At 23.4% G+C, this 66,490-nt stretch overlaps 5 protein-coding genes across 5 annotated transcripts; 3 read left to right on the plus strand and 2 right to left on the minus strand.

The window, feature by feature from the left end:
- Window positions 1-4,204: 4,204 nt before the first annotated feature.
- On the plus strand, window positions 4,205-5,179 carry LOC145844236 (heat shock protein Hsp-16.48/Hsp-16.49-like). Its single transcript, XM_082951610.1, has one exon. It carries the CDS (start codon window positions 4,263-4,265, stop codon window positions 4,785-4,787), a length of 525 nt encoding a protein of 174 aa, XP_082807736.1. The 5' UTR covers window positions 4,205-4,262; the 3' UTR covers window positions 4,788-5,179.
- Window positions 5,180-19,896: 14,717 nt separating this feature from the next.
- LOC145844395 (heat shock protein Hsp-16.48/Hsp-16.49-like) lies at window positions 19,897-20,756 on the minus strand. The gene has a single exon (XM_082951792.1). It carries the CDS (start codon window positions 20,701-20,703, stop codon window positions 20,182-20,184), a length of 522 nt encoding a protein of 173 aa, XP_082807918.1. The 5' UTR covers window positions 20,704-20,756; the 3' UTR covers window positions 19,897-20,181.
- A 9,896-nt stretch (window positions 20,757-30,652) lies between these two features.
- Window positions 30,653-31,356, minus strand: LOC145844463 (uncharacterized). The gene has a single exon (XM_082951868.1). The coding sequence runs from the start codon at window positions 31,320-31,322 to the stop codon at window positions 30,780-30,782; it is 543 nt and encodes a 180-aa protein (XP_082807994.1). The 5' UTR covers window positions 31,323-31,356; the 3' UTR covers window positions 30,653-30,779.
- Window positions 31,357-35,323: 3,967 nt separating this feature from the next.
- On the plus strand, window positions 35,324-42,632 carry LOC145845245 (protein FAM200A-like). The gene is made up of 2 exons (XM_082952669.1): window positions 35,324-35,757; window positions 42,593-42,632. Exons 1-2 carry the CDS (start codon window positions 35,324-35,326, stop codon window positions 42,630-42,632), a joined length of 474 nt encoding a protein of 157 aa, XP_082808795.1.
- Window positions 42,633-55,380: 12,748 nt separating this feature from the next.
- On the plus strand, window positions 55,381-56,185 carry LOC145844234 (heat shock protein Hsp-16.48/Hsp-16.49-like). The gene has a single exon (XM_082951607.1). The coding sequence runs from the start codon at window positions 55,438-55,440 to the stop codon at window positions 55,972-55,974; it is 537 nt and encodes a 178-aa protein (XP_082807733.1). The 5' UTR covers window positions 55,381-55,437; the 3' UTR covers window positions 55,975-56,185.
- The last annotated feature ends 10,305 nt before the right edge of the window (window positions 56,186-66,490 follow it).

Consider the following 66,490-nt stretch of genomic DNA (forward strand, 5'->3'; position numbering starts at 1 on the left):
ATGTAGTAGCAAACTATTTCAAATACACAGAAAACAATAAATTACTTAATGTTTTTAGTTTTGTCAACTTTCAATTAGTATTTAGTATATTATTTTTACTTTCGTAAATGTTTAAAGACTAAGTAAATTAATCTTATCTTAAGTTAGTTTTAGAAGTCAAAAGCTGCTACGATAAGCTAAAGTTCATTGAAAGATGTAGTACGACTTTTAAAATGTTATTTGAACAGTACAGACTGTTTAAAAACATAATAAAACATAATTGTTAACAGTAGTCCAATCAAAACAGTAAAATAATTTATTTGATTTTAGTTGATGTTATGTTTCATAAAAACATAACTTTTAAATATCAAATTTTACTACAGTACTTACTAAAATATGTTTACGTAATAAACTTAAATGTTTTAAATAAAATAGTTTTAACTACGGTTTAACTTGGGTTTTCTTCGATATAAAATGTAACTAGTTAACAAATTTTAATTATTCTTTTTTTAGATATAATTGTTTTAAACTTCCATTAAAAACTCTACAAATATTTCAGAAAAAGAACTGTAAATAAAATATTTCAATTGTTAACGTGATTATGAATACAAACATTTAATTCAGGTTAAATAATATTCGGATAGTTTAAAAAATATAAACTTTTTATTCTAAAACCACAACAATTAGAACAATTTTGATAAAAAAAGTAACATAATTAATGGTTAAAAAGACAACTTGTTGAATATTTGTTAACAATTTTATAAGATTTTGATTAAAAACTTTCAAGTGTGGAAACTTTATCACTTTTTTAAAAACTCTGGTGACGTAGTATGAACTTTATTGTTATTTTTAAAGTTTGTGTTTACTTGATATAACAGAAAGTTTACAAGATGGATATCACTACAGATACTGTTTTCCAATAAGTTATATGAACCATTGGAACATCGTTTTTATTTGATACCAACTGATCATAGACTCGTAAGATTTTAAAACTTGTCATTCAACGAAAGTTTTGTTTACCACAAAATATAAATTTTGTTCAAGACGAAATTCTGATATTCATAATACTTATTCATTTTTTTATTATATAGTTGAGCCGAAAAAAACTTAAATAATCAGATAGCTTGTTTTAGTTTTAGTAGTAATTCGGTACTACAATCTATAAAGGATAAAAACAGAAAGTATTTGTTTTTTAAATAGTATTAACTACAGTTCCTAAAACAATAATTAAACTTTTTGCTTAGGTATTAAATTTGTTATACTTTTTCAAGTTAAAACTACTTGTATAATAATTTAAAGTATAAGTCTTAAAGCTACATATACTTGATATGAATATAAAAACAAAATATTTGAATATAACGTCTTATCTAGATTGAACCGAAATGTTCAAAAGCTGCATGTATGATAATTTAATAATAAAAAAGTTACCTAACTGCTTGAAAACGCTGTTTTTAAAAATTGGAAAAAATATTTTATCACGTAATTAATGTTTATTCAATTAATTATGAATAGAACTATGTGACAGTAGAAAATAGTTTTAAAGTTATTTTAATTTTACTAAAATGAAACACTTTGTTAGGCACAAAGAGCTATATCTAGTTTTTTACATATGACTGCCTATATTTTGTATTTTTTTGTACAACCTTTTAAAATTATATGAAAATTGCTGTAAGAAGTAACCAGTAGTTATTACGGCCATCATCAACAGAGTTGAGATGATTCGCGCGATCAACAATAAATAAAGAACTTTACCGCAAGATCAACAACAACAGCGCCTGAGACAACCTACGACTGGTTTCGTCCTAATTAGTACTCATCAGGCAGGCATATTTCTAATTAGGAGGAAACTGGTCGTAGGTTGTAGCTTAACTTCTACACTTACTCAAGTTTTGCACCTTTACTTATTTAAAAACCTTTAATTGTTAATTTGTTTTAATAAAGCTGTAAACGCTTTTCATATACTTATTCTGATTTTGAATGTGAAGCAACGTCGTTCAAGACGTCGTTAAAAATTTTAAAATGAAAACCAATTGTTACTTTAACAAGAAGTAATAATTTGAACAACTTATATTTTATAGTTTCTAAGAATTTTTTTGCTTATAAATCACATAAACCTCAATTTTTTTAAATCATATCAAATATAGCTAATTGGAAATTCACAGTATATTGAACTGATTTTATTTTATTGTACATCAGCGTCATTCCAAATCTTGAATATCTTAATTTATGTTTCCAAGTATTTATTTAATTATTTTCAAACAACTTTGGAATACATTTCAAATATTTTTAGATTACAAGGTCATTCCAGACCTTATTAAAATGATACAAACAAGTTTGTTATGATGGAGTTAATAAAATGTACATCTAAGTTGTAGTGAACTTGTTTAAACAGGTATTTGTCATCTTGAGTTTATTGTTACGTCACTATAGTGACTACATGTCACGGTAATAGTGCTTTATAGTAGTTTATAGTCAAAGAAGCTTCGAAACAAAAAACGAATAGTTTTTATACTTTGTTAGTTTACAAAATTTTATACTAAAAATTTTAACTAGCCCCACTGTTACGTATTAAAATTATTTATGGTTTAGTTATTAGGGCAATTTGTAAACTAAGAAATATTATTCTAATTTCATTCTTATACTTAATATTAACAAGTACACAAAATAAATTGCTGTTGGGTATTTTCGAGTAAAATAAATTTTCTGAAATATTTTTATAAAAACTACTCTTTGGTCGAATAAATTTAAACTTTTTACGTATTTCCATTCTTTTTCTAAAATTTTAAAGTTTTTAAGCCTTATACATTAATTATATAACTATTAAGTTTCCCTGTTATTGTACTAAAAAAATAAATACTTTATTTAACAGTTTGTTTTCAGACAAGTTAAGTTATATCAATCGTAAACGATAAATCAAATTTAATTAAAACTTATGTAATTAAATTAATAAATTTTTTTTGTGAACTTTTTAAAATATTAAAAATTTCAATTTATTTTTTTTATTTTTGTAGTTACTTTATATTCACAAAAAATAAAACTTAAGGTAATAGTGACACAAAACAATGTAATTTTTTAGTTTTATTGCTACTAAAAAATTGTAGTAATTAAGAAAATTATACTATACATAATATAAAAAAATCGAGTTTTTAACAATAAAAATAGTTTAATAAAAGTTCTAAACTTGTACTAATACAAACAGAAATAAAAGTATTAAAAGCTAGAATAAAATCTTATTATAGTTAACACATTGATAGAATACTAGCCAATAACAAAATATTTAGCAGAGTTTTATTTTTAAGTTTAGTTGTTTTGCTTGTCATTCTTATTTATGCTTTCTAAGTTTTAATTTTTTTCGTATCTTGGTGGTTCCATTTGAATTTCTATTTAACTTTCGTATTCTTTTCTTTTAATTGTAAAAGTTTTGGAGCACTTATGACTAACTTATTACTTTCATTTAAAACTGATTTTAATTTATCAACATCAATATTTTCGGGTAAACTTATTTCTTTTGAAAATTCCTTTAACGTATAAGAACGAAGTCCGTCTTTTTCTATTTTGTTTTCATTTTTTGCAGTATTTTTAATTTTTCTTTTGTTTGAAGATAATTCCAAATTAATATCTGTTGGTTCAAAACCTTCAAGTTTCATTTTTGTAACGAAATTCTTTTCATAATCTTCATTTTGATTTTTGTTCTGTAACTTTAAATTCAAATCATCTAAACAAGAACTGAAGAAAAATTGAAAAATAAAAAATTTGTCAAAGTCCATTTTCATTGGTTTTCTTCTCAAATAGCGAGGTTTCATTGAATATGGATGGAAAAATGTCAAACTCATTTTGAATTTATATAGCTTTATTCGTAATACTTCGATAAACGATACTTCTTAGTTGTAGCAAACTAAATTTTTTGTGATAGCTTTACACTAAACTACTTGCTAATATATAAAAGTAAGTATTAGCCTAGAATTTACTGGAAATATCTACAAATATCGCAAGTGTAGTGGAAATTTACGCTTTAAACGAGAGAAATAAAAGAGAATAAAATCGTGTTTATTTATTTGTTTACCACATCACGATTAGAAAGACGTGAAAATATTTTCTCCTAATTACAATGCAGAAGTTTATACATTAGTCGCGACAAATGTAGATTGTTCCAGTAATTTCTCGATTATTTTTACAATTTGTATATAAACTGAATGTTTTATTTGAAGCTATCACAACAAATTTTGCTCATTACAGCTAAGAAGCATCGTTGATCAAATACATATTATATTCAAATATTAAACATGAGTTTGACATTTTTCCACCCTTATTCAATGAAACCTCGGTATTTGAGAAGAAAACCAATGAAAATAAATTATGAGGAATCTTCTATTATTCCATATTTCTTTAACTCTGGTTTAGACGATTTGAATCTGAAGTTACAAAGCAACAGTCAACTTGAAGATAACTTTGTTACAAAAATAAAGCTTAAGAGTTTTGAACCAGAAGATATTAGCTTGGAATTGTCTTCAGACAAAAGAAAAATTAAGATTACTGCAAAAAACGAAAACAAAATAGAAAAAGACGGGCTTCGTTCTTATACGCTGAAAGAATTTTCAAAAGAAATAAGTTTACCTGAAAATATTGATGTCGATAAATTGAAATCAATTCTAAATGAAAATAATGAGTTAGTTATAAGTGCTCCAAAAATTTTGCAATTGAAAGAAAAACAACAAGAAAAAGAAATAAGTATTCAAATGGAAGCACCAAAATATGAAGGAAGTGAAAGCAACGAGAACTTAGAAAACGAAAAAGCCAAAGATGTTTAAGGAAATTAAAAAAAAGTGCTTTAATCAAAAAAAAATATTTTGTTTAGTTTTTGATGTGAACTTTAGTTTCTTTTATTCACTATAACTTTTTAAATTGCTTACAAAATTTTTGATGTTTAAGGTTTTTTAAAAATGAAAGTAAATTAAAAAAAAAACGAAACAAAATATAATTAACAAGAAAAAAAGTTAAATAGTGTATTAGATAAAGCTTTTTTTGATGAGTCTTGTTTTTATTTATACTTCTTTTAAATGTTTTTAGAGAAATCAAAAAGTTGATTTTTAGCTTAGTTAATTACTTTTTTTTTAATTTTGTTGTTTTGCAGTAGTTTATAAAACGCTTGCTTTCTCTCGTTATGCTTGTTTTATTTAGCGATATAAAATTGTACAACTAATTTATTGTGTTTTTCTTAATACAAGCCTTAAAGTTTTAAACGTCTATTAGTAATTAATATGTTACGGCAACCATGAAAATAAATCTTGCAAAGAAAATTTTAATCAGATTTTTAAATTTCGATATTCAAAGTTGTTGATAACTTTTTAACAGTAATAGTACTAGAACTAGATAAAAATAAGAATATAAGGGAAAAATGGGATAAAAAGTTGTACATTTAGCCTATAAGTTTAACCAAAAAACTAAAACAAAAAACACAAATTAGAGATTGAAAAGTTCTAGGAGCTGTTTATAAGCTTAAATTTCTCAAGTATTAAAAGACTACTTTAACAAGAATTTTGGCTTTTATCAGTCTATATTTAACCTTATAAGTCAGCTTAAACTAGATATTTAAGGGTATGAGTCATACATAAGTCGGTATAAGAATCTTAAACTTAATCACTTAAGCTAAAAATAAGCGTAATTTAAAACTGATTGTTAAAATAAGTACAAGTGTTTCATATATGATATTAGCGAACATTAAAACATTTAATATATCATAAGAATTTCGAAGGCTGTAAAAAAAGCAAACTTTCAAGTATAACACAGTCTAGAAGCACTAATTTAGACGGATCTGTAAATATTTGTTATCAATAAACAAGCTACTTATGACAATCACAAATCATCAAACTTAATATTAAAGGGATTTGAGCAAACAAAACTATTGTTTCATATGCACCTTAATATTTTGTGAAATTGGTTTTTTAAACAAAAGTGTTACGTTGTTTCCATAATAATCTACAAATAATAAAAGCCTACTTAAGACATAATAATTAAACTTAATAAAATATTTTTATAGATAACAAAAAAGTAATAAACTATGGTAGTTATGTATATTGAATTTTATAAGTGCAATATTAAATTAATTACTTAAAAACTTTTCCTTTTTAAATTAACTTACTAATAATTTATATGTATTAAAATTATTTAATTTAGATTTAGTCTAAAGGGACATTTTTATATATATAGATATAATGTCAACTTAAACTAGTGACAACAACATTGTAGATACTCACTCATGCATAAAATCCCCAGAATAAAAACTTTTATTTGTAATTTTATTTGAGGGTAATTTAATCTACACAAGTACTATTAAAAGCACAAGTATTTTCGACTTTTCTAAAAAAATGTTTTTTTAAAAGCTGTTGTCTAAAAATATAGTTGTTTGTTGCTATAAAAAAGTTAGTGAGCTTATTATAAAAATTTATAATACTTTCAAATACATAGAAACAAAATTAGTTTAAAGTAATTAAACAATTTTTTTTGTTTGTTTAAATCACGTTCTTTGTCAAAAATATATTTTAAATTTCTTAAACTTTTGTACATTAATAATTAACACTATCATTACTAAAACATTACTAAGTAATCATGAGCTTGGTTATTTGAACTAGACTTAAAAAATAAGACCTTTAGGTTTACTTAAAAATATTTAATAGCAAATATATGCTTCCCGCAACGATCTTAGACAACACTTTTTAAAGTTACATTATTTGACTTATGGCAAGTATTGATGAACCTCTTAGAGTAATAACAAAGTATTTGTTATGAATTTAGTCTGGTCACAAAATAATTTAGTCTGAAATACTATCGTGCTTAAATCTATAATGAATTTAGTAAAAGCATCAAGTAGCAAATAGTCTATTTATTATTACAAAAGTTTTGTCATTAATCTAACGCATGAAAAACTTGTTTTTGCTTATGAATAAAAAACATTAGTTTAAATACATTTGTAACAATTTGTTTTAAATTCTTAGCGTTGATAGTATTTTTATAAATTTTAGTAAAAATTTTTTTTTTTTTAAACCTTGGTTAGGTTTTTACGATGCAAATTATTTCTAAGAATTAACACTTGCAAAGATCAAAACAGAAATTTTATAGCTAAACAGAATTTTTAAAACTTTATTTTGCTTGGATTGTTTAAATAACAAATATAATTGGCATTAAAACATGTTTACATTTTCAATTTAGATGTCTGGAAATTATATAATTTTATAACAGAGAAAAAGTAACAGTTTTACTTTACATACATAAAGTAAATACCATATTTTAATGAACTTAAATAAGCTTACATAATCCTTTTTAAACATCAACTACAAAGCAACTTAATCTGTTATATTGAGTTTATAATCTAAGCTCTGCACAGTTGGTCTTAATGTTTAAATAAATAAAATGATTCTTTTAGCACTATAAGAAAAACTCAATCAGTTTTTTGAGTTTCAATTGTTCATTACAAAAATTATACTTGAAAAATAAATTATAATAAGTAGTTGTATTAAATATTGCTTTAAACTTGTTAAGTTTTTAGTTGATAATCATGTCACACACTTTAATGAGTTTGTAAATAAATTAAAACGTATTTGAGTTACCTAAAACTATAAAAAATTATAAATTGTAAAAAATGCTACTCTGACAATCGTAATGACGTGACATGGTTTTTATCGTAAGTTTTAAATTCAATATTTTTTAAAAAGTATGCAAAAATCACCCAAACAAGATCAATTACTATATTTATTTAAGAATAGTTTTTAAAAGCCATGAAAATATGGTAAACTAGTTTATCTTTGTTTTAAGTATTGTGTGCTTACGTTTATAAATAACTTTTAACTTTTGGAATAAACTTATAAAATTCAAGTTGTTTTTTGGACTTATAAGTAACTATTTCGTTACACTATTTTATAAACTAAACTAAATATAAATAAAATAATTAATTAAGTTTAAGTTTATGATAACATTAAAATACATCCAAGCAATTTTAATTTTCCTTCCTGTGTTTGTTTAGCTTATAAAAATGTGATTTAATTATTTAATCGATTTCACCTAATTAAAAAATTTCAACACAGAACAATTTTGTAAAAGGACATTACTTTTAAATCAGGAAAACAAAAACTGTAAAATACAAGTAATCAAAATAAAAGTCATTTAAAGTTTTATAAAACTACCTTAAATTATATAATTATAACAGTTAATGGTTTCGATAATTTGTTTTGATACTGATTTTTGTGAAAACATATCATCTTATAATAAGTCTATTACTGATACTTTAAGTTGTAACAGTTTAGTAGAAATTAGGTACGAAAAATACTTATAGGCTTATTTTAAAACTTTTAAATCCTTTACTAGTTAATATTGTAGCAAACTATTTCAAATATACAGAAAAAACTAAATTAGTTACACGTTTTTATTTTTTGTCAACTTTCAATTAGTAGTTAGTATATTATTTTTCTTTCGTAAGTGTTTAAAGGCTAAGTACATTAATCTTATTTCAAGTTAATTTTTGAAGTTATAAGCTGCTAAGATAATCTCAATTTCATTAAAGTATGTAGTACGACTGTCAAAATGTTATTTGAACAGTACAGACTGTTTGAAAACATAAAAAAATATAATTGTTAACAGCAGTCTAATCAAAACGGTGAAAATATTTTTTCTGACTTCAGTTGCTGTTATGTTTCATAAGAACATAAATTTTAAATACAAAATAATTCTACAGTACTTACTAAATATACGTTTACATAATAAATTTAAAAGTTAAAAATAAAATAGTTTTAACTACAGTTTAACTTGGGTTTTCTTCGATTTGAAATGTAACTAGTTAATGAATTTTAATTATTATTTTGTTAAATATTATGGTTTTAAACTTCAACTAAAAACTGTACAAAAGTTTTATAAAAAAAAATGTAAATAATATATAATTATATATATTAAGATTTAATTCAGGTTACAGAATACTTGGATAGTTTGACAAAGTTTAAAACTTTTTATCCTAACTTCTAAAACAATTAGAATATGGTTGATGAACAAAATATAAACTAAGGTAACTAAAAATCAAAAAAGCGCATCAATACTTTGTAAATATTTGATAAGGATTAATAAGATATTGATAAAAAACTTTCTAATGTACAAAATATATTACCTTTTTACAATTCTAGTGACGTATTAATGTTTTATCGTGATTTTAAAACTTTTGTTAGTTAAGATAAAATCAAGTTATTATGAAAGATGTCGATAAAGATGCTATTTTCCAATAAGCTATTTGAACCATTGAAATTTGGTTTATAATTATTTAAAACTGATCATAGACTCGTAGCATTTTAAAACTTGTTATTCAACAAAAGTTTTATTTACCACAAAATACAAATTTTATTCAAGACAACCTTCTAGTTTCCAAATACTTATTTATGTTTTTTATATAGTTTAAGCTAAAAAAATGCTCACATAATCAGATAGCTTATTCAAGTTTAGGTAGTAACACGATGCTATAAACTATAAAGTAGCAAAGCAATAAGTATTTGTTTTAAAAAAAGTGTCAACTACGGTTACAGAGACATGATTAAATTTTTTTTAGATACTAAATTTACTAAATATTTTCCATTTCTAACTACTTGTACTTAAATTAAAAATGTAAGTGTTAAATCAACAAAAATTTTATACTAAATAATACATAATAAATTTGAATATAAAACTTTTAATTTTATTATAAAGCCTGAACCGAAATGTTCAAAAGTTGCATGTATAATAAATTAATGCTAAAAAAGTTATCTAACTCCTTGAAAAAGCTGATTTTAAAAATTGGAAAAAAATATTCCGTCACGTAATTAATGTTTAAACAGTTAATTATGAATAGAACTCGAGTTCAAAATAGTTCTAGAGTGATTAAAATTTTACTGAAAGCAAAAAATTTTTTAGCGCCAACTAGTTATACTTAGTTTTTTCATATGAATGCCTATATGTTGTACTTTTTGGACTATCTTTGAAAAAAGTATGAGCTTTGCTGTAAGAAGAAAAATATAAAAAAATTATTGAACACAACTTTTGAAAAATATAACTTTTTGATATAAAATCCGAACATTTTTTGTATAAAATATAAATTAAATACGCAGTAAGTTATTTTTTATCACTTTAATGTTTTTTTTAAACTATTTATAAATAGCTTAACCAAAATGTTTTTTAAACTTTATTAGATTTTTTAAGTTAATTAACAGACCATCAGAAAAAATCTTGATAAAATTAGATTTATTTTAGTTATTGAATAAAGTGTAGGTATATTTAAAAAATAAATGATGTTGTTACTTATGTTTCTAATTAACAAAGATTTCACTAAAAGAAAACTCTTTAAAACTTAGTTTGTATGCATAAAGTTTGGACATCTCTTATTCTAATGTGAGAGTTAAATAAATAACTAATTAACATTTAAAAAAGTGTTAAACAAATTTTTATACAAAGCATGTTTGTAGGTTTATCACAAGTATAAGTTAAATTAAGAAAATATTAACTTCTACTACAATTACTTAAGTTTTATATTAAATATTTTGTACCCTTACTTATTTTTAAGATTATTAAACGTTAATTTTTTTTAAAGAGCTGTAAAAGCTTTTTATATTTTCATTCTGATTTTGAATGCAAATAAAATGTGGTTCTAGATCGTTAAAATAAGATGAAAAAAATTGTTACTCTACTAAAAAGTAATAATCTAACACCTTTTTTTATTTAGTTTCCGAAAAATTATTTTAAGATAAATCACAAAGCTTCAGTGTTCACTATAAATTATTACAAATATAACTCATTGGAAATTAATAATTTTTTTTAGTGATTTAATTTTACACCTAGGTCATTCCAGATGTAACTAAAATAAGTTTAAAACTAGTCTTAAATATGATCTTTTGTACTTATTTAAACCTTATATTAAAAGTCATCATTTTGTATGTTTTTAATCTCTAATAACTCTTTTTTAAACTCAATAGAAAATCTTATGTTAATAATTTTATTATACATTAAGGTCATACCAGACCTTATTAAAACGACACAAACATTTGGAATGATGGAATTAATTTAAAATTTTCATGACTTGTAAATAGTTTTATATGAACAAATAATCGTCAACTTATTTCTTGAATGTATTGTTACGTCACTGTGGTGGCCACGTGCGAGTAGGTCACGTGTTAAATTTGTTTGTTACGTATATGAGTTCGCACCTGTATTGTTTGCAAATTTAAAAAGTTGAATTGTATAATATTTAAATGGTAATAGTGGCTAAATTATTTAATGTAAGTTTAATTTAAATTAACACAGCAATTGATTTTAATGATTCATGCATGTATACTTTTCTAATTATAACAATAAGTTAAGTAAGAACAAGCGTATACATGTAGATAAACTTATTTTAAGTTTTTTATATACTTTAGTAAAATCAGTTTGTTAGACGTTTTAATCTATTTTATAACATCAATTTTTGTTTATAAGTTAGTATATTCTTTACATACAGACAATAAATAAATTAAAAGTATAAAGAAACACAACCAGTTATTTTCATACTTTTATTACTGCAAAAAATTGAATATAGCAATTTACAAAAAGGTTTTTATTTTTATTAAAATAAAACTCAAATTTTGAACAACTATACTTAAGACAAAAAGATTAAAACCTAATTCTATTGATACAAAAAAAATACAAATCTTTATCAGTTTTAACCAGTAAAAAAGCTAATTGAATAAGATAGTTTTATTATAGTTGTTTAATGTTTAATTTTTATTTTTGTTTTCAAAGTTTTCAACATTTTGGCTTTTTTGATATTTTGGTGGTTCCATTTGAATTCTTATTTCATTTTCTTGTTCCTTTTCTTTTAGTTGCAAAATTATTGGAGCACATATGACTAACTCATTATTTTCATTTAAAACTGATTTTAATTTGTCAACATTAATATTTTCAGGTAAACTTATTTCTTTTGAAAATTCTTTCAACGTGTAAGAACGAAGTCCATCTTTTTCTATTTTGTTTTCGCTTTTTGCAGTAATTTTAATTTTTCTTTTGTCTGAAGACAACTCCAAATTAATATCTTTCGGCTCAAAACCTTTAAGTATCATTTTAGTAACAAAATTATTTTCATCATCTTCAAGTTGATTGTTGTTTTGTAACTTTAGATTCAAATCATCTAAACAAGAATTAAAGAAATATGGAATAATATAAAATTCGTCAAAGTCCATTCCAATTGGTTTTCTTCTGAAATAGCGAGGTTTCATTGAATATGGATGGAAAAATGTCAAACTCATTTTGAATTTATATAGCTGTATTCGTATTACTTCAATAAACAATACTTCTTAGTTGTAGCAAACTAAATTAGTTGTGATAGCTTTACATTAAACTACTTGCTTATATATAAAAGTGAGTATTAGTCGCGAAATTTCTGGAAATACCTACAAATATCGCAAGTGTAGTGGAAATTTACGCTTAAAACGAGAGAAATAAAAGAGAACAAAATTGAGTGTATTTGTTTGCATATCTCATCACAAGTAGAAAAACGTGAAAATAATTTCTCCTAAACACAATGCAGAAGTTTATACATTAGCCGCGACAATTGTAGATTGTTCTAGTTATTTCTCGATTATTTAAACAATTTGTATATAAACTAAACGTTTTATTTGAAGCTATCACAACAAATTTTGCTCATTACAGCTAAGAAGTATTGTTTATCGAAGTTATACTAAAAATAAATAATTCAAGATGAGTTTAAGATTTTTCCATCCTTATTCAATGAAGCCTCGTTATTTCAGAAGAAAACCAATGAAAATGGATTTTGATGAATTTTCTATTTTTCCATATTTCTTCAATTCTTGTTTAGATGACTTAAATATAAAGTTACAAAACAACAATAAACTTGAAGATCTTGAAGATAACGAAAATAACTTTGTTACAAAAATAAAGCTTGAAGATTTTGAGCCAAAAGATATTAATTTGGAATTGTCATCAGACAAAAGAAAAATAAAAATTACTGCAAAAAACGAAAATAAAATAGAAAAAGATGGATTTCGTTCTTATATGTTGAAAAAATTCGCAAAAGAAAATAATTTGCCTCAAAATATTGATGTCTATAAAATTAAATCAGTTTTAAATGAAAACAATGAGTTAGTTATTAGTGCTCCAAAAATTGTGCATTTAAATGAAAACCAACAAGAAAATCAAATAAGAATTCAAATGGAACCTCTAAAATATGAAAAAAATGAAGAAAATGAAAACAATGGAAACTTAGAATACGAAATTACCAAAGATGCTTAAAATAAAATAGTCATAAACAAAAAATGTGAATATTTAAATTTAATTCGTTTTTTTAAAACGTTTTTGTTTTGTTGTAATAATATTTTAACATGGTTGCAAACTTTTTGCTTTGAAACGTTTTTTAAGAGTAAAAGTTTAGAAAAAAACACGAAACACAAAATAATTCTAAACAAAATTATCGAAAAAGCATATTATTTAAAACTTTTTTGATGAGTTTTGTTATTCAAAAACTTCTTATCAATGTTCTTAAGGAAATAAAAAAGAAATACGAATTCAGTTAACTATCTTGTTTATAATTTTGTTTTTTTTGTAGTAGTTTAAAAAATACTTTTTTTGAAATTTCGTTATACCTGTTTTATTTAGCGACATTAAATTGTACAACTAATTTTTTTTATTATTTTTAATAAAACACTTAAAATTTTAATCTTCTAATAGTAATTAATACGTTACGGCAAGCATAAACTTGCAAAGATTTTTTTTAATTAGATTTTTAAGGTTTGATATTCCAAGTTGTTGGTAATTTTGGGGTAGTAATATAATACTACACAAAAATTAGGAAATATGAAAAAATATAATGTATGGTTGTAGACTTAGCATATAAATATATTCAAAGATCTGTAATAAAATAGAATAAACTATTTAAAAACTCTAACAACTGTACATAAAATTTAATCTCATAAGTTCTTAAAAACTGCTTTATAAAAAGATAGTGGGCTTTTATCAAATCAGTTAGTTTTGTATACCAGCTTAGAAAATGATATTTAATATTATGAGTTATGCATAAGTTGGTTTAAAAATCTTAAATTGTTGGAAATAACTGTTGGAAACAAGTGTAATTAAAAACTGATTTTTATAATAAAAGCAAATATTTTCGATTTTAGAAGTGCAAAGTTTAAGCTATTTAATTTATCTAAGGAATCCTGAAGATTGTAATCAAAATGCAATGTTTTAAGCACTATACAGCTATTATAATTAGTTTGGACGGATTTGTAATGAATTTTATACTAATAAAATGACTCATGAAAATTTTACAATACATCATATTAAATGGTAAAGGTATTTAAGCAAAAAAAAGAAAGTAATGTTCCAAATGCACCTTTACAAGTATTGTGTTGTATTAAAATAATATACTAAAATAAATACATACATAAGGTAATATTGTTTAACTTAAAAATATCTATAACTTTATAATCTTTTAAACTTAGATGCAAAGAAAGTTTAATAATATACTTAAAAAAGTGTCTATATTAGTTCAAAAAAAAGTAATAAAAAAAGATATTTATGTATACTCGAATTCCTAAGTACTATTACACATTACTAAAACATGTTTTTAAAATCTGCTTTAAGTTCACTTACTAATTATTTTTCATTTATTAAAAATACTATTTCTTAGATGCAATATAAGTAGACTCAGTCTAAAAGCACATCTTTATATTTGTATGCAATGTCAACACAATTTAGAAACAAAAGCGTATTATAGACGTTCACTCGTGCATAAAATCCCCAGAATAAAAACTTGTATTTCGGACTTCAATTGAGGGTAATTTGACACAAGTATTATTGAAAGTTTTTTTCAGTTTTTCTGTATTTGGCGGTCTGTATAAATATTCTTGTTTGTTGTTATAAAATAGTCAGTGAATTAATATAATAATTATAATATTTTCAAATGTCCTCTATTAGTCCTGTAATGGACGAAACTGTATTCGTTATGTATGACTCGATAACCGAAAAGTTTTTATACACCAGGTTCTTGAACCAAACTTTTTGAGCGCTTTTTTCCGTTTAATAAACAATAATAAAATGTGTAAAATCAATATAGGTTTTAATTTTTGAAGAAAACATTTCGGTAGTTTGCAAAATGTTCTCTGTCTAAATTTTGTTTTTAATTTTTCAAACTTTTGTGCATTACATATTTAACATCACCATTATAAAAACATTACTAAATAATCAAAAGCTTCTTGTTTATGTAAATAAAAAAAAAAATTTTCAGGTTTACTTGGAAAATTTAAATGCAAACATATTTTCCCGCACCTTACTTAGAAAACGCTTTTTAAATTGCATTTTAGTGCATTATTTGCTATTCAACTAAAATAAGGTTAAAACTATTTGTAAACATTTTCTTTAAACGTTGTAAAACAAAGTTTTTTATGAACTGTTTTTACAAAATATTACATTATATTAGACATTTTTAATCATAATAATAAAACTTTTAGAAATTAAAAACAAAAAAAACTTTATCGTAAGTGATACAAAAAACTCCTTATCGTTAATGATATTTGTATAGATTCCAGTATTTATTTTCTGTTTCATTTAAAGTTTATTTTGTTAATTTTTTGATTATAATAGAAAAGTGTTTTAGAATATTAAGACAGACTCAATCGATTTTAAAAAGTTTTAAATTGTTTATTACATAAATTTAATTCAAAAATATGATTAAATTAAGCAGTTATTTTTAAATATCACGTTAAATTTTATTAAGTTTTTATTTGATAATCATACTACATATTTTTAAAATGAGTTATTAGATAACTTAAAACGTACTTGAGTTACCTGAAATTAGGAAACGTTGTTAGTTTACAAAGTTTTTCTTTCACTTTCGTACTGACGTAGAATAGCTTTTACCGTGATTTTTAAAAGCAATTTTTCTTTACATTAGCAGTAAATATCACTAAATGTAGGGACCAAGTTTGTATTAAGAAAGCCTTTTTAATAACCATTAGAATATGGTTGCTCAGTTATTCAATTATGATTTAGATGTTGTGTACTTACTCATAAAAATGAATTTTAATTTTTAGAATATGCATGCTAAGAAAACTAAATTTTTGTATGGTCTTCTAAACAACTATTTCGTTACACGACCCTATAAACTACACTAATTATAAACAGAACAATTTAATGAGTCACATCTTTTGACTGTATTAGGAATACATCGAAGATGTTGAAAACTTCCTTCCTTGTTTATTTTTAAATTGTTAAAATAAGATTTAGAAATTTAATACTTTTCATATTAATACATCTTTTTAAATAATTTTTAAGCTATAAAAAATATTTAAAATAGATGTATTTAGTGTATAAGTCAGTTAAATAATCTTTAATTTTATCAATACAACAAGTTACGATTTCGGTAAAACATTTAATTGATGACTTTTATAAAAGCATATCGTCTTACTTACAGTTGATTACCAAAACTTTGTTACATTTTGTGGTTGTCATAAAACAAATAAACTTAAAGGTTTATAGTAAGAAAATTGTGTAATTTAGTCTTAAAAGTTATTCTAACTAATATGTTAATAATTTTGTTTTAATAATAATTAAGAACTGTATGTGGTGTTTTTTTAGTTGTGTTAAAAATCTCATAAATTTTTAGCATTTAAAGCTAAATACTTCTACTTAATTGAATTACATACTTATAAATTATTTTTAAGAATAAAATTTATTTTAGATGTTGTTTAATATAAAAATGCAAGACTAATAATGAACTTACATTTCTTATAAATATCGAATTAATAAATTTCAACTGAAAAAACACTTTATCGAAAATTAAAGCGTTTTTATAATTCTATTGACGTAGTATAACTTTTATTGTGGATTATAAAGTCGATGTTTAGGTTACATAAATTTTAAGGTTTATTAGGAACTATACTTGGTAGAGTAATGTTTATAACATATTTGTTAGCCATTGGGTACAGTTGTTATATATTATAAGATTTAACTTAGTAACAATATGAAATATTCTTAAAATACTAACATATCGAAAATTTACAAATCAATTTATAAGTAATTTAGTTAGTATCAAAACTTATAAGTAAGAAGAAAAAATATTAAATGGGTCAAAGTAAAACTACAAAGTGTGAAGATAATAACTCTCACAAACAAACAACATTTATAAAACTAATATAAGAGTAATAAGCTTAAATAAATACGTTCTTTTAAAACTACAGCTATCTTAAAATTTGCGAAAAATATTGTTTTATTTGTTTGTAATTTAAGTAACATAAATTTCTATATATAATTTCATATAAGTAACATAAAATAAAAAAATTCTAAAGTAACATAAATTTGTAAACGTTGTAAACTTTTAGTAACGATTTTACAAAATAATTCAAATCTGCAAAATTTATCATCTTCTTACAATTCTAGTGACGTAAAATAAATTTTATCGTCATTTATTAAGTTTGTTTTTATTAGGATTATGGCATATCATTAAAAAAGATAACGCTTTATTTCAAGATTTCACAATTTTTTTCAAAAGGCCTTTTAAAAATTTTTTTGCCACCACAAAAAAGATTACTCAAAAAACTATAATTAAAAACATTCAAGACCTTTTTTTGCTCTTTAAAAGCAACTCCAGAATTACTATAGTAAGTTTCAAATTATGACCTCATGGCCTATATGTGGCTTTTTTTACTGCTCATGATATAATTTTCCCACATTAGGAAACCCTGCTATAGATACGACTATTCCAATAAATTATTTGAAATGTTGAAATATTCTTTTTATTTATTAGACCCTTAAAATTAAAAATAACTTCATTGAAGAAAAGTTTTATTTACCACTAATAAAAGTTTATTCAAAAAAACCTTCTAGTTTTCTTTTTATATAGTATAAATCTAACAAAACGTTTAAATAATTAGATAGCTGATTTTTATTAAAGTAGCAATACGGTGCTATAGGTTATAAAGTATAAACGACACAACTTTTTTGGTTTTTAAAAGTATTAACTACAGTTACAACAACATTTGTTTTATGTTTTGTTTAGGTATTAATTTTATTATGTCTTATTTTAAGTTTAAACTACTTGTTCTTATACTAAAACTATAAATGTATTTAGTTATAACATTTATAGTTTATCCTGAACTGAAGTGTTCAAAAACTTGTATGAAGTAATAGTTTGATGCTGAAAAATTATTGAACTTCTTAAAAAACCTGACTTTGAAAAATCGTAAAAGAATATTACTACAAGTAATAATGTTTATTCAATTAATCATGATTAAAATTCTGTGAGAGTAAAAATAATTTGCGAGTGATTTGAGTTTACTACAATGAAAAACTTTTATAGCCACAACAAGCTATGTTTAGTTTATTTTCGTATGACTACCTATTTCTTTAGTAACTTTTTTGTACTATCTTTGAAAAAAGTTTGGGCTTTGCTGTAAAAAGAAAAAAAAAGTGTTTTATTGAACACAACTTTTGAAAAAAACATTTTTTTGATTCATAATGTGTCCGCGCAAAAACAATCTGAAAATATTTTTGTATAATATATAAATTAAATATGCATTAAGTAATTTTTTATTACTCTTATATTGTGTAAACTATATATAACTAGCTTAACCAAAGTATTTTTTTAACTTTATTAGATCGTTTTTTAAGTTAGTTTTCAGACCTACAAAAAAAACCTAGAAAAATTACATTCATTTTAGTTATTAAATAAAGTATATATACATTTAAAAAACAATTAAATTTATTACTTTTGTTTTGAATTACCAAATATTTCACTAAAACATAACTCTTTGAAACTCAGTTTAAACGCCTCTTATACTAATGTAAGAAATAAATAAAAAAATTTTAAAAAAGTGTTAAACCATTTTTTATACAAAACATATTTGTAAGTTTATCACAAGTATAAGTAAATTTAAGAGCATATGAACTTCTACAATTACTTAAGTTTTATATTAAATATTTTGTACCCTTACTTATTTTAAGATTAATAATCATTAATCTTTTTTAACAGAGCTGTAAAAGCTTTTCAGATTTTGATTTTGAATGCAAAAAAAAGTGGTTCTAGATCGCTTAAAAGAGATGAAAAAAATTGTTACTTAACTAAAAAGTAATAATCTAACACCTTATTATATTTAGTTTCTGAAAAAGTATTTTAAGACAAATCACAAAGCTTCAATGTTCACTTTAATTTATTAGAAATATAACTCATTGAAAACTAATAAACTTTTGAAGTCATTTTATTTTACACCTAAGTCATTCCAGATGTAATTAAAATATGTTTAAAACTAGTCTGAATTATGATCTTTTGTACTTTAATAAACCTTATTTTTAAAGTTTTCATCATATTTTATGTTTTTTTATCTCTAATATTTTTTTTTTTGATTTTACTCTATGAATATTTCTTATGTTAATAATTTTGTTACAAATTAAGGTCATACCAGACCTTATTAAAACGACACAAACATTTGGAATGATGGAGTTAGATTAAAATACACATAAACTGTAAACAAAATTATATCAACAAATAATCGTCAACTTAGTCCTTAAAGTATTGTTACGTCACTGTGGTTGCCACGTGCAATTAAGTCACGTGTTAAATTTATTTGTTACGTATATAAGTTCGCATCTGTATTGTATGTAAATTCAAAAAGTTTAGTTTTATAATATTTAAATGGTAAAAGAACTTTAACTATTTAATCTAAGTTTAATTTGACAGGAACAGAAAAACTTAAACGTAACGATTTAATACATATATATGTATATATAATTTTCTAAATATAACGAAAAGTAAAGTTAGAATAAGCGTATACAATTAAGCAAAATTATTTGAAGTTTTTTCTACTAACTTTATGAAAAACAGTTTAAAGTTAAAAAAAGTTTTGAATTTTTTCATCACATGAGTTGTCGTTTATTAGTTATGCAGTTATTTTATATTTACGAACATTAAATAAATACATTGTGTAAAGAAACAGAACAAATTATTTTTATGTTTTTATTATTGCTAAAAACTGAGTACAGAAGTTTACTAAATATTTTTGTTTTTATTTAAAAAAAATTCTTCAAAAGGCTTACCCATACAAAAGATAATTAGATTAAAACTAAGTTCTATTAAAAAAAAGATACATAATTTTTTATTTTAATATTAACTAGTCAAAAAGTTAACTGAATTAAAAAAATTTATTCATAACTGTTTAATGTTTAGTTTTCGTTTCCTAATTTTCTATTATTTTCACTTTCATCATATTTTCGTGGTTCTATATGAATTCTTATTTCATTTTCTTGTTCTTTTTCATTCAATGGTAAAAGTTTTGGAGCTTTTATTACTAATTCATTATTTTCATTTAAAATTGATTTAATTTTATCAACATCAATATTTTTAGGTAAACTTATTTCTTTTGAAAACTCATTCAAAGTATAGGAACGAAGTCCATCTTTTTCTATTTTATTTTCGTTTTTTGCAGTAATTTTTATTTTTCTTTTGTCTGAAGACAACTCCAAATTAATATCGTTTGGTTCGAAAGCTTCAAGTTTCATTTTTGTAACAAAATTCTTATCATGCTCTTCATTTTGATTTTTGTTTTGTAACTTTAGATTCAAGTCATCTAAACAAGAGTTGAAGAAATATGGAAAAATAGACAGCTCGTCAAAACCCATATTTATTGGTTTTCTTCTGAAATAACGAGGCTTAATTGAATATGGATGGAAAAATGTCAAACTCATTTTGAATATATATAGCTTTATACGTAATACTTCGATAAACGATACTTCTTAGTTCTAGCAAACTAAATTAGTTGTGATAGCTTTACATTAAACTACTTGCTTATATATAAAAGTAAGCATTAGTCGCGAAATTTCTGAAAATACCTACAAATATCGCGAGTGTTGGGGAAATTTACGCTTCAAACGAGAGAAATATAAGAGAATAAAATCGAGTATATTTATTTGCATATCACATCACGAGTAGAAAAACGTGAATATACTTTCTCCTTAACACAATGCAGAAGTTTATACAATAGTCGCGACAATTGTAGATTGTCTTAGTAATTTCTTGATTATTTAAACAATTTTTATATAAACTAAACGTTTTAGTTGAAGCTATCACAACAAATTTAGCTTATTACATCTAAGAAGTATCGTTTATCGAAGATATATAATATTCAAATATTCATAATGAGTTTGACATTTTTCCATTGTTATTCAATGAAACCTCACTATTTCAGAAGAAAACCAATAAATATGGACTTTGACGAATTTTCTGTTTTTCCATTTTGTTTTAATTCTTGTTTAGATGACTTGAATCTGAAGTTACAAACCAACATTCAACTTTAAAAAATTGAAATTAATTTTGTTACAAAAATAAAGCTTGAGGGTTTTGATCCAAAAGATATCAATTTGGAATTGTCTTCAGACAAAAGAAAAATAAAAATTACTGCAAAAAACGAAAAAAAAAAAGAAAAAGATGGACTTCGTTCCTATACTTTGAAAGAACTTTCAAAAGAAATAAGTTTGCCTGAAAAAACAGATTTTGATAAAATAAAATCTGTTTTAAATGAAGATAATGAATTAGTCATAAATGTTCCAAAACTTTTACAATTAAAAGAAAAACAATAAGAAAATGAAATAAAAATTCAAATGGAACCACTAAAATATGATGAACGCAAAAAAAAAGGAAACTTAGAAAACGTAAATGCCAAAGATGTTTAAGACAATTAAAACAAAACGTGTTAAGTATAAATTGTTAAATTTAGAACTAATTTTTTGTTTTTTGTTTGCAATAATTTTTTAAAAAACTTGCAAGTTTTTTTTAAACGTTTTAAGAACTAAAGTTTAGATAAAATATTAAACACAAAAAATAGAAAAAAAAAATGAAATGTTGTATTGATTGTAGCTAAACTTGATGTTTATTGTATACTTTTTATCAGTGCTTTAAAATGAAGAAAAAACGATTTTAAGTTGAGTTAACAAGATTGTTTAAAATTTTGTTGTTTTGTAATCTTTTATCAAACTTGTTTTTTTTTTGTTATACTTGTTTTATAAAGCCACAATAAAATCGTACAACTAATTTTTTGTCATTGTTCTTAACTTAAGACTATTTTTCTTTAATTCTAATTTTTCTAATTCTAAGTTTTATTAATTAAGAACCCAATTTATTGTGTTTAAAATCGTGTTAAAATGAGTTAAAGAGTTTTTAACTGCTAACATTAACTAATAAATTTTACTTTAAGTAAATCTTGCAAATATATTTTAATATTCAGATTTTTAAGGTTTATTTTTACAAGTTGCAGAAAGTTTTGGAATAGTTATAGATAGAAATAAGAAAACAAGAAAAAATCTGAAGAAAATTTATATACTTAGCCTTTAAAGTTTGCTAAAAAACTAAAAAAAAATAACATTTAAAAATTCTGACAGTTGTGCATAAGATTTAATGTTCTTAAATTCTTCAAAATTGCTCTAAAAATATTGTAGGCCTTATTAGTCTTGATTAAATTTTTTAAGTCAGCTTAGAATGCGATATTTAAGGGTATGAGTCGTACATTAGTTGGTGTTAGAATCTTGAACTTAAACACTTGAGCTAGAAATAAGTGTAACTCACATATTATTTTTATGATAAGTGCAATTATGTTAAATTCATAAATAGCAAACTTTAAAGAATGTTATTTATCGAAGGAATTTCAAAGACTGTAAAAAAAAGTAAAGTTTTAAGTATTATAAAGCTAGTAGGACAAATTTAGACGGATTTGTAATGACTTTATATACTAATAAAGTGACTCATGGAAATTTAACAAATCATCAAAATTAAAGGTATAGGGACTTAAGCAGAAAGAAAAGCAAGTTTCAAGTGCACTTTTTTATTTTGTTAAAATGTGTTTTTAATAAAAGTTTACGTGGTTTTTATAAAACATAACTAATAATAAATACATACATCATATAAAATAATCAACTTTAAAATTTGTAGGACTTTTTAGAAATTTAATTTAGATACAATCAAACTTTAACAATAAACTTAAAAAATTGTTATTGTACATGTCAAAAAGAGATAAAAATAGTCTCTTTTATGCATACTCGAGTATATAAGTATATTACTACAACATATTTTTAAGATTTTTTTTTAAATCACATATAAATTGTTTTTGGTTTTTTTTAGTTAAATAACTTATATTGACTTGACAGTATAAATATATCCAATTTTAAAATAATATCTATTTTTTGTATGTAGTGTCAATACAAACTAATGACAACATAGTGTTAAAAGTTCTCTCTTGAGATAAAATCCCCAGAGTAAAAACTTGTATAATTGAGTTCTTTTGAGGGTAATCTAACCCACATAAGTATTGTTAAAAGCACAAGTCTATTTATTTTGTGATATGTTTAAAAACTGGTCATTAAAAAACTTGCTCACTATTCTAAAAAAATACAGAAATCAGTGTGAGTTACTTATAATACAATTGAAAATAATTGAAAGCAAAATTAGCATAAACAAGTTAGTCAAAGTTGTTTGCTTGTTTAAAATACAGCATTCGTATTTGAAAAAAAGTCAGTATTTATATTTTTTTGTTTAGCTTACTTTTTTTTTTGGATACGTTTTTACTATTAATAAATAACATGTTTGAAAAATGAAAATAATATGCTGTGTTGATCTTTTTATAACTTTGCTAACGATATGAAAATGCATATATGAGTAGCAATTACTGAATTTTTATTTTTAACCTTTTTTAATAAAAGTATTTTCGAGATAAAAATCTTCATTCCTTTGTCAACTAATAAAATTAGTATAAAACTAGTTAGCCGTAGTATTTTAAAAAGTAAGCTTAAGGAGTAATAACGTATACAAACAAGGATTAAACAAAATATTAACTTGATTATAGTAAAATAATAAGTAAAATTGTACTAATTAGTAAATTGATATTTATTTAATACTTGATGTTATTAAAGTATTTCACCTAAACATTTTTCTTCGATTGTTATCGATTCCAGGCTGTAGAGTTCACTGTTCTTATATGGTTTCAAAACTTAAAAGTTTTAAGCGATGTAAGAGTTTTGACAGCGTATGCAGTTAAAAAGATGGTCAAATATTGCTTTGATTTTATCTGTTCCACAGTCGTAAGAAACTCTTCAGGACACTTGTCGTGATGTCTGTCAAATATAGGAAATGCTCTGATCTGCAGAATAGGTGCATTTATAAAAAACATTTGCATCAAATAATTTGTCGATGTATTATTCAGACACTTTTTTGCTTTCTTTTTTTTACTTTCTGTTTATATATTTTATTCTGCAAGTAGTATTTTAAAAGTAACTGCAATTTTATTTAGTAAATAACAACTGAATTTCATTTCAAGCATTTTTCAGTATTATATTTGTTCAGCGTTTTGTTTATTTTGAATGTTTTTTAGTTTAATTAAATTATCATAGTTCTTTTAGTATCTTGCTGCAATATTTCTTTAGTTGATTTTAAAGGCTTAAACTGTTTCATCTAACTAATTATCATAAGAAAATGTATCTAATGTGATGGTTATAGGTAACCTTAAAAAGTCATCTGCATAAAACTAACATAATAAAGATTACGTTTAATTGATAACATACTGTTTGGAAAGGATATGTTTGAAAAACTAGTTTCAAAAAAAAAAACATACTTTACGTGCTGTAGTTTTACTTCAATTTAGCAAAATAGTTAAAAGCTAGCATAAAATAATTTTACGAAGCATATTGAGCTTCATAAGGAGCATAAAGTAAAAAACAAACTAAATAGGGTTTATTTTAAGTGTTTTTTTATGTCAAATATAAATACATTTAAAATATTATACTTATACTATATGTAAATTTTTATTCACACACTCAAGAAAGTAAAACAGTTTAATTTCACTAAAAATCTTTACAAAGTTTTTACTTATCTTGCTAAATTTAGTGCGTTCTGGCAATTTTAATGACGTAGTAAATTTTTATCATTATTTGTTAAGCCTGTTTTTAGAAGCTAACTTTAAAGGAAATATTAAAGGTATTATACCAGGTCGTTTAGTTTATAAAAAAATATTTGTCAACCACTGGAGTCTGGTTGTTATACTTAAGATATAGACGATTTATGTTTGTAGACAGTATGTTTACAATAGTAACTAAACATTTTAAGAAAGATAAGTTCTAACTGCTATTAGGTTTGTGCATTTATTTAAAATGAGCACAAAAAGTTAAAGTAGCTAATGGGACTAAAATAATCAAATACTTCAATAATATTTTAGAAAAGTACTATGTAACTTTTATTGAAATGTGCACAAATATTTTAACGCAATATACAATAATTAATGTTTTTAACTCACTCTAAACCAGGGGTCGGCAAACTGCGGCCCGCGGGCCAATTGCGGCCCGCGAAGGGTAAATCTGCGGCCCGCGAGCACGTTATTTTTTTGAATGGAATACGGCCCGCGAAAGAAAATTGTGTGGCCCGCGAGCATGTAAAAGTGGCCCGCTGAGCAAAAATATATTTCAAGTAAAATTTTTTTTGGTAATTCGGTTAAATTTGTTTAGTTTGGTTTTAAGTCTCTGTATAACATTTAAAAATAATTAGAAGAAGTTACTACTTTAATTTAAAACTGGAAAAAGACAGATTAGCATTCTAACAGGATATTTTTCTGACTTTCATAATAACTTCTATTTTACAACAGCATGTAGTTATCTGAAAAAAGAGTGCTTGAATTTATTAAGTTAGTTATATTCTACCTAGTTATCAAATAAACTAAATGCAAATGTTTTCCATTTTGTACAAAAGTAATTCACAGTAATTAACTAAAGTGTCATTTCTTTATAGCTTAGATATTATTTCCAATATTTTTTATACCTAAGTTTCTTTTATATATTTTTTATTTGTAAATATTATGTTTTAGTGTAAAAAAATTTAAAATAACATAGTAATAAGAAATAAAGGTTTATTTAAGTTTTGTTTTGACACATTTTAATTTTTTAGAAGTTTTCTTTGCACTTGAACTAATTTATATGCACACCAACTTAAAAAAATGCTCATATTTTAAACCACTTTTTATAAAATACTTTAGTTAGTTTAAGTTTAGTTTATTCATAATTTTCTAAGTTTGTTTTTTCTACATGTAATATCTAAATTTGTACAGACACAATTAAAACATCATATATGACATAAAATAATATAGTTTTTGTTAGGTATACATTTTCATTTTTTAAACATTGATTTTGTCAAACTAAGTTAACTTTTATGCTTTGCATATCAATACACACATTTGCTGTTTTTTGGAGCTACCTATTTAATATAAACTAGACTTAGGGATAGTTTATAAACATTGACACACACTCAGACTATCACTATTTGAAGACTTCAAATCTCAGGCCAACTAAGTCATCTTATAAGTTTTTGGCTAGAATTGTTTTTTGTATACAAAAATATCAGAAATGTTTTTGTTAATTCATGCTGGCTCTTTTGCTTAAAAGAGTGGCAAATTAAACTTATGATGTAAGTTTTGCTCAACCCAAAGTGTTAGTTTCAGTTATAATATATGTTATAATATATCAAATTCAAGCTTTGAACTTGAAAATTTATGCTTAAAAATTTTGGAAAAAAACTTGAATTTGAGAATTTTTGAAAAAGCCTGGAGTTTCAAACAATTTTTACATGTAAAGTAGTGAAATTTCAATTTGACAAAAAAATTTAGCAAATAAACATTTCTTTTTTAAATAATATACTAAAGTAGCTTAACAGTGTTTTTTAATATTGATATACTTTATAAGACACTTTTTAAACTTTAATTAAACTTTATACTAGAAATAAAAGAAGGAATTGTACTTCTAAAAACTTTTGGTGCATTGCACCTTTACTTGTAAAATTTCATCGATTGTTGTGCTTCGTGTTTGAACTAAACCAAAGAATTATACTAAAGTGTCGAAGTTGAGAAATATCTCTAATAAAATTCTCAGATGAGCAATAGCTTTTCTATCAGTGCTCTCATCTTAACATATTGATTAAAGTCATAATTTGATTTATGCGACTTTATAACCTTAATGCATTTCCTAAATAGGACTTTTTGTTGTCATTGAAGAAATAAACAAAAGTTTTTCATTACTGCCAACAAAAATTCTTTAAAAAACTTTTCAATTATAAACGGTATCTCATTATTAATAATAAATTTTGCTACTTTATAACTTGCCTTAACAACTTTTTTCTGATAATTCTGTAGTTACTGAAGATAATCATGTGCTTTGTTGGAACTGACTTTGGTGATTTGCTTTTTTATCGTTTCTCGCAATAACTGCTAACTAACATTTTTTTTTTGTTGCTCGTCTTTTATTTTACAACTAATATTTTCAAATTGTTATTGCAGATAAAGAATTGCTGTAATGTTTAATAAAAAAGAGTTTTTTCTCTTTGCTAATGACTCAATTAAGTTTTATACCTTGTTAAAAATGTTTAAGAAAGTGTTAATTGTCCATTCCAGCTGAATTATATTTTTTGGCATGTAGTTTTTTTGCTGTTAATATGTTTCGTTATTTCTTTTTGTTGTGAACTTTGTTTTAACTGGGTTGCTACATATTTTAAAAGCTTGAAAACTCAGCTGTGTGTGAAACTTTTATTTCAAACACTTTAAATAAATCTTAGAATTCCAAGAATAGTTTTAATGACTGTAGTGTAGTTTACTAATTGTAGTTTTTTCTTGTTTTTTTACACTTTGTGTACTTTTTACACTTTTAATGATGATGATATTTTTACTAGGTACTTAAGCTTGATTTACAACGACTTACTAGCTTTTTAAACTTTTAATGAACTTAGGCTTGTTTGATACAACTCAGACATTTTTGCTTTTTAAGTGACAACCATGTAAAAGACTAGTTACTAATAAGATATTTTATTCAAGTATTCGAGAATTAATTATGTTAAAGAATTTGTTCTAGCTTTCTATAATACAAACAGGTATTAATTTTATTAAATTAACTAATTACTAAATTTTTTAATGAATGTAAACTATCTAACACGCAAAAACTTTTTTTTGAAGTTGATATTCTTAGAAATATGAAAAAAGGGGTTGATAATATAACAAATATATAAAAGTAACTAATAAATTGTCATTCAAGTTTGGTTTTTATAGAGAGTTAAATTGTATGTAAAATTACAAAAGTATTAAATTTAACTTAGTAAGTGCTTATGAAAGTACAAAAATTATTAACACTTAAGTATATTAGTCAATGTAAATTTTATTCTAATTTTTTTTAAGTTAATTTAAATAGTCATTCTATGTAAAGCTAAAATTTATTTAAAATGATAAGGTGAATAAAAGTAAAACTTTTCTCTAGTGTGACTAAAACTAGAACCAAAAATTATTCAAATGTCACTAAAACTAAAACTGCGGCCCGCGAAGACTTTGTAAACTTGAAATTTGGCCCGCGACCACCAACTGCCTGCCGACCCCTGCTCTAAACACACGTAATTTAAAATAAATCGTTATTTCTGAACTTGTCATTAATTTCCGTTTACAGCAAGTTCTTCTGTACAAACTTAATATCATCAAAATTTTTACTCATTATTTTAACCATTGGAATATGGTTTTTAATGCATTATAAACTTATCTCACAAGATTTAAAAAACATATTTTTAAATAAATGAAATTAATAAAAAAAAAATCTTTTTTATTAAAAACAGTCAATTTTATTTAAATCACTCTCATATTATACTGAAATATTTATTTTTATTTTACCTTTCAGCATTCACAAAATACATAGGTATCATATAAATAATTTTAGTTTAATTAGTGTTACGGTGCAATAAATTCTGTAGTTTATAAAATAAAATTTTAAAAGAAGTTTCAACTAGATTAACATAAAAACTATATAAACATTTTATCTAAGTAGTTATTTTGATGTATTGATCTATTTTAAAGTATTTGTACTTAATAAATTGAGAGTGAAGAAATTTATAATTATTAAATAAATAAGTAAAACTATTAAAACTCTTGCTTTGCGATTTAAATTAAAGTGTAATATTCAAAAATACTATGAAGTAAAATTTAATACAAATTATTTTCAAAATTCATAATAACTTTTTAGATAAAAATTTATAAAACGCTTCCATATATTATTAATATTGAACTATTAAAAACGTTTTACAAATTCAGTGAAAATTCAAACATTTTTAAGGGCAATTTTAATTTTAATGATAGCGAAAATATCGATTTGAAATTATAATTTAGAACTTTTATAACCTTTTTAGCCACACAGAGCTATATTTAACAATACGTTTTTTATTTGTACCTTTTTGTTTTGTGATTATTTTGATTGTTCTTTGAACATCTATTAGCTATGTTTAAGGTAAGTATTGCAAAACTTTACGCAATCGCCTAACATTATCATATTTTAGGTATTTTTTGGATGTATAAATCAAAATAAGTCCGCAAAAAAATTTAAACATTTTTTTATGTTAATAAAGTAATTTGAAAAAGTTACGAAGATTCCGTAAAAGGTTTTTTAGTATTTATAACTAGTTTTTATAAACATTTTTAGTTAATTTACATTAGTTAACTTTAAACTTGAGGTGAATTTTGTTTGTAGACCATTAATATGACTGAGTAAAATAAATGTTTTGTGTAGTTATCAAGTATAGCTAAGTTTTGAAATAATTAAATTACTTATTTTTTACTCAAATACAATGCAACTTACCCGGGAAAAAGTTTAACAAAATAGTTTATATACATTAAGTTTGTTTTAAGGAGAATCTCAATAATTAGTTTAGTATAAAAATAAAACTATTAAAGAAGTAACAAAAAACTATTTTTAATAAATCTACTTGTAAGTTTATATAAAAAAAACCTAGTTTGTTTTATGTTTTTTTGTAACTATTTAAGCCTTACTTTAAATAGTTATAGTGTTAAGTTAATTTTCTAATTCTTTACTAAAAAACATAAACAGTAGCATTAATGTTGTTATGTATTAAGGCTAATAAAGGTCTTTCAATTCTTCTTATAAAACAATCAATTTGACCGAAGAGGTTAACTTAACTTTTTTAACTGAACCTCGAAATTTTTTATAGAAATAGTTTTATTTTAAGTTCTATTTCAAGGTTGTTCGAGACCTTATTAAAACGACACAAACATTTGGAGTGATGGAGTTAATTTTAATACTCAAGACTTGTAAGTAATTTTGTATGAACAGATAACCGTCAAATTAGTTCTTGAATGTATTGTTGCGTCACTGTGGTAGCCACGTGCAAGTATGCCACGTGTTAAATTTGTATGTTACGTATATAAGTTCGCATCTGTATTGTATGTAAATTCAAAAAGTTGAATTGTATAATGTTTAAATGACAAAAGTACCTAAACCATTCAATCTAAGTTAATTTTTAAAGAAACACAGCAATTTTTATTTAATGTTTTCATACGTACATATATATATATATATATATATAAAGTTTTCTTAATATAACGAAAAGTTAAGTTAAAACAAGATGATGCAATTGAAAAAAATTGTAGTATTTTTTTTGAATTTCCTTTACTTAAAACAGTTTACTAGGGGTTATAATTTTTTATCACATAGTTTATCGTTTATTACTTAAGAAGTTACTTTATATAAACAAAAAAAAAAAAAAGTATAAAGAAACACAAAAAGTTATTTTTATATTTTTTTTATTAATAAAAATTCATTACAACAAGTTTATTAAAAAGAAGTCATTTTCAAAAAGTAGTTAGGTATATTAAAGATAAGTAGAGCAAAACCTAGTTCTAAAAAGTTGAAAAAAAAACATAAAAAATATCAACTTTAACTATTCAAAAAGCTAATTGAATTAAAGAAGTTTTATACTAATTGTTTAATGTTTCTTTTTCAGTTTTGTTTTCCAAGTTTTCACTATTTTCGCTGTCTTCATATTTTGGTGGTTCCATTTGAATTTTTATTTCATTTTCGAGTTCTATTTCTTTTGATTGCAAAAGCTTTGGATCACTTATAACTAACTCAGTGTTTTCTTTTAAAACTGATTTTAGTTTATCAACATCAATATTGTCGGGCAAACTTATTTCTTTTGTAAATTCTTTCAACGTATAGGAACGAAGTCCGTCTTTTTCTGTTCTGTTTTCGTATTTCGCAGTTATTTTAATTTTTCTTTTGTCTGAAGACAACTCCAAATTAATATCTTTTGGCTCAAAACCTTCAAGTTTCATTTTTGTAACAAAGTTCTTTTCATAATCATCATTTTGATTTTTGTTCTGTAACTTTAAATTCAAATCATCTAAACAAGAACTGAAGAAAAATGGAAAAATAGAAAATTCGTCAAAGTCCATTTTAATTAGTTTTCTTCTCAAAGAGCGAGGTTTCATTGAATATGGATGAAAAAATGTCAAACTCATTTTAAATTTATATAGCTTTATTCGTAATACTTCTATAAACGATACTTCTTAGTTGTAGCAAACTAAATTACTTCTGATAGCTTTACATTAAACTACTTGCTTATATATTAAAGTAAGTATTAGTCGTGAAATTTCTAGAAATACCTACAAATATCGCGAGTGTAGTGGAAATTTACGCTTTAAACGAGAGAAATAAAAGAAAACAAAATCGAGTTTATTTATTTGCATATCACACTACGAGTATAAAAACGAGAAACTATTTTCTTCTAAACACAATGCAGAAGTTTATACATTAATCGCGACAATTGTAGATTTTTCTAGTTATTTCTCGATTATTTAAACAATTCGTATATAAACTGAACGTTTTATTTGTAGCTATCACAACTAATTTAGCTTATTACAGCTAAGAAGTATTGTTTATCGAAGTTATACTAAAAATAAATAATTCAAGATGAGTTTAAGATTTTTCCATCCTTATTTAATGAAGCCTTGTTATTTTAGAAGAAAACCAATGAAAATGGATTTTGATAAAATTTCTATTTTTCCATATTTCTTTAATTTTTGTTTAGATGTCTTAAATCTAAAGTTACAAAACAACAATAAACTTGAAGATCTTGAAGATAACGAAAATAACTTTGTTACAAAAATAAAGCTTGAAGATTTTGAGCCAAAAGATATAAATTTGGAGTTGTCTTCAAACAAAAGAAAAATAAAAATTACTGCAAAAAACGAAAATAAAATAGAAAAAGATGGATTTCGTTATTATACGTTGAAAGAATTCGCAAAAAAAATTAATTTGCCTCAAAATATTGATGTCGATAAAATAAAATCAGTTTTAAATGAAAACAATGAGTTAGTTATTAGTGCTCCAAAAATTGTGCAATTAAATGAAAACAAACAAGAAAATCAAATAAGAATTCAAATGGAACCCCCAAAATATGAAAAAAATGAAGAAAATGTAAACAATGGAAACTTGGAATACGAAAAAACCAAAGACGCTTAAAATAAAATAGTCATAAACAAAAAATGTGAAAATTCAAATTTAATTCGATTTTTTCTAAAACGTTTTTGTTTTGTTGTAATAATATTTTAACATGGTTGCAAACTTTTTGCTTTGAAACGTTTTTTAAGAATAAAAGTTTAGAAAAAAACACGAAACACAAAATAATTCTGAACAAAATTATTGAAAAAGCATATTATTTAAAACTTTTTTGATGAGTTTTGTTATAAAAAAAATCCTTATCAATGTTCTTAAGGAAATAAAAAAGAAATACGAATTCAGTTAACTATCTTGTTTATAATTTTGTTTTTTTTTGTAGTAGTTTAAAAAATACTTTTTTTGAAATTTCGTTATACCTGTTTTATTTAGCGACAATAAGTTGTACAACTAATTTTTTTTATTAGTTTTAATAAAACACTTAACATTTTAATCTTCTAATAGTAATTAATACGTTACGGCAAGCATAAATTTGCAAAGATTTTTTTTAAATTAGATTTTTAAGGTTTGATATTCCAAGTTGTTGGTAATTTTGGGGTAGTAATATAATACTACACAAAAATTAGGAAATATGAAAAAAATATATAGTATGGTTGTAGACTTAGCATATAAATATATCCAAAGATCTGTAATAAAATAGAATAAACTATTTAAAAACTCTAACAACTGTACATAAAATTTAATCTCATAAGTTCTTAACAACTGCTTTATAAAAAGATAGTGGGCTTTTATTAAATCAGTTAGTTTTGTATATTAGCTTAGAAAATGATATTTAATATTATGAGTTATGCATAAGTTGGTTTAAAAATCTTAAATTGTTGGAAATAAGTGTTGGAAACAAGTGTAATTTAAAACTGATTTTTATAATAAAAGCAAATATTTTCGATTTTAGAAGTGCAAAGTTTAAGCTATTTAATTTATCTAAGGAATTCTGAAGATTGTAATCAAAATGCAATGTTTTAAGCACTATACAGCTTGGACGGATTTGTAATGAATTTTATACTAATAAAATGACTCATGAAAATTTCACAATACATCATATTAAATGGTAAAGGTATTTAAGCAAAAAAAAAGAAAGTAATGTTCCAAATGCACCTTTACAAGTATTGTGTTGTATTAAAATAATATACTAAAAATAAATACATACATGAGATAATATTGTTTAACTTAAACATATCTATAATTTTATAATCGTTTAAACTTAGATGCAAAGAAAGTTTAACAACATACTTAAAAAAGTGTCTATATAAGTGCAAAAAAAAGTAATAAAAAAAGATATTTATGTATGCTCAAATTCATAAGCACTATTATACACTACTAAGCCATGTTTTTAAAATCTGCTTTAAGTTCAATTACTAATTATTTTTCATTCATTTAAAATACTAGTTTTTAGTTGCAATATAAGTAGACTCAGTCTAAAAGCACATCTTTATATTTGTATGCAGTGTCAACACAATTTAGCAACAAAAGCGTATTATAGATGTTCACTCGTGCATAAAATCCCCAGAATAGAAACTTGTATTTGGGACTTCAATTGAGGGTAATTTAACACAAGTATTATTGAATTTTTTTTTCAGTTTTTCTGTATTTGGCGGTCTGTATAAATATTCTTGTTTGTTGTTATAAAATAGTCAGTGAATTAGTATAATAACTATAATATTTTCAAATGTCCTCTATTAGTCCTGTAATGGACGAGACTGTATTCATTATGTATGACTCGATAACCGAAAAGTTTTTATACACCAGGTTCTTGAACCAAACTTTTTGAGCGATTTTTTCCGTTTAATAAATAATTATAAAATATGTAAAATCAATATAGGTTTTAATTTTTAAAGAAAACATTTCGGTAGTTTGCAAAATGTTCTCTGTCAAAAATTTGTTTTTAATTTTTCAAACTTTTGTGCATTACATATTTAACATCACCATTATTAAAACATTACTAAATAATCAAAAGCTTCTTGTTTATGTAAACTAAATAAAAAAATCTTCAGGTTTACTTGAAAATTTTAAATGCAAATATATTTTCCCGCACCTTACTTAGAGAACGCTTTTTAAATTGCATTTTAGTGCATTATTTGCTATTCAACTAAAATAAGGTTAAAACTATTTGTAAACATTTTCTTTAAACGTTGTAAAACAAAGTTTTTTATAAACTGTTTTTACAAAATATTACATTATATTATACATTTTTAATCATAATAATAAAACTTTTAAAAATTAAAAACAAAAAAAACTTTATCGTAAGTGATACAAAAAATCCTTATCGTTAATGATATTTGTATAGATTCCAGTATTTATTTTCTGTTTCATTTAAAGTTTATTTTGTTAATTTTTTGATTATAATAGAAAAGTGTTTTAAAATATTAAGACAGACTCAATCGATTTTAAAAAGTTTTAAATTGTTTATTACAAAAATTTAATTCAAAAATATGATTAAATTAAGCAGTTATTTTTAAATATCACGTTAAATTTTATTAAGTTTTTATTTGATAATCATACTACATATTTTTAAAATGAGTTATTAGATAACTTAAAACGTATTTGAGTTACCTGAAATTATGAAACGTTGTTAATTATACAAAGTTTTTTTTGACTTTCGTAGTGACGTAACATAGCTTTTACCGTGATTTTTAAAAGCAATTTTTCTTTAAATTAGCAGTAATTATCACTAATTATAGGGACCAAGATTTGTGTTGAGAAAGCACTTTTAATAACCATTAGAATATGGTTGCCCGTTATTCAATTCTGATTTAAGTGTTGTGTACTTACTTATAAAATTGAATTTTAACTTTTGGAATATATATACTAATAAAAAAAAGTTTTGTGTGGACTTCTAAACAAGTAGTTCGTTACATGATCCTATAAAATATACTAATTATAAACTATACCAGTGCTTCTAAAATAGGGTTCCGCGACGCCTCTCAGGGGTTCCGCGAAGCCTTTCAAAGTTTTAAAAAGAAATTTGAAAGAAAAAAAAAACATAAATCATATAACTTCAAAAGAAATGGATTATATAATTATAGCATTAATTGATCATCTGCGACTTCTTTATCACAACGAAGTTCGCTGGCTGTCGAAGGGGCGGACACTGGTTCGTCTCGGTGAATTAAGGAAGCAGGTGTTCACCTTTCTTAAAAATGAAGGCTCAGGATTAGTAAAGTTCTTTGAAGATGATGTTTTTTTTTTCAGGCTAGCTTATCTCACTGATATTTTCGAGGAATTGAGCGCTTTGAACTTAAGCATGCAAGGGAAGCAAAATTCCATTTTTGTCATGATAGACAAGATTGAGGCGTTTAAAAGTATAATTAACTTTTGGGAGAAAAAGGTTAGCAATGGTAGTTTTGCGATGTTTCACCGGTTTGATGAGGCCCATGAAAAATGCGTAGAATTCAACTTCTCTGACAAAATATACAACCACCTTGATCTTTTGTCTATAAAGTTTCAACATTTTTTTCCTGAAGATGTTCGCATCGGAAATTTATGGATTTTTAATCCTTTTATGTGTGATATTGCTTCAGAAGAAGTGAATCTTCCTACAGATACAGAAAACGAAATGCTGCAACTATCTGAAGATAGCAATTTAAAATTGGGTTTCAAAAGGAAGGAGCTTTAATATGTTTAAGTATTTGCAATTTCAGAGTAACCCGTCTTAGTAAAGCGTGCAGTAAAATTTCTTTTACCATTCACCTCCACTTATCTTTGCGAGTCCGGCTTTTCGCATGTAACAAACATTAAAACGAAGCAAAAGAACTGTTGCTGACTCCAACCTTATCTGCCTGTCTCCGTCTCAGTCTATCCAAAATCCAGCCGCACATTGACATGCTTGTTGCTAAAAAACAAGTTTAGATTTTGCACTAAATGTTTTTTATTTATTTCTCGTTAGGCATCTTACCCGTTTATTACAGTAATCTGAGAATTCAATTAGGTTCATTTTCATTTTGTTATTGTTTGTAGCTTTCATTTTGGTTTTTATTATGCAAGGAAAGATTTTTATGACGTAGCGATTAATCATGTTTGTTTTCGTTTATTTATTATAGAATCATAAAATACCTATTGCCTCTGGCGCACTTTGAGTTTGACTCGACTTAATACTATTACAATTGGTATGATTTCTAACAACGATTTAGTTTTGCTAAAAAATCGTTATTCACTGAAATTATTTTGTTTTTTGCAGAAAATATTATATTAAACATTTTATGTAAAATTAAAATTAAGGGTTCCGCGAAAAAGTTGAACTTTGGAAAAGGGTTCCACCACTAGAAAAGGTTCAGAAGCACTGAACTAAACTACTTAGTGACTAAAATATTGTGACGATGTTAGAAATACATCAAAGATAATCCAAACTTCCTACTCTATTTTTTTGTTTATGAAAAACAGATTTAAAAATATAATACTTTTTACATTGTTATTATAAAAAAAAATCTTTTCAATTACACAAAAATTGTCAAATACAAATGTTCAAAGTAAAAGTCAATTAAATTACATTAAATTTTATTATTATAGCAAGTTACGACTTCAATAATTCTGTTAGTTGATGACCTTTATGAAAGCATATCGTCTTACTTAGAGTTGATTAGTAAAACTCTAATTTCTTACAATTTAGTCATAATATTTTTTTTTATTTGAATAATAAATAAACTTGAATTCTCTTTAAAAGAAAACTTTTTCAAACGTGTCTGCACTTTAAAAAGTTCTATTTTAAAACTTAACGTACTTATAGCTTTTACTTTTAGTTTTTGCTTGTTATTTTTTACTGTACTTTTATTTGATAAATTCCATTTTTGATTTGTGTTGTTATAAGCCATATAAAAATAGTGTAAAAAAAGTGTAAAACATAACAATACTTATAAATATACAAAGTGCTATTCATCAGTTTAATTTTTATTTGTTTTCAAATTTTTGTTCACCTTAACAATAATTTTAAAATAACGTATTGATTTTTGTAAAAGTTTTTAAACTTGATTATATTAATTTTTTTCCACTATTTATTTGATAAGTTTTTTATCGTCTTATTTTCTTTGGAAGCCTGAAGATCTCGTTGGGTGAAACGACATTAAGATTTTTTAGACCTCGAATATCTTAATTTATGTTTTCAGGAAATTATTTACTTATTTTTAACAACTTCAGGAACATTTTCAATATTTTTAGATAACCAAGGTCATTCCAGACCTTATTAAAATGATACAAACAAGTTTTTATGATGGAATTAATAAAATATATGTCTAAGTTGTAGTAAACTTGTTTAAACAAGTATTTGTCATCTTGATTTTAAATGTATTGTTACGTCACTATGGTCGCCATGTGTGAGTAAATCTTGTCAAATGTCAAACGTATCCCACATGTTACGTTTTCAAATTGTATTTTAACAATAGTGTTGTATAATATTTAAGTAATATTACACTAAGTATTTGATAAAAACGTAATTTGATAGGAACACAGCGACTTAATCTTAAAGATTTTGTACATATATACTTAACTTTTCTAAATATAACAAAAAATAAAGTCAGAATAAGCGAATTTAGCAATTTATATTGATTTTTTTATTAACTTTATCAAAAACAGTAACATTACCAGACATTTTTACATCTTTTTTGTTGCTAAAAATTAAGCTCAGAATTTACAATAAGTTTTTGTTGTTATTTCAAAATAAAACACTTTTGTAAAAGGTAAATAACAATAACAAACATATGAGATTACAACCTAATTCTAATAAGTTAATAAAAAACATCAAAATTTTATAAATTCTGGCTAGTCAAAAAGCTTATTAAATTATTAAAATCATTTTAAGTGTTTTATGCTTCGATTTAATTTTTAATTTCCAAGTTTCCATTATTTTCACTTTATTCATATTTTGGTGGTTCAATTTGAATTCTTATTTCATTTTTTTGTTCTTTTTCTTTCAATTGTAAAATTTTTGAAGCACTTATGACTAACTCATTATTTTCATTTACAACAGATTTTAATTTATCGACATCAATATTTTCAGGCAAACTTATCTCTTTTGAAAACTCATTCAAACTATAAGAACGGAGTCCATCTTTTTCTATTTTGTTTTCGTTTTTTGCAGTAACTTTTATTTTTTTTGTCGCAAGACAGTTCCAAGTTAATATCTTTCGGCTCAAAACCTTCAAATTTTATTTTTGTAACAAAATTATTTTCATTGTCTTCAAGTTGGTTTTTGTTTTGTAACTTTAGATTCAAATCATCAAAAAAAGAATTAAAGAAATATGGAAAAGTAGAAAATTCGTCAAAGTCTATTCTTATTGGTTTTCTTCTGAAACAGCGAGGTTTCATTGAATAAGGATGGAAAAATTTCATACTCATTGTGAATATATATTTTTGTTATAAGATCGATAAACTGTACTTCTTAGTTGTAGTAAACTAAATTAGTCATGATAGCTACAATTTAAATGCTCCGTTTATATACAACTAATATTTTTTATCAAGAAATTACTAGAACAATCTACAATTGTCGCGATTTATGTACAAACTTCTACATTGTAATTAGGGGAAAATGTTTTCACGTTTTTATACGCGTGATGAGATATGCAAATAAATAAACTCGATTTTATTCTTTTTTATTTCTCACGTTTAAAGCGTAAATTTCCACATTACTCGCGATATTTGTAGGTATATCTAGTAGTTTCTCGAATAATACTTACTTTTGTATATAAGCGACACTTTTTAACGTTAGCCATCAGAATTAAGTTAGTTTGCTACAATCAACAAGTACAGTTTATCGAAGATACACTAAAATCAAGTACTCAAAATGAGTTTGACATTTTTCCATCCTTATTCAATGAAACCTTGTTATTTGAGAAGAAAACCAATGAAAATGAATTTTGATGAATTTTCTATTTTTCTATATTTCTTTAATTTTTGTTTAGATGATTTGAATCTAAAGCTACAAAACAACAATAAACTTGAAGACAATGAAAAGAATTTTGTTACAAAAATAAAACTTGAAGATTTTGAGCCAAAAGATATTAACTTGGAATTGTCTTCAGACAAAAGAAAAATTAAAATTACAGCAAAAAACGAAAACAAAATAGAAAAAGATGGACTTCGTTCTTATACTTTGAATAAGTTTTCAAAAGAAATAAGTTTGCCTAAAAATATTGATGTTGATAAAACAAAATCAATTTTAAATGAAAATAATGATTTAGTCATAAGTGCTCCAAAAGTTTTGCAAATGAAAGAAAAAGAACAAGAAAAAGAAATAAGTATTCAAATGGAATCACCAAAATATAAAGAAAGTGAAAACAACGAGAACTTGGAAAACGAAAAAGCCAAAGATGATAAGGAAATTAAAAAAAAATTGCTTTAATCAAAATAAAATGTTTTGTTTAGTTTTTGATATGAACTTTAGTTTCTTTTATTCACTATAACTTTTTAAATCGCTTACAAAATTTTTGATGTTTAAGGTTTTTTAAGAATGAAAGTAAATTAATAAAAAAACGAAACAAAAAATAATTAACAAGAAAATTGTTGGAATGATATGTTTAATAAAGCTTTTTTGATGAGTCTTGTTATTTTTTATAGTTCTTTTAGACATTTTTAAAGAAATTAAAAAGTTGAATTCTTAGTTTAGTTAACTACCTTTTTTTAAATTTTGTTGTTTTGCAGTAGTTTATAAAACGCTTGTTTTCTCTCGTTATACTTGTTTTATTTAGCGAAAATAAAATTGTACAACTAATTTTTTGTGTTTGTTTTTAACACAAGCCTTAAAATTCTATACTTTTAGTAGTAATTGATATGTTACGGCGAGCATGAATGTAAAACTTTCAAAGAAATTTTTTCAATTAGATTTTTAAGTTTCGATATTCCAAGTTGCTGATAACTTTCAAATAGTAATAGTACTAAAACTAAATAAAAATAAGAATATAAGAAAAAAATGGGATAATAAGTTGTATATTTAGCCTATAAGTGTAATTAAAAAACTAAAAATACAAAATAAAAGATTAAAAAGTTTTAACAGCTGATCATAAGCTTTAACTTTCTCAAGTTTTGAACTACTTTAACAAGATTGTTGGCTTTTATCAGTCCAGATTAATCTTTTAAGTCAGCTTGAACGGGATATTTAAGGGTAAAAGTCATGCATAAATTGGTACTAGAATCTTGAATCTAAACACTTAAGTTAAATATAAGCGTAATTTAAAACTGATTACTAAAATAAGTACAAGTGTTTCATATATGAAATTAGCGAACATTAAAATATTTAATATTTCAAAAGAATTTCGAAGGTTGTAAAAAAAGCAAACTTTCAAGTATTATAAAGTCTAGAAGCACTAATTTAGACGGATCTGTAAATAATTGTTACTAAAGAAGCTACTTATGACATTATTCACAACACATCAAAGTTAATATTAAAGGGATTTCAGCAAACAAAACTATTGTTTCATATGCACCTTTATATTTTGTGAAATTGGTTAATTAAACAAAAGTGTTACGTTGTTTCCATAATAATCTACAAATAATAAAAACCTACTTAAAACATAATAATTAAACTTAATAAAATGTTTTTATAAATAACATAAAAGTAATAAACTATGGTAGTTATGTATATTGAAATTTATAAGTGTATTATTGAATTAATTACTTTAAAACTTCTCTTTTTTAAATTTACTTACTAATAATTTATATTTATTAAAATTAACTATTTTTAGATTAAGTCTAAAGGGACATTTATATATATATATAGATATCATGTCAACACAAACTAGTGAAAACAACATTATAGAGACTCACTCATGCATAAAATCTCCAGAATAAAAACTTTTGTTTGTGATTTCATTTGAAAGTAATTTAATCCGAACATGTACTATTAAAAGCACAAGGTTTTTCGACTTTTCTTAAAAAAATGGTTTAGTTAAAATCTGCTGTCTAAAAATATAGTTGTTTGTTGCTATAAAAAAGTTAGTGAGTTTAGTATGATAATTTACAATACTTTCAAATACATAGAAACAAAATTAGTTTTAAGTATTTAAACAACAATTTTTGTTTGATTAAATCACGTTCTTTGTCAAACATATGTTTTAAATTTATGAAACTTTTATGAATCACATATTTAACATGATCAATATAAAAACATTGGTAAATAACCAAGATCCTGTTTATGTGAAGTAGACTTAAAAAATAAGACCTTTAGGTTTACTTAAAAATATTTAATCGCAAATATATGCTTCCCGCAACGATCTTAGAGAACACTTTTCAAAGGTGCATTATTTGAGCTTTAGTACAAACTTATAAATTTTTGAATGTTGGTAATACATTTGTTATGAATCCAGTCTGGTAAGAAAAAATTCTGTTTAAAATATTATCGTGCTTAAATCTATGTTGAATTTAGTGAAAGCATCAAGTAGCAAATAGTCTATTTATTACTACAAAAGTTTTGTCATCGACATGTTAAGTTTTGCTTATAAACAAAAAACGTCATATTCATTTGTAAACATTTGTTTATAACTTTGTACAACAAAGTTTTTTTCAAACTGTTTTTACAAAAAACAATTTATATTAGACTTTTTTAATCATGAAGATAAAACTTTAAAAGTGTAAAAACAAAAACACTTCATCGTAAGTAATACAGAAAACTCTTTCTCATAAATAATGTTTTGTATAATTTCAAGATTTTTTTTTGTGTTTTATTAAAATTTGTTTTATTAAAAACGTCTTTTACATTGCAAAGTATTTCTAAAAAGAACACTTACAAAGGTCAAAACAGAAATTCTGTAGCTAAAACCGATTTGTAAAACTTTATTTTGCTTGGATTTTGTATGTAATAAATATAACTTATAAACTTTTTAGTATCTAAAGATAATAGTTTTACTTAAGATATACTAAGTAAATATAATGTTTTAATGAATTTAAGTAAGCTTATATAATAATTTTTAAATATTAACTACAAAGCAAGTTAAACTACTATATTGAGTTCATACAAGCGCTGCATAGCTGGTCTTAATGTTAAAAAAAACACTTTTTGGATTAAAAGAAAAACTCAATCAGTTTTTTGAGTTTTAAATTATCTATTACAAATACTATACTTAAAATTAAATTATATTAAGTAGTTAAATTAAATACTACGTTAAACTTTGTTAAGTTTTTAGTTGATAATTATACTAAATATTTTTAGAATGAGTTTTAAAATAATTTAAAACGTATTTAAGTTACCTAAAGCTATAAAACGTTTTAAATTGTAAAAAACTCTACTCTGACATTCGTAGTGACGTAACATGGTTTTTATCGTAAGTTTTAAACTCAATATCAATAAAAACAGGATGCAAATGTCGTTAAACGAAGAAACGATTACGGCGTAGATTCTGGAAAAATTTTTAAAGCCATTAGAATATGGTCATTAACTAGTTTATCTTTATTTTAAATCAAGTGTATTAACGTATACAATTGACATTAAACTTAAGAAATAAACTTATAAATTTCAAGTTTTTTTTTGGGTTTATGAGCAAATATTCCGTTACACTATTCTATAGACTACACTAAACATAAATTAAAGAATTTAATAAGTTAAACTTTGTGATAACATTAAAATCCATCCTTCTATCCATCTATTGCAATCTTCCTTCTTGTTTTTGTTTAGTTTGCTAAAATGTGATATAATTATTTTATCTTTTTCACTTAATTTAAAAACTTCAATACAAAAAGTTTTTTTTTGAAACGACATTACTTTTAAATTAGGAAAACAAAAACTATAACATACAAGTAATCAAAATAAAAGTCATTTAAAGTTTCATGAAACTACTTTAAATTCTATCATTATAACATTAATGGTTTCAATAACTTATTTCGCTACTGTTTTTTGTAGAAACATATCATCTATTTTGAGTCTATTACTAATACTTAAAGTTGTAACAACTTAGTAGAAGTTAAGAACTAAAAACACATATAGGCTTATTTTAAAACTTTTAAATCCTTAAACTAGTTAATGTAGTAGCAAACTATTACAAATATACAGAAAAAACTAAATTAGTTACATGTTTTTATTTTGTCAACTTTCAATTAGTAGTTAGTATATTATTTTTACTTTCGTATATGTTTAAATGCTAAGTTTATTAATCTTATTTTAAGTTAATTTTGAAGTCAAAAGATGCTAAGATAATCTCAAATTCATTAAAGAATGTAGTACGAATTTAAAAATGTTATTTGAACAGAACAGACTGTTTAAAAACATAAGAAAACATAACTTTTAACAGAAGTCTAATGAAAACGGTAAAAAATAATTCATTTGATTTCAGTTGCTGTTATGTTTCATAAAAACATAAATTAAAATCTAAAATAGTATGACAGTACTTATTAAAAATATATGTTTACATAATAAATTTAAAAATAAAAAATAAAATAGATCTAACTACGGTTTAACTTGGGTTTTCTTCGATATGAAATGTAACTAGTTAATGAATTTTAATTATTCTTTTGTTAAATATTACGGTTTTAAACTTCAACTAAAAACTGTACAAAAGTTTCTTAAAAAAATGGAAATAATATATAATTATATATATTAAGATTTTATTCAGGTTACAGAATATTTGGATAGTTTGACAAAGTTTAAAGCTTTTTATCCTAACTTCTAAAACAATTAGAATATGGTTGATAAACAAAATATAAACTAAGGTAACTAAAAATCAAAAAAGCGCATCAATACTTTGTAAATATTTGATAAGGATTGATAAGATGTTGATAAAAAACTTTCTAATGTACAAAATGTATTACATTTTTACAATTCTAGTGACGTATTAATGTTTTATCGTGATTTTAAAACTTTTGTTAGTTAACATAAAATCAAGTTATTATGAAAGATGTCAATGAAGATGCTATTTTCCAATAAGCTATTTGAACCATTGAAATATGGTTTATACTTTTTACTAACTGATCATAGACTAGTAGCATTTTTAAACTTGTTAATCAAAAAAAGTTTTATTTACCATAAAATATAAATTTTATTCAAGACAACCTTATAGTTTCCAAATACTTATTAATGTTTTTTACATAGTTTAAGCTAAAAAAAGCTCACATAATCAGATAGCTTATTTAAGTTTAGGTAGTTACACGATACTATAAATTATAAAGTAGCAAAGTAATAAGTATTTGTTTCAAAAAAAGTATCAACTACGGTTACAGAGACATGATTAAATTTTTTTAGATACTAACTTTACTAAATATTTTCCATTTCTAACTACTTGTACTTAACTTAAAAATGTAAGTGTTAAAGCTACATAACTTTAATACTAAATAATAAATTATAAATTTGAAGATAAAATTTTTAATTTCATTATATAGCCTGAACCGAAATGTTGAAAAGTTGCATTAATGATAATTTAATGCTAAAAAAGTTAGTTAACTGCTTGAAAAAGCTAATTTTAAAAATTGGAAAAAAAGTACTCCATCACGTAATTAATGTTTATTCAATATATTATGAATAGAACTCTGTGTGAGTTCACAATAGTTCTAGAGTGATTTAAATTTTACTAAAAGCAAAAACTTTTTTAGCGCCAACTAGTTATACTTAGTTTTTTCATATGAATGCCTATACGTTGTACTTTTTTTACTATCTTTTCAAAAATATGAGCTTTGCTGTAAGAAGAAAAAAGAAAGTGTTTAATTGAACACAACTTTTGAAAAATATAACTTTTTGATATAAAATCCGAACATTTTTTGGTGTAAAATATAAATTAAATACGCATTAAGTTATTTTTTATTACTCATATATTTTATAAAATATTTATAAATAGCTTAATCAAAATGTTTTTTAGACTTTATCAGATTTTTTAAGTTAGTTTACTGACCATCAAAAAAAATCTTGATAAAATTATATTTGTTTTAGTTATTGAATAAAGTAAAGGTATATTCAAAAAGCAATAAAAGTTATTACTTTCGTTTTTAATTATCAACGATTTCACTAAAACAAAACTCTTTGAAACTTGGTTTGTATACATGAAGTTTAAACATTTCTTATACTAATTTAAGAGTTAAATAAATAGTTAACATTTAAAAAGTGTTAAACCATTTTTTATACAAAGCATGTTTGTAAGTTTATCACAAGTATAAGTAAAATAAAGAACATATGAATTTCTACAATTACTTAAGTTTTATATCAAATGTTTTGTTCCCTTACTTATTTTAAGATCATTAATCGCTAATCGTTTTTATCAGAGCTGTAAAAGCTTTTCATATTTTCATTCTGGTTTTGAATGCATAAAAAGGTGGTTCTTGATCGTTAAAAAAAGTTTAAAAAGTTTGTTACTTTAATAATAAGTAATAGTGTAAAATCTTATTTTATTTAGTTTCTGAAAAATTATTTTAAGATAAATCACAAAGCTTCAATGTTCACTTTAATTTATTATAAATATATCTCAATGAAAACTAATAACTTTTTGAATGAATTTGATTTTACACCTAGGTCATTCCAAATTTAATTAAAATAAGTTTAAAACTAGTCTGAATTATGATCTTTTGCACTTATTTAAACCTTATTTTCAAAGTTTTTATCATTTTTTATGTTTTTAATCTCTAATATATTTTTTTATTAAACTCAATAAACATTTCTTATATTTATAGTTTTATTGTACATCAAGGTCATACCAGACCTTCTTAAAACGACACAAACATTTGGATTGATGGAATTAATTAAAATACTCATGACTTGTAAGTAAAATTGTATGAACAAATAATCGTCAACTTAGTTCTTGAATGTATTGTTACGTCACTGTGGTGGCCACGTGCGAGTAAGTCACGTGTTAAATTTGTTTGTTACGTATATAAGTTCGCATCTGTATTATATGCAAATTTAATAAGTTTTATATTATAATATTTAAAAGGTTCAAGTGGCTAAATTATTTGCTGTAAATCTAATTTGATAGCAACTTAATTTTAAGATTTTAACGATTTTATACATATATACTTTTCTAATTATAACAATAAGTTAAGTAAGAACAAGCGTATACATGTAGATAAACTTATTTTAAGTTTTTTATATACTTTAGTAAAATCAGCTTCTTAGACGTTTTAATCTATTTTATAACATCAATTTTTGTTTATAAGTTAGTGTATTCTTTACATACGGACAATAAATAAATTAAAAGTATAAAGAAACACAACCAGTTATTTTCATACTTTTATTACTGCAAAAAATTGAATATAGCAATTTACAAAAAGGTTTTTATTTTTATTAAAATAAAATTCAAATTTTAAACAACTATAATTAACACAAAAAGATTGAAACCTAATTCTATTGATATAAAAAAAATACAAATCTTTATCAGTTTTAACCAGTAAAAAAGCTAATTGAATAAGATAGTTTTATTCTAATTGTTTAATGTTTAATGTTTAATTTTAATTTTTGTTTTTAAAGTTTTCAACATTTTGGCTTTTTTGATATTTTGGTGGTTCCATTTGAACTCTTATTTCATTTTCTTGTTCTTTTTGATTCAATTGCAAAAGTTTTGGAGCACTTATGACTAATTCATTACTTTCATTTAAAACAGATTTCAATTTATCAACATCAATATTTTCAGGCAAACTTATTTCTTTAGAAAGTACTTTCAACGTATAAGAACGAAGTCCGTCTTTTTCTATTTTGTTTTCGGTTTTTGCAGTAATAGTAATTTTTGTTTTATCACAAGATAATTCCAAATTAATATCTTTTGGTTCGAAAGCTTCAAGTTTTATTTTTGTAACAAAGTTCTTTTCATCATCTTTAAGTTGATTGTTGTTTCGTAGTTTTAAATTCAAATCGTCTAAACAAGAATTGAAGAAATATGGAAAAATAGAAAATTCGTCAAAGTCAGTTCTTATTGGTTTTCTTCTGAAATAACGAGGTTTCATTGAATAAGGATGGAAAAATGTTAAACTCATTTTGAATTTATGTAGCTTTATTCGTAATACTTCGACAAACGATACTTTTTAGTTGTGATAGCTTTTCATTAAACTACTTGCTTATATATAAAAGTAAGTATTATTCGCGAAATTGCTAGAAGTACCTACAAATATCGCGAGTGTAGTGGAAATTTACGCTTCAAAAGAGAGAAATAAAAGAGAATAAAATCGAGTTTTTTTTATGTGCATTCCTCATCACGAGTAGAAAAATGTGAAATATTTTCTCCTTAACACAATGCAGAAGTTTATACAATAATCGCGACAATGGTAGATTGTTCTAGTAATTTCTTGATTATTTAAACAATTTGTATATAAACTAAACGTTTTAGTTGAAGCTTTCACAACCAATTTAGCTTATTACAGCTAAGAACTATTGTTTATCGAAGTTATACTAAAAATAAACAATTCAAGATGAGTTTGAAATTTTTCCATCCTTATTCAATGAAGCCTCGTTATTTTAGAAGAAAACCAATGAAAATGGATTTTGAAGAACTGTCTATATTTCCATATTTCTTTAATTCTTGTTTAGATGATTTGAATCTGAAGTTGCAAAACAAAAACCAACTTGAAGATAATGAAAATAATTTTGTTAAAAAAATAAAACTTGAAGGTTTTGAACTAAATGATATTAATTTTGAATTGTCTTCTGACAAAAGAAAAATTAAAGTTACTGCTAAAAACGAATATAAAATAGAAAAAGATGGACTTCGTTCTTATACGTTGAAAGAATTTTCAAAAGAAATAAGTTTGCCTGAAAATATTGATGCTGATAAAATAAAATCAGTTATAAATGAAAACAATGAGTTAGTTATAAGTGCTCCAAAACTTTTACAATTAAAAGAAAACAAACAAGAAAAAGAAATAAGAATTCAAATGGATCCCCTAAAGTATGAAAAAAATGAAGAAAATGAAAATAATGTAAACTTGGAAAACGAAAAAGCAAAAGACACTAAAAATTAAAAAAAAGTGGTCATAAACAAAAAATATGAAAAATAAAATATAATTTGATTTTGGTTAAAACGTATTTTTTTTGTTTTAATAATTTTTTAACATGGTTGTAAACTTGTTGCTTTAAACGTTTTTTTAGAATAAAAGTTTAGAAAAAAAACGAAATACAAAATAATTACGAACAAAAATATTGAAATGATATATTATTTAAAACTTCTTTGATGAGTATTGTAAGTTTTAAACATTTTATCAATACTCTTAAAGGAAATAAAACAGAAATACTTATTTAGTTAACTACCTTGATTATAATAAATTTGGTGTTTTTGTAGTAGTCTAAAAAAGTATCATTTTTAACAAAACAATTAAAATTTTAATCTTCTAACAGTAATTAATACGTTACGGCAAACAGAAACTTGTAAATAAATTTTTTTTGACTAGATTTTTAAAGTTTTGTATTCCAAGTTGTAAATAATTTTGGAATAGTAATATAATAGTACATAAAATCAGAAATTTAAAAAAAAAGTCTAATAAAAGGTTGTAGACTTAACATATGAACATAGTCAAAGATGTGTAATAAAATAGATTAAACTATTTAAAAATCTAACAGCTGTACATAAGATTTAATCTCTAAAGTTCCTAACGTCTGCTTTAAAAATATGGTAGGCTTTTATCATTACAAATCAGTTAATTTTTTCATCCAGCTTAGAAATAGATATTTAAGATTATGAATCATGCTTAAGTTGGTTTAGAAATCTTAAATTGTTGAAAATAAGTTTTGGCAAAAAGTGTAATTTACAACTGATTTTTATGATAAAAGATTTATAATATATTTGGTTTTAGAAAAGTGAATTTTAAGCTATTTGATTTGTATAAGAAAATCTGAAGTTTGTAATAAAAATGTAAAGTTTTAAGCACTATAAAGCTATTATCTATAGTTTAGACGGATCTTTATTGATTTTTATACTAATAAAATGACTCATGAAAATTTCACAATACATCATATTAATTGTAAAGGAATTTTAGCAAAAAAAATCCAAATAATGTTTCAAATGTACCTTTACAAGTATTGTGTTGTATTAAAATAATATAATAAAAATAAATACATACATAAAATAATAGTGTTTAACTTAAAAGTATCTATAATTTTATAATATTTTTAATATAGATGCAAAAGAAGTTTAACAATATACTTAAAAAAGTGTCTATTTAAGTGCAAAAAAAAAAAGGAACAAAACAAAGTATTTATGTATACTCGAATTCATAAGTACTATTACACACTACTAAACCATGTTTTAAAAATCTGCTTTAACTTAACGTACTAATTATTTTTCATTCATTTAAAATACTATTTCTTAGATGCAATATAAGTAGACTTAGTCTAAAAGCACATCTTTATAGTTGTATGCAATGTCAATACAACTTAAAAACAAAAGCGTATTATAGATGTTAACTCATGCATAAAATTCCCAGAACAGAAACTATTATTTGTATTTTCATTCGAGGGTAATTTATTCAACACATGTAATATTGAAAGTACACGTATTTTCAGTTTTTCTGTATTTGGCGGTCTGTATAAAAGTCTGTATACTTGTTTGTTGTTATAAAATAGTCAGTGAATTAGTTTAATAGCTATAAAATTTTCAAATATCCTTGATTAGTCCTGTCCTTTTCCTGTCTTAGACAAGACTGTATCCAAGATGTATGACTCGATAACCGAAAGGTTTTTTATAGACCAGGTTCTTGAACCAAACTTTTTGAGCGCTTTTTTCCGTTTAATAAACAATAATAAATTATGTGAAATCAATATTGCTTTCAACTATTTAAACAAAATATTTTGATAGTTTGAAAAATGTTCTCTGTCAAAAACCTGTTTTAAAACTTTTCAAACTTTTGTGCATTACATATTTAACATTATCATTATTAAAACATGACTAAATAATCAAAAGCTTGGTTATGTATACTAGACTAAATAAATAAGACTTTTAGATTTAATTAAAAATATATGCTTCCTGCAACGAACTTAGAGAACGCTTTTTAAAGTTGCATTATTTAAGCATTGGTACATATTGATGAACCTTTAAGTATAATGACAAAATACTTTTTATGAATTCAGTTTGGTAACAAAATTATTTAGTATAAAATATTTACATGCTTCAGTCTATTTGAATTCAATGAAAGCATCAAATAACAAACAGTGTACTTTATTACCACAAAAATTTTGTCATCAATCTTGGAGATGCCTGAAACTATGATTTTGCTTATAAATAAAAATCAATGAGTTAAAAAGTTTTATAATCATTTGTTAAAATTCTATTCATAAAGAATACTGGTTTTAAAACAAAATAACTTGTGTTTGAATTTTAAGTTCACAAAAATAAAATTTTAAAACTGTAGAATGAAAACAAATCAATGTAATTAATACAGAAAACTGACTTTCGTAAACAAAATTTTGTATAATTTCTGTTTAACATTTGTTGCGTTTTGTTGAAAGCTCATTTTATTAAGATCGTTTTTAACATTAAAAATTATTTCTAACAACTCATAATTAAAAAAAATAAAACAAAATTTTTCGAAATTTTACAGCCAACACAGATTTTTAATATCGTTTTTAATAGAAACAATTTAAAAAAACTTTACAAATATTAAAGCAAACAAACGTGTTAAGGATATTTCTATATAAACTCTTTGTCAAACAAAGAGTTTTGATGATCATTTAAGCACACATTAAAATTAATATTTTGGAAAATTGATTAGTTCAATAAGTTTTGTTGAGTTTTGAACTATCTATTACAAAGCTTACATTGTATAAATTTATAATATTAGTTTATACAATCGCTAAATATTCATAGTTTTAGTTTAGGTTAAATCATATTAAACTTGTAGTTGATAACCACTCTAGAAAAATTGAAACGTCTACTAGTAACTCAAGAGAACGTAATGATTTATATCGATATACTCTGGAAACGTAGTGACGTAACAAAACTTTTAAGGTAAATTGTAAGGTAAATTTTTATTCAAATTAGCAGCAATTAACGCTGCATAACGATCCAAAAACAGTGTATATTTTTGACAACGTATGAATTTTTACATAGTCATCAGAATATGGCTGATAAATAATTTAGGCTAATAAACAAATGACAGTAAACTTTTGGAATACTGGAATAAAAAAATGTATGGGCTTCGAAACAACTACTTCGTTACTTTCTTCTTCAAGCTACAATTTTTAAAAACGTTATAACTTTTTAAGTTGTTTGTTATGATGATATTAAAAATATATCCAGAATATCGCAAACTTATTTTTTGTTTAGATTGTAAAAACCTTATTCTAAAGTTCAACAATTTCCTTTATTACTATAACATTTTACGGTTTTGATTATTCTTTTTGATAATGAAGTTTGTGAAGCATATCGTCTACTTAAGTTTATAACTAAAAGTTAAATCTGTTAAATTTAATAAACATCATAGGAATATATTTTTCTCCTTAAGCAATGAATGATTTAAAAAAGTTTGTTGAAATGTACTCATAAAAGTTAATCGAACTAAAATGTTCAATTACTATGTTTTAATCACAATAAAAACTTTATATCGTTTTTTATAGTTGTCTTAGATAGATCAAAGACTTAAGTACTAAAAACAAAGTAAAACTATTTGATTCCATTATTACTTTTATAGATTAAAAAATGTAAACTTATTCATTTCAGATTTTTTTTTCAATATCAAGAAAAAGAAAAACACAAGATTAATGATAATAAATATTAATTATTTATGAGAAACTAAAATTGGTTCAATTTCAACAAAAAAGCTTTTCAAATTTTTTACCGAAATTGATAAATTTATGACCTCCTGAAAGTTCTTGTGATGTCATATAAGCTTTATTGTAATAACACCAACTTATTAACAACTCGATAACCACTGCAACGATTATCTTTATTTTAACCATTAGTAGAAGATAACTTTTAACCATGAGTTTGTTACATAATTGTACATAAAGAAAGTTTACGTCTAACACAAACTAATGACTTAGTTCAAAACAATGCAATTTTTTCTAAATAAATCTTTGAGGTATTCATAGTGTCTGAGCTATAACAAAACTTGAAAGTTATTAACCGTTCTCTTTTAGTATAAGTAGTAGTATAGTACTAAAGATTCTATACTAAATAAATGTATAGAATAATAAGAAATTATTTAAGTTTTAAAAGCAATATAATTTTAATTTAACTTATTATATTGTAGGGTTATTTAAGACTTATAGAATTTTTTTCCAGTTTGAACTACTTGCACAATAAATTAATAATATAAGTATTAAAGCTACATACACTTGATATTATTTATAAATAAAAGTTTGAAGATAAAACCTTTAATTTTATTATAAAGCCTGAACCGAAAAGTTCAAAAGTTGCATGTGTGATAATTTAGTGGTAAAAAAGTTATCTGACTCCTTGAAAAAGCTGATTTTAAAAAATCGTAGTAAAAATATTCCATCACGTAATTAATGTTTATTCAATTAATTATGAATAGAACTCTGTGTGAGTTCAAAATAGTTCTAGAGTGATTTAAATTTTCTTAAAATGAAACACTTTGTTAGGCACAAAGAGCTATATCTAGTTTTTTACATATGATTGCCTGTATTTTGTATTTTTCTTTACTGTCTTTAAAAATAGTATGAAAATTGCTGTTAGAAATAATTATTAGTCATTACGGCCATCAACAGAGTTGAGATGATTCGCGCCATCAACAATAAATAATGAACTTTACCGCAAGATTAACAACAACAGTATCTGAGACAACCTACGACCGGTTTCGTCCTAATTAGTACTCATCAGGCAGGCATATTCCTAATTAGGAGGAAACTGGTCGTAGGTTGTAGCTTAACTTCTACACTTACTCAAGTTTTGCACCTTTACTTATTTAAAAACCTTTAATTGTTAATTTGTTTTAATAAAGCTGTAAACGCTTTTCATATACTTATTCTGATTTTGAATGTGAAGCAACGTCGTTCAAGACCTCATTAAAAATATTAAAATGAAAACAAATTGTTACTTTAACAAGAAGTAATAATTTGAACAACTTATATTTTATAGTTTCTAAGAATTTTTTTGCTTATAAATCACATAAACCTCAATTTTTTTTAAATCATATCAAATATAGCTAATTGAAAATTCACAGTATATTGAACTGATTTTATTTTATTGTACATCAGCGTCATTCCAAATCTTGAATATCTTAATTTATGTTTCCAAGTATTTATTTAATTATTTTCAAACAACTTTGGAATACATTTCAAATAGTTTTAGATAACAAGGTCATTCCTGACCTTATTAAAATGATACAAACAAGTTTGTTATGATGGAGTTAATAAAATGTACATCTAAGTTGTAGTGAACTTGTTTAAACAGGTATTTGTCATCTTGAGTTTATTGTTACGTCACTATAGTGACTACATGTCACGGTAATAGTGCTTTATAGTAGTTTATAGTCAAAGAAGCTTCGAAACAAAAAACGAATAGTTTTTATACTTTGTTAGTTTACAAAATTTTATACTAAAAATTTTAACTAGCCCCACTGTTCCGTATTAAAATTATTTCTGGTTTAGTTATTAGGGCATTTTGTAAACTAAGAAATATTATTCTAATTTCATTCTTATACTTAAAATTAACAAGTACACAAAATAAATTGCTGTTGGGTATTTTCGAGTAAAACAAATTTTCTGAAATATTTTTATAAAAACTACTCTTTCGTCGAATAAATTTAAACTTTTTACGTATTTCCATTCTTTTTCTAAAATTACAAAGTTTTTAAGCCTTATACATTAATTATATAACTATTAAGTTTCCCTGTTATTGTATAAAAAATATAAATAATTTATTTAACAGCTTGTTTTCAGACAAGTTAAGTTATATCAATCGTAAACGATAAATCAAATTTAATTAAAATTTATGTAATTAAATTAATAAATTTTTTTTGTGAACTTTTTAAAATATTAAAAATTTCAATTTATTTTTTTTATTTTTGTAGTTACTTTATATTCACAAAAAATAAAACTTAAGGTAATAATGACACAAAACAATGTAATTTTTTAGTTTTATTGCTACTAAAAAATTGTAGTAATTAAGAAAATTATACTATACATAATATAAAAAAGTCGAATTTTTAACAATAAAAATAGTTAAATAAAAATTATAAACTTGTACTAATACAAACAGAAATAAAAGTATTAAAAGCTAGAATAAAAACTTATTATAGTTAACACATTGATAGAATACTAGCCAATAACAAAATATTTAGCAGAGTTTTATTTTTAAGTTTAGTTGTTTTGCTTGTCGTTCTTATTTATGCTTTCTAAGTTTTAATTTTTTTCGTATCTTGGTGGTTCCATTTGAATTTCTATTTAACTTTCGTATTCTTTTCTTTTGATTGTAAAAGTTTTGGAGCACTTATGACTAACTCATTACTTTCATTTAAAACTGATTTTAATTTATCAACATCAATATTTTCGGGTAAACATATTTCTTTTGAAAATTCCTTTAACGTATAAGAACGAAGTCCGTCTTTTTCTATTTTGTTTTCATTTTTTGCAGTAATTTTAATTTTACTTTTGTCTGAAGATAATTCCAAATTAATATCTGCTGGTTCAAAACCTTCAAGTTTCATTTTTTTAATGAAATTCTTTTCATAATCTTCATTTTGATTTTTGTTCTGTAACTTTAAATTCAAATCATCTAAACAAGAACTGAAGAAAAATTGAAAAATAAAAAATTTGTCAAAGTCCATTTTCATTGGTTTTCTTCTCAAATAGCGAGGCTTCATTGAATAAGGATGGAATAATGTTAAACTCATTTTGAATTTATGTAGCTTTATTCGTATTACTTCTTTAAACGATTCTTCTTAGTTGTAGCAAACTAAATTAGTTGTGATAGCTTTACATTAAACTACTTGTTTATATACAAAAGTAAGTATTAGTCGAGAAATTGCTAGAAAAAACTACAAATATCGCGAGTGTAGTGGAAATTTACGCTTTAAACGAGAGAAATAAAAGAGAATAAAATCGAGTTTATTTATTTGCATATCTCACCAAGAGCAGAAAAACGTGAATTTATTTTCTCCTAAACACAATGCAGAAGTCTATACAATAGTCGCGACAATTGTAGATTATTCTAGTAATTTCTCGATTGTTTAAACGTTTTGTATATAAACTAAACGTTTTATTTGAAGCTATCACAACAAATTTGGCTTATCACAGCTAAGAAGTATTGTTTTTCGAAGATATAACATATTTAAATATTCAAAATGAGTTTGAAACTTTTCCATCCTTATTCAATGAAACCTCGCTATTTCAGAAGAAAACCAATTAGAATGGATTTTGATGAATTTTCTATTTTTCCATTTTTCTTTAATTCTTGTTTAGATGACTTGAATGTGAAGTTACAAAACAAAAAACAACTTGAAGAAAATGAAAATAATTTTGTCACAAAAATTAAACTTGAAGGTTTTGAACCAAACGATATTAATTTGGAGTTGTCTTCAGACAAAAGAAAAATTAAAATCACTGCAAAAAACGAAAACAAAATAGAACAAGATGGACTTCGTTCTTATACATTGCATGAGTTTTCAAAAGAAATAAGTTTGCCTGAAAATATTGATGTTGACAAATTAAAATCAGTTTTAAATAAAAATAATGAGTTAGTCATAAGTGTTCCAAAAATTTTGCAACTAAAAGAAAAAGAACAAGAAAAAGAAATAAGTATTCAAATGGAACCACCAAAATATGAAGAAAGTGAACACAATAAGAACTTGGAAAACGAAAACGAAACGGAAAACAACTAAAAATATAAAAGAAAAAAATGGTTTAAGATTTATAGCTTTTTTTGATATGTTTTATTTTTCTAGAGTTTTTATTTGTGTTTTTTATCAAATAATACTTTTGTAGTATTGTTTAGTTAGTTACATTCTTGAGAATTTTTGTTTTTTTATAAAATATTTTATATAACTCGTTATACTTCTGTTATTTAGCCCGAATAAAATTACAAAAATATTATTGTGTTTGTTTATATCTTAAGGCTTAGTTTTTTGCATACATATGTTAACTAGTAATATATAAATAATATCTATGCTGAAAACCGGTTTATTGATCAAAAGTAATAAAACGCTTCTAAAATGTAACGCCAAGGTTTAAGTAATAAAAAATAGATGATGTAGTTTTAATAGTTAAAACACAGAAAACTAAAAATATATAAACTAAATACCGAAAGAAAATTCGCACAAAATTACATTTTATAAACATGATTGTTGAAGCATATTTGAGATCTATATTATTTATGTCACCACAAAATATTTAACTTTCTTGCGTACTTTAAAGTAAATACGTATATATTCTAATATAATGAATAGTTGTTACTTCACTCAATAAGCTTTTTTAAACATTAAGTAAATAAAAGTATATTAGTCTACCTATTTATTATGTCAAATAAATTCAAAAACATATGTTTGTATACCAAAGTGACATAACAACAAAATTCTAAGCTTTAAGGACATAAACTCATTTAAATAAACTTTACTACAATCTAGATAAAACTATTTAGTTATATGTGACCAATTATTTGTTTTTGAAAAGGTCTGGAATGATCTTAACATTACAAAACTAAAAAGTTTTTAGCATTTATATCAATATAAGATTTGAAAACTACTAAAATATTAAAAACTTTGAAAAATATTTAAGCGTAAAAGTTTAAAAGATTTTTTTTAATTTCGCATTTCAGTCTGTAAAAATATTTTTATATTTTTTGAATCAATCACAAATGTACTGAAAATAAAACCGAAAGTTTTAACTTTGTTGTACAGTTTTAGTTTGACTTATAATTTAGTTATTATCTAAAAAAAAGTAAATACAACCTTTTATACATTATAACTGTATATTCGAGTTCTTGAAAAATTTGAACGTAAACATTGTTGTGACGTAACAAGAAGAATTAAAGTTTGAACCGAAGAGTTCTCAAATATAAATAAAAATGTAATACTGTTGGATCACTCACAATTCCTATCCAATGATAATTCTTTGAAAGGTTTACTAAGTGTAGATCTAAAATTACAAAATACAAACAGAATATGGTTATAGTTGTAGAAATTTTATATCACGTTACTTGAAAAACTATGAAAGTCTCCTTAAATAATAATTGCTAATTATACAACGTTTCGATTAAATAATTAAAACAGTTTAAATTCCGACAATTTAAATTCTTAAAAAAATGTTTATGAAACATAAAATAAAACACATTTGAGAAAAATATAAAACCTAGATCTAACTGGTAAGATTATAATATAAAAAAACAAACTGAGAAAAAAAAGAGAAATTTCTAAATCACATTATTTAAAAATAATTTTAGCCATATCTCAAAATTATCTCAAAATTATTTCAAATAAAAAACGGTTTGTACGTGTTAATAAGACCTGCACACTTATACTTTATTTTTTCTATTATATTTTACTTTTTGATTTTGTGACCTTTTGGAATTTTTTTAAAGAGATTGAATTGTCGGAATTTAGATTGTCGTTAACCCGTTTTAATTTAGTAATTAAGATAATAATTTTTTGCAACTAGTTTTCGACAATTGTAAAATGACAAGTTATTTAAATCTTGCAAAAACTTTAAACTATATTTTCGTACTATTTTATTATTGTTTTTATTTCCTTCAAGTCAGTTTTCTGACAGCCCTTGTTAGTCTTTTTAGCAAAAACATATCTTAAAATACAATTTAAATTAACTACATAAAAAAAATACTTAAAGTTTAATTACATTTTCTGTCTGTTCAGGGAAATTTGATGATACTTAAGCTATAAGTTTAAAGTTTAAAATAAACTATCCATAAATTAATAAAAAGTAACTCTATTATAAGTAATTCAAATTTGCATCTTCTAAAAAACTGAACGAAAAAATACCTAGTTCAGCATTATTTTTTAATTTGACTCTATATTAGAATTCAGTTTAGAATTCAATGACCATTTTGTTCAACAAAGTTAGTAGTAAAGTAGTATAACTGCTACAGAGTACTTTTAAGATATTCTAACATATATTTTAAGCTTTTCTTACTACTTAAAAACAAAAATTAAAAAAACTCGACTTAAAAGTTATTTTGATAATTAAATTTAAAGATGAGTTTTTCAGAAGTTTATTTGGAAAAATAACGTAGTATTATTAAAATTGTGCTGTTGTATTTAATTTTTGTTAATAATTTTTTGAATGAAAACATTATATTTGTACAAACAAGTTGTATTTTAATTAATGTTTTTAAGTATTAATTTTGTAATAAACGTAAAATAAACATAAACTGTAAGGTTCTTAAATTTTATAAAGATAAAAACATAGTTAGCAGTTATAATCACAAAATTTTCAGAAAATTTCTGTTTGAAAAAGTTGCTTTTGCTATGTGTCAAGACTCAACAAACTATCCGAACAATTTCCAAATTTCTAAAAATATAATCCATTGTGACATACAGCGGTAAAAAAAAAGTTGTTAAATGTAGTTTACTCTAAATCTAACTCATAATTGTACTACAAAACAAAAGTAGTAATAAAAAGTAAAAGTTTAAGTTTGATTTAAGCTATAAAAAAGTTGTAACTTCTATATCACAAAATTTTCTTATACAAAATTTAATTTTTTTTCAATGTAACTAGATGATAATGATAAAATTTAGAAGTAGAGTATCCTACTTATATAAACTACATAGTATTATCATATCATTTTAAAAATATTACTTTTAAACTCAAATTGAAAAAACAACAGACATTTTAAAACCTACCTAATAATCTATATATTATCGTATGATAAATGTTATAACAACTTACAAATATTTACTGTGCTATACAAGCAAAGATAGTTTATAACGAAATTAAATAAACCCTATAGAAGTTAGTATACATGGGTACAGCTGAATAAAAATATTAGTATTTTCAAATTATTTCCTTATAAGAGTTTATAGCAAAAATAAGACAAAAATTCAAGTGTTTTTGTTTCAAATATAATGATTTTACAAACCAATATTTGCTTTGTTGATGTTTGTGTTATAGTAACATATTGGTTGTTTTAATAATATTCAGCGTGATTAGTTAAGTTAGTCTTCAACATCTGAACTGTTTATTATTTTTTCAATGGGAATGGCCAATTGTAAGAATGACTAATTGCATTTAAATCAAAACTTTTTTAACATCTGTTTTCTGTTATACACATCCAAAAATTAAACATGTTGAACGATAATAACGTTCTTTTTTCATTGTTGTTTACGTTCGTGCTGTAAGTAAGTGTTAAAAGTGATATAAAACACAGGTTTTAATTATTTTGGTGTATTAGGCTGAAACAAATTTATACAACATTTTTTTGTGTATGACTACAAAAAGTATGGAGACTTAAAAGTATTTTTAAAACATTAATTGGCATGTTCTTCTAACTAATACAATCTTAATTTTTTAATCTTAAAAGATTTAAAATTAGAGAAATGTTTTTAATGAAGTTTAATACATTTGAATTAGTTTACTAAGCTTAGCTCTTAAAAATCATAAACAATTTTATGGTTTTTTAAAGAGTGTGCTACTAGTTGAATAAAGTTTTTTATTATTTAATTAATATAATTTTAAATATGTTTTATTGGTTTAGAAATAATCAATTTGTTTGGTTTAAACTACATGTTATTTATAATTTTCTTCCTTTTTTAAACCAGGTTAAGTCTAAAAAACAATACTTCAAGGAAGAATCAACCAACACTAAATAATAAAGCGGATATTGATTAAAACGGTATTTAAATTATAAACAAAAATCACAAAAAGGAAGTTTAAATGATGCACTTTTCGTCAACGAGTTCACTTTTTAAGAGTTTTTGTGGTTGGTTTTTTTTAAACAAAGTTAAACTTAAGTAAAGAAATAAACTAATTGTTGGCGCTTAATCAAAGTTACTAAAGTTCATTTAGGTTACACGCTTTTGTGACGTCATAATAGCTTTTTATTTCCCGCCACGCAACTCATTATCACAGCAAATATACAAAGAAGAAGGGGAGGTTCTAGAAAGCGTGGAAAATTTTAAAGGAAATTGCAGATTATAAATAAAAATTCTCACAGAAATTACTCATAAATATTTTCCGTTTTAAGTATTTTTTGATTATTGTTCTTAGTACTGAATACATAAAAAAGTTAGTTTCTGAGTTATTGTGTATAACTTAATTTATTTATTAGATTTGTAAACAGTTTTTAGTTACAGCTATTATTGTCTGTAAATAAAGCTATATTCCCTTTTAAAGAATTAAAAAACTATTGAAAGGTCTGACACTTTGATGTTTTCCCAAAGAAAAAGACTTAAAAAATAGGATCAACTGTGTTTATTTTATAAATCCCTTAGCTTTAAAAGTTAAATTTTTCACACCCTCAAAAAAGGACAAATGTTTAAAGTGCTTCATGTTTACTTTGTATTAACAAAGATAAGAAGCCTAAAATAAGATTAAGCTTGAAAAAAAATCTATCAAAATTCAACTGTTTAAAACAAATTCAAATTGATATAAAGCAAATTCAAAATATTTAGTTAATTTTAAGAAAGCAAAACATGAAACTAACTAATTTAATTAAAAACGACTGCTAATACATTAAACTTATAAAATTTTACTTTTTATGGAACAAATACTTGTTGTGTGCTAAATATTTTTCCGTATAATTATCTTATTTTCCAAAAGGTTCAGCAAAATAAAAGAAAATTAAAAAAAACTTTAAAAAACTTTTAAAGGAATTTAAATTAATTAAAAATAAGAATTCTTATAAAAGCTCTTTTTTCGTATTTCTCACTAATATTACAAATATGTTAGACAATTTAGGCATTAATGATGTGCAGTTTTCCTGTTTTTGAAATTAACAATTAAAATAAAAAAATAGTGTGATCGCTTTGTATATCTTTTGTAAAAAAATCTTTATATCAGTTTTAAACGACAAAAGAAAAACTTGGTCAAAGGACGTTGTATACGAAGAAACATTTCGGTTATAAAGCCCTGCTGTAAGGTTTTCTTCTAAATCAGCCTTCTAAATATCATAAAAATTATGAACATTTATTTTCTCTGGCAAATATATTTAACTGAAGACAAGTGGGATTATTTTTTTACTTTATAAACCCCGTTTTTTAACTTTTTTGTATTTAATCAGTTTCAAAATTTAGTGTTCAAAATTCTTGTTTATTTTGTATTGGTAAAATCTTATGTAGCTAAAACGTCTCTATTAACATCAGTTAGAAGCTTTAAGATAAATTAACATCAGTGTCTAAATGGTTAGATACAAAATCATTACAATGTTTTATCATAACATCATTACAACTATAAATCATATTCAAGATCACAAACAACTTAAACTTCAAAAACAGCCTTTGAAGTGTTCTTGAACCTAAGTTATTAATGATAATCAATCACACTAAAACTGAAAAGATGTCTTAGATTAGCGAGTATGTTTTTGTGGTGGATAATAAAATAAACAAAGCAATTACTGGTAAGGTATAGATGATTTTTACTAAATTATCTATACTAATCTAGTTTTAGCGGTGTAATATTTTATTGATCTTTTATTAAAAGTTTGAATTACAAGTTTATATGAAGTTAAGTGAAACATTAAAAATTTAAAAAATATAATGGCAAAATACTTGAAACTTTGATTTCTACTTAAAATCAAAGCTTCTGAATTGTTTTATAAAAGCAACATAGAATTACTTATTAAAATCGTGTAACTATGTACTTTATGATAATCAATCATACTTTTGAAAAATATTTTAGAACATCGTTTGCTAGTCAAGCTTTTGTGGTAAAACGCAAAGTAAACAAGTAATTGCTTGACTAGAATACATGATTTTTCTTAAGATATTACATTAAGCTGATATTAACTGTAGTCTAATATTTAGTTTATCCTTAAACTGTATGAAAAAAGTTAACATTACATATAAACAAATTTAAAAGTTAATGATGAAAAATTGAAGCTTTGATGTCAAGTAAACATCAAAGCATTTTAATTTTATTTTTTTAAATAAACTGTTTTTTATGAGAAATAAATCTTATAACTTTTAATCGTAAAGTTCATTGAAAATAAAACAAGGTATTATTGAAAAGCCTTTTGAAAAAGTTTAAAAAGTTTAGTCGATAAATTTAGTTCAAGGTTTAATATTTTTTTAAGTTTTAGCCAGTATTTTATTAAAACTACCGTTACTAATTGTTATTGAAAACATAAAGTAAATATAAAACGAGAAACTTTTAGTGGTTTAACTAATATAGAAATATATATTTGATTCAAAAGATAAATATGAGAAATTTTGTGCTTTAATTTGTAATCAAGCGTGCTAATATTTCAAATAGAACTTAGCTGAATATAAAAAATTCGGTAGTCTAATTTTTGGTTTACTATTTAAGAGTTTGTTGTTATCTGTTGTTATTTTAATTTGTTAAACGGTTAATATAATTTTTTTAATAAACTTAAAATAAAGTTACAAATAGCAAATGAATGTGTCTTTCAAATTAGTTAAATGAAAAATTTATTAAATCGAAAAAATAATAAAAATATATATTTTTAGTATAAAAATACATATTAGATTAAAAATTTAAATACATACTATACAGTAGAATTTTTTCTTATAATTTATTTTAAGTTTGATTAATTTTTAACCGTTTAAACTGTTATTAAGCCGATTTTAATTGTTTTGTAACTTTTAATAAAATCTAGTATTAGTCTGCTAGTGTTTTAAATGCTTATTTAAGATTAAAGTTATCTAAGTTTAATATTAAACTTGTAAAAATTGTAAATTAGTTATGTAAAAACTGCTTATAGATAAAAACTTTTTTGTAGCATTTACAAACTGAACTTTTAGATATTATAAAAAAAGTATAAGTTTAGAAAGATCAGTAATATTAAGTAAAATTTGGTGATAATTTAAAATATTCTACATAATAAGTTACATTCTTTAGTAGAGTTTTAGAATATTTTGAGTAATAAATTTTGTTCAAAAATAAAGTTTATATTTATTAATGATGTTTTTAAGTACTTCTTTTAGACAGAAAAATATTTCCTTGTGTTTGAAAATTTGAGTAATAAATGTTTATTATCACTTGTAGGTTTTCTTGTTGTTGAAACAGATTAAAGGTACTTAACTTGTTTGTGTGCAAGTTCTAGTTTTAAGCTGTTTATATACATAATAAGTTTGTTTATTTTTGTAAAGCTTGATTGTGTTTTAAAATTAAGCACAGTCTTTTTAAGTACTTGAACAACTTAACTTATTTAATAAATAATTTTGAAAATAAGTATAGTAGTAAATATATATTTACAAACTTTAAAGTATGGCAATACTTTGATTGGTTTATTTTTTCTTATTAAACCAGTTAAATATTCAAAATTTCGTTCTTAAAATACAGTTCAAATACTAATTATTTTTAAATACCAATTATTTTTTTTTGTAATAAGTATTAACTATAGTAAGCAAAAATAAAGGAAGTATTTAACTTTTAATTACTAATGAGTGTAGTTTCAGCTACTATTTTATAGAAAGATATAAAGGTTTATTAAACATATTTTTTGCAGACACCGAAAATTTTGATATTACTTAAAATTGAGCTTGTTTTGAATAAAACAACAAGTGAAAAATCAGAAATTTGTTTTGTGTTTATATTGATGAGTAATTTCCTGGGTCTTAAAAATGAGACAAACATCAAATTAGTTGACGTCTGACGAACTAACCTGAAATAATATCATCAAACTGTTTAAACTGAGTTATGCTTAGTGACTCAAATTAATGATATTAGTTGAAATAAACTACCTTAAAGCTTACAAGTTCTTTAAAAAAATGTATCAAAAAGAGTATAAATATAATTAACATAGTTGATGCGAAATATTGACGCCATAAAACTTAAACTGTTTTTTTAATCTTGTGTTTTGATTAGCGTCGCTAGTATTTAAGTTGCAAATATTCAAAATACCTTTGTATCTGAATTAACGTGTTTAACTATAAAAATAAAACATGTTTCATTTAACTTTAAGTTTAAGCTTCTATTCACTAAACTATTCAAATTAGAAAAAAATTGTATGTAGTTGTAACTTTGCAAAATTTTAAAATGTCAAAAAAACTTTTTATACTATTTCTATTAAAAACAAAAAAAGATTAAGAATATAAAGCTTAAAAAATTTAAGTGTTTAAACTTAATAAGTGCTTTTGTTACTTTAGTTATTTTGAATATTTAAATCGAATTTAAAATTAGTTTAATTTCAAACTAAAAAAAAATCATTTAAACTTTAAGCACTTAAAAACATAGATTTTGTAAAAAACAACGTTTAGTAAAAAAACAAAATTTGCTGGTTTTAAACTACTTTCGTGTATGAATTATTTTAATCTCCTAAGAGAAAAAAAAAACCTCACACTTTTTTAACAGTATTTTAGATGTAAAGTTAAGCACCTTTTAAATTAAAGTTTTTAGTATGAAATTTAGTTAATCTGAATTATGGTAATAGTTTCTAATAAAATTTGAAAATTTGTTTTCATAACGGAAATAAACGTTCAAAACATAAATACTTTTATTAAAGAAACTTGCATTTAAGTTTTAACGCTTTGTTGACTTAAAAGATTATGTCTGTTCAAATATGATTAATGTTTATTAGTGTCTCTTTTTTATTTACTTATAAGTTTATGTCTATTTTACTGTCTGAAATAACTGATTTATAAGCTGTACGTGTTTTCAGTTTATTTTTAAAATATGTTTGTTTTACTGACAGTAAGAAATTGAAAAACTTAGTCACAAGTCTTAAAAAAGTACAAGCTGAAACAAGCTGATATAAAAAGTTGAAATTAAAAATTATAAGTTTTATTTAATTATTATGAAACTTATTTGCCTACTTTAGGATTTTATAAAAGTAAAATTATGTTTCTGTATAATATCGTGTTACGCTACAAAACAAAAATTTGAAACAAAATAAAAGACTAAAACTTGTTAAAATTTGAATAATACCTAATATGTACTGGTTATAAATTTATAAATATACTTTTTTCTATTTAGAAAACAAACAATATTTGTAACGGTTAAGAAAATATCTTGAAAACAAAAGGACAGACATCTTCTTTATCAGCTACAAATTGTTAACACTAATTGAAATGTGGCGATAAAGAGGTAGATTTTATTTTGTTTTCACTTTTTTTTCTTTCTAATTTTCTCGTTTTTGTTGATCAAGTTTATGTTTACAAAAATTTTATTTACATTGAGGTTGTAAGTTAAGTGCAGTCAAGTTGTTTATGTTAGTTAGTTCAAATAAATTATGTTTTTTTTTTTAGTTTTTATGCTATAAGCTTTTTTTTTAAGAAATAAAGTGTTTGAAACGTTTTTGATGTATATCTAAAATAGTCAGATCATTATTTATAATATCTATTTAATTTTGAATGAAAATTTTAAACAGTTTGTTATCTTATTTATATGTAATAACAATAAAAGATCTTATACCCTTTAAATTTAAGCTTGCTTAGTTAGAATTAATCTAATTTAAGTTTTGAAGATTTAAAACACGCTAATTTATAATGCATAACACTGGTGTTCGAGCACTAATACATGGTTGTATAACATTTCTTCTTTAGTATTGTCATTATAACACAACCTTCATTTAAAATTAGCTGTTTGACTGCGACTATTTTACAACCGGCAATAAACTTCACATTATGTACTTCCGAAACCTGCTGTTTTATCATTTTTTTTTACAATATGTTTTGTCGTTTAACATATGCGTATAAGATGTAATTTCGGACAGGAAACGAATTGGAACACAATTGTAATTTTCACTTTACATTGGAAGCTTTACTGTGTATTTAAAAGTTTTATATACCAGTAGAGTAATGAAGTTTTGTTAAAATAAATCACTAGCTTCAAATGCGAGTGAAGTCTTTAGTTTTGAATTTTTTTATAGAATTTATTTTCTTTTTTTCTTAATCTTTTGTTACTACTTATGTTATTAACAAAGCTTATTTGTTGTGTCTTTTTGTTTCTATTAAGTAATTTAAACCAATATTCTTTGAAGCATGTTTTTTTGAATTTTTTTGTCGCTTTATCTAGACTTCCTGTAAATACTAATTTAGTTACAAAGGTTTCTTTAACTTTGTTTTTGTTTTATTTTGATGTCTGTTTGAGACAAGGAAATAAAACTTACAACATCCTTTGTTGTAGCAGACTTAAACTTCCTATAATCACAAAAGCTTTTGTTTAGTTTATTGTGGTGTTTTTTTAGTCAGGTGTTTAAAAACTCTTTTATGTATTGAAATTACTTTTTTTTGACAGTTTTATAAGAGTAAAAGTGTGAAGCTTAGTAAATAT

Source organism: Thalia democratica, chromosome 9 (assembly GCF_965202585.1).
Source record: "Thalia democratica chromosome 9, ktThaDemo2.hap1.1, whole genome shotgun sequence".
Classification (NCBI taxonomy): Eukaryota; Metazoa; Chordata; class Thaliacea; order Salpida; family Salpidae; genus Thalia; species Thalia democratica.

Bases quoted from the DNA above. Each gene is read 5' to 3' on its own strand.
- LOC145844236 (XM_082951610.1), top strand. From the start codon at position 4,263: ATGAGTTTGACATTTTTCCACCCTTATTCAATGAAACCTCGGTATTTG.
- LOC145844463 (XM_082951868.1), bottom strand. From the start codon at position 31,322: ATGAGTTTGACATTTTTTCATCCATATTCAATGAAACCTCGCTCTTTG.
- LOC145844395 (XM_082951792.1), bottom strand. From the start codon at position 20,703: ATGAGTTTGACATTTTTCCATCCATATTCAATTAAGCCTCGTTATTTC.
- LOC145844234 (XM_082951607.1), top strand. From the start codon at position 55,438: ATGAGTTTGAAACTTTTCCATCCTTATTCAATGAAACCTCGCTATTTC.
- LOC145845245 (XM_082952669.1), top strand. From the start codon at position 35,324: ATGGATTATATAATTATAGCATTAATTGATCATCTGCGACTTCTTTAT. The intron at 35,758-42,592 runs GTTTCAACATTT...CAATAAAAACAG, and splicing joins CTTGATCTTTTGTCTATAAA to GATGCAAATGTCGTTAAACG.